The following is a 72,089-nucleotide window of genomic DNA, read 5'->3' as shown; positions in this document are numbered from 1 at the left end:
GCCAAACCTTGGGTGGGAAAATGTCGTTACTCTATTAGAATTGCTCAAGTAGTAAGGATTCGCTTCGGAGAACCAACACAGGAAATCTATGAAGACTTTGGATCTTTCCGAAGCTAGAGTTCATTGATCCAGCAAAAACAAATTTCTGGTGGATTCGTCAAACTGGGGAAACTGCCCACAGTAAGCACTTTGAAAATTGCTGGGAATGAAATAGTGGAAGGATACCTCCTGAGATCGGAAACTAACTCAGCTACGAGAGCCTGATCTCTCATCAAACAATTAGTTGGAAAATCCCAGTAGATTGGGAAACCTGACTAATCAAACCGGATTGATTTTGAATGAAAATAACTTTCAGGAGGTATACCAGGTGAACTTGGTTCACTTGAGAACTTCAGTACTTGTCTAGTAATAATTTGGACAAGTCCATTCAGAAAATCTCGGAACTTGTTGAGAGTAGACCACTTGAATTTGAGCAATAATCGGTTCATGGATGAAATTCCTGTTCAATTGGGGAAATATTTCAATTATCAGAGTTAGAATTTAATTATAATTGGTTAGAGGTGAGATACCATCTCAAATTTACAAGTTGCAAAGCTTATTGTTTCTGAATGTTTCCCATAAAAACCTCTCTAGTTTAATTCCAAGCTGTTTTGGTGATCTCCTAATGAATTGCAAGGTCCGATGTCCAACAACAAAGCATTTCGAGATGCTCCTGAAGAAGCCTTACAGGGATGGGAACCAAGGATTGTTGGAGAGATTGTAGCGTTATTACTAGTCAGATGACTATCAAAGGAGGTTTTAAGTGAAATAAATACCTTAACAGAATTACGACATCAAAATATTGTGAAATTTATAGTTTTGTTCGCATGTCCGACACTCATTTTAGTTATGAGTATCTGAAAAGGGCAGCTTGGAAAAAATATTGAGTGACAACGCAGCAATAGAACTAGACTGCCGTAAGAGAGTAAATGTTCTAAAAGGTGTGGCTCATTCCTTATCTTATATGTACCATGATCTTTCCATCGATGTCCTTGAAGACAATAGCAAGAATGTTTTTCTGGATTTGAATATGAAGCCCATGTTTCAGATTTGGAACCACCAAATTTCTAAAGCCAGACTCATCCAATTGAGTGAGCTGCACATATGGATATGCTGCACCAGGTACACAGTTCAATTATTTCGTCTATTTCAAAGAGAATTTCTGTCAAATTTCAGATCCAGAATCATGTTATTGACATTGTGACTCAAAAAATGACAGGATCAGGTTTAACGCGACCTCAGCTGGCTTACAACTGACTGGGTAGAAGCTTGTTGCTCCACTGCATTTTTTATGGCCAATGAAATAATATTAAAAGAAATGAGCTCTGTGTCAAGGTTTAAACGTATTCACGGACGAAACCTATTAATTCAAAGCAAACAAATAGTAATTTGCTCTTTTAATCATTGAAGATGAATATTTGCAGATTTAAAACAGTAAAAAGATAAAAGACAAATTCCACAGAGAAATAAAACTGAAAACAGATGCTAAAGTAGTACACTATTTTGAACCCATTGGTATAATGGACCAATCTTGGAAACCAAAAAGAGTATCAAATAATTAACTTCATCAAATATTTCTTGTAACTCACCAATCAAAATCTACTAAACAAAATCAAACTTCGCGTGTACTTTTTTGACCATAATGCTTATTTGATCAAATTTTCTTTCCGCATGAACGCATAGTGTTAACCCTTGAGCGTGGCAATTTTACCTACACAAAGGACAAGTGCAATTTGTCTCCAGCCACTGACAATACATCTTCATGAAAAGATGACTACAGGACAGACACTCAAGATTAACATCCTTAACTCCTCCAAACAAACAGTGCACTGCGTCGTAGACTCAAATCTTGAACCTTCACCTTTTCAACATTCCGAATAGCATCCTATCCGCAGCCCTAAATCTTGGAACAATGGATGACCCGCTTAAGATACGATCAGTAATCTCACGTCATCATACGGTGTCATAGCGAAAAGATTGATAACCATTAGTAAACCCCTCGGTTCAGTATCATTGTTGTGGCTTGTTTGCATCTCCCAAGAAAGTATAGATGTTCGTACCATAGTCTATGATGTGAGATGATGATCGGTGGAAGAAAGTATCGAAGCTATGAATGTTGGACCTGTTTGAAAGGACAAGAACTCTTCTCGGAGGAAAGTAACGGTTTGGTAAATCTCATGACAGGTATGGTGACGGCTTCTGGGTAAGAAATTGAAGAAAATGTTTAAAACATAGCCTGATGACGAAAAGATGGGAGGGCACAGAGGAAACGCTACTGAAATCTTGGTAATAATAGTTGTAGATGGAATTAGATGCCATATCAAGTAAGAAGAAATAATTACTCACTGGTGAAGATGATGATCTAAATATATATGTATAAAGATAAAATTATATGTAAAGCTAAGTTTTCCATAATGCAGGTTGAACGTCGTTTGGTTAGTCTTAGAATTACATAAAATCTTCTAGCAATCTCCTAATTAACACGTTTCCAAAAGATTTATATTATAGGTTTCCTTACACGAAAGGTTACCTTCTTCAAGTAAAATACGATGTATGGTATTATTTTACAAGAGATGAAACATTGTAAATCCAAAGTTATCTAAATATATAAAGTATAAAATTAAGGAAACTTTTCCTAGTAGTACTGGGTTTTGCTATAAAATATATAAAGAAAAAAAAATTATAGGGCCATTTAAATTATTGAACAAAAATGGCAGAAGTTGAGAGAAATTGATGATCAAATTCAATTAATTTGATTGACAGTTATTTTATCGTTAAAATCCAATGATAAGAATTTCCAAGTGCAGATGTTGACCGTAATAAACTCTTGAAATATACTTTTGGATGCAAATATCCTATTTTATTTTTGTATTTAGCCTTAGATGTCTAGTTTAATTTATTGGCTTCATTTAAAAGTAATTAATTGTGCGTAATATACAAAAAATTAGTAATCAGGAAAAATTATTAATAATATTTATAAGATTGTATTTTCATCTATTTTTAACGAAATATAAGCATTAATAGTCAAGTATTGTTTACAAAGAGATGTTCCATGACTAGTTTAAGCTTAACTTCTACTAATTCTCTGAACACGCATCTTGTAGCGGCAAGGGGCAAAGATGACTTATCTTCAGCCACTTCTGGATACACTGTTGGTGATAAACATGAGCAACGGCATCCGACAATCTGATAACATGATCATTTTGATGAAACTCTTCAACAAACTGCACCCTCGTTGACTTAAACAATCTTGAAACGTCACTTTTCCAACTTTGAATAGCTTCCTCAGTAGCTGGAATTGGCCTTGGAACATCTTGCATTGACTCTTCAAGTATACAGGGATTATGAATATCGTAGAAACATTTAGGATTGTAACAATTGTAGAAACCCCGATGACTTGGGTTCTCTCGATCCTGTGCAATTAGCAATTCGAGAATGTCCGTCCCATTAGTTCTGGTGACACTCCCATGAAAAGTTCTTCCGATATATGTCTTGGACCTTCTATCATATAGTAACCTTTTGAGTGAACAGAAAGTTAGGGTGGAATCATGGTGTGGAGGATCCTTCGATAGAAGGGTAATGCAATTCAAGAGCAAGACGAATGTAGATCTTGATTTCGAAAATTTTATTGGGCAAGGGGGAAGTAGTATGGAGAGATGTGGAATCGAATTTATTGCTGGAAGGAGAGTTGGCCCTATGAAGAAAGAAAGTCTGAACAATGAATTAATGGGTAGACGAAACGTGTTGAAGAATGTTGTTATATAGATGTAGTGCATGAAACTAGTTACTAATTTTAGAACAGGCTTATCTCCAGCTATTTGACAATATAATCTTGATGATATACATGCCCACAAGGTAACCAGTACGAACAATCTCAAATCAAACTGAAACTCTTCGGAACAAATGGTGCACACCTCTTTGACTCTAAACAATCTTCAACTCTCATTTACAAAAACTCAGATCAATCGATCTTTAACCCTCAATATCAAATCAACCTGGAACTCTCTAGAGAAACTCACCAGGATCCCTAATCTTGAGAGCATAAACACCTAAGAATGATAGAAACCATCACTCAATCTCAAGTACACGATGTTCAATCAAGAATGTAAACCCTAGCAAAGAAGCTAATTTCGTTGAACAAAAAGAGAGAAGCTTCGATTGAACAATCAGACAACTTCACTACTTATATACGGTTGACCAGAAGTGATAATAGCAGCTATTGGATTAAAGTTGGATCAATGGTCAAGATTCACCCAAGCTGAGCTCTAAAACGACAACGCATAACTAACTCCAAAATGACACCGTTTCAAGCCTTCATTTCAACAATCTTCACCTTGAAGACTTGACACCTTATTAGTGCAGCTCACCCACATCCAAATCCCTCATAACTCTTGTTACTTCTGCTTATTTCACAAACAACAAGTTCAAGCAGTGCTAGAACTTGGCAGGAGTAACAACTTTGGTGCCCATATCTATTGGATTGTCTTCAGTGGCTATTTTCTTAAATCAATCACCCCTCGAGTGAACATGTCTCTAACAAAATGAAAACAAACATCCACATGCTTGGTTCTTTTGTGATAGGCTAGGTTTTTACTCAAGTGGATTGCACTATGGCTATCTGAGTAAATGGTTATCTTTCCATCTGTTAAGTTAGCCTTTGACAGAATTCCTTGAAGCCATAATGCCTTCTTGAACACATCTGCAACTACTACATACTCTACTTCAGTCGATGAGAGAGCTACAATAGGTTGCAGCTGAGACTTCCAACTTATGCAATTGCCGCTAAAAGGGAAGTAGTAGGAGGTGGTTGATGTCCTCGTGTCTCTATCACTTGCAAAGTCAGAATCTACAAAACCCACAAGATCAAGTGAAACACCCCTTTTACAATATTCTAATCCAACACAAAGAGTACCATTAATGTATCTTAATACCCATTTCAAAGCAAACCAGTGTTCAACTCTTGGATTAGACATGAATCTACTTAACATGGAAATAGCAAAAGATAAGTTTGGTCTAATGCTTATTATTGCATACATGACAGAACCTATCACATTTGAGTATGGGACAGACTCCAACTTTATCAACTCACCCTCAGTCTTGGGACACTGGGCTTTACTTAACCAAAAATGGCTGGCTGGTGGCATAGAACCCAACTTAGATCTAGACATCCAAACTTAGTCACCAGTTTTTGTAAATATGAATGCTGTTGAATTTTCAATTCATAGTTTCTTCTATCTCTATTTATAATCATACCTAATATCTTCTTAGCAACTCCGAAGTCTTTCATGTGAAACTAAGAATTGAGTTTCTCCTTTAGTTCACTTATTCTTGACTTAGACTTACTAACTAATAACATATCATCAACATACAACAATAAGTATATAGGCATGTCATCATTCAATGCAAAATAGAAACAACTGTTATATTTGCTTCCTGTAAATCCTATGCTCATAATGAAAGAGTCAAATCTCTTGTACCATTGCCTAGGAGACTGTTTAAGGTCATACAAGGATTTGTGCAATAGACATGCATGATTAGGCATGCTTTTATCTACAAAGCCAACTGGTTGACACATGAAAATCTCATCGTCTAAGTTACCATGCAAATAAGAAGTTGTCACATCTAATTGCTCTAGTTCTAGATTCTGGTGAGCAACTATAGAAAGCCTTAACATGATGGTTTTGTATTTCACTACAGGGGAAAAGACTTTATTGAAGTCTATGCCCTCTCTTTGGGTGTACTCTTTGGCTACTAACTAGCTTTATACCTAGGGGAATCATTGATAAAAATACCATCCTTTATCTTAAACATCCATTTACATTGTATCAATTAATGGTCTTTTGGTTTGGGAACCAGAGACCAGGTACTGTTTACCTTTAGTGAATGCATTTCCTCTTCCATTGTTGTCCTCTACTTGTCTTTATCCTTAGACTTCTTTGCTTTTTCATATGTATCAGGCTTTGACCTTTGCACTTCAGTACCTGCAAGCAAAACAGTATATATCAGGTCAGCATATGAGTATCTTGTTGAGGGTGTTACCTCTCTTCTGGTTTTGTCTCTTGCAAGTTGATATTGTAGTAACTCATCATGTTGAGGTTCAATTGTCTCTTCTATTGCATCTTCTTTGCCTTGGTCAGGAGCATTTGGTCTTGTTTCAACCTTTGGTACATTTTTTGTTTCACGTTAAGGTAGATCAAGTTGTTGTGTTGTAGGCTTCACCTTAATTTGAGTAACTTCAGTTGGGTTAGACATTGATTCAGAAGTACTAGGGGTGCCTGCATCATTGTTAGTCGCTTTGCATGGGAAAACCCCTTCATTAAACATTACATCCCTACTTACAATGACTTTTACCCCTGGTGACTCTCTATCCCATAATCTATAACCTTTGGTCATTTCTTGGTATCCTAAGAATACACATTTGGTGGATCTAGCTTCTAGTTTTCCTCCCACTAAGTGTGCATAAGCTGCACATCTAAATACCCTTAAGTGATTCAATTCAGGCTTTCTAACGGACCATTTCTCTTATAGGCATTTGAAATCTATAGTATTGGATGGACACCTGTTCACTAGGTAGGCTGCAATGGTCAAGGTTTCTCCCTAAAAGGTTTTTGGCAAAGCTGAGGTGAATAATAAACACCTAACCTTTTCCAATAAAGTCATAATCATTCTCTCAGCAACACCATTTTGCTGAAGGGTTTGTCTAACAGTCTTATGCCTAAGGATACCTTGATCACTACAGAATTGATCAAACTCAACATTACAGAATTCTAGACCTTTGTTTGTTCTCAAAGTCTTAACCTTTCTATCTATCTAATTCTCCACTAACAACTTCCATTATTTAAACTTAGCTAGGGCTTAATCCTTAGATTTTAGGAGATACACCCACACTTTCCTACTGTAGTCATCTACTATAGACAGAAAGTAGTTGTTACCTCTATGGGACCTAACTCTCTTAAGTCCCCACAAATCAAAGTGAAGATACTCTAGGCAGCTAGTGGCTAGGTGAGTTCCCTTTGTGAAACTCACACTGTGTTGTTTACCTAACACACAATTTTCACAAAATTCTAGAGTTAAAATAGTATCCTTACCAAACATTCCCTAGTTATTGAGAATGTTCATCCCCTTTTGGCTCATGTGGCCTATTTTGAGATGCCACCTTTCTATCACATAGAGGTTAATTGAAGCAAGAGCAGTATTGAAACATTTAGAGTAAAAATTTCCATAGAAAATATATATGCCATTTCTCTTTTCTCCTTTAGGAACTAAGCTCTGATTTCTATACACATTTAAGCACCCGTTTTCAGCTCTATAACAAGCATCCAACTTCATCTAGGGTCCCTAAAGAGATGAGGTTTCTCTTGAGTTCAAGGATATTCTTAACCTTGGTCAATTTAACCAATTTTCCACCATTTAGTCTTAGAGTTATACTGCCTATTCCCTTAACCCTACAAGCATAGTTGTTACCCATGAAAACAGTCTCATTGTCATATGTTTTAAACTCCTGAAACCAATTCCTATTAGGGCTCATATGAAAGGAGCACCTAGAGTCTAATACCCACTCATTTGCACTGTTAGATGTTGACACAGTAAGAACTTTAGGCTCTTCTATAAGGTTTTTGGTTGAGGTTAGGTTGCTTTAAATGTTTTTTTGTTTCTGTTTTCTAATCAATTCAAAACAATTTTTCTTTAGGTTACCAGCCTTTGTTGCAGTAGAAACATTTCCTTGTTTCTATCTTTGGTTTTTTATTCACCTTCCCCCTTTTCTTGTTCATAGACCCATGATTATACCGCTTGCCTTTTCCAAATTGGCTAGATTCAGCTCTACCTTTTACAAACAGGTTACTACCATTTCTCTTTTGGAACTTTAGTTCTAGTTCCCTAGCCTTAGGTCCTGCTATGATCAAGTCTAGAGTAGGTACATTACCAGAGTACTATAATGCATTCTTGACTATGTGGTAGTCATCAATCAACGAATTTAATAGAATCATTGGAAGGCTAGTCTCTCCTAGTTCTTGATCTGTACCTTTCAAGATCAAGGTCATTTTCAAGAATTCATCTAAGTTATCCTCGATTGACTTAGAACTATCCATTTTATAAGAGAGCAAAGTACCATTTAAGAATGCAAGATTAGGTGCAAATTGCAATGCATAAAGTGAATCAAGCTTACCCCATAATGCAAGAGGAGTTCATAGGCCATCTACCTTCCTCGGTACGTTGTCCGAGAGGTTCATCATTATGAGGTTGTATGCTTCCTCATCAATTTCCTCATTCTTCTTTAGCTTTTCTTCCGAACATTTCTTGGCATCCTTTTCCAGTGCGATGACAACCTTGTTGTGAGAGAGAAGCGCCTTCATCTTCTTCTTCTAGCTACCGAAGTCGATTTTCCCATCGTATTGGGTGATCTCCATTTGAGTAATAGTAGTCATGGTGTGATGTTTAGAGATGATACTAAGGATTACCTGACTTGAAACCCTAGAAATTGTATCTGATTTCCCAAGATTCAACAAACCCTAGGTTTTCCCCGAAAATTGTTAGATCGATGATTTTCCCTTAAATCTCAGATCTACAAAATCCTATATGACGAAGGACAAACAAAATTGAGAAATCCCCAAATCTCAACAAACCCTAGAATTCCAAAGAAACTATCAGATGGATTTAAGACTTAGAAAATCACTCAATCTAGACATCTCAAGCTCTAATACCATTGTTATGAATAATCCTATAATATCCAATTCTCACACACAAAGATCAATTACACAAGAACAAGAATCAACATAGTATTTTATCGTGGTTCACCTATCTAAGATTTGGATAGGCTATATCCATGCTGAGCTCCAGAATCAGAAGGGCTCACTGCACTAATATGAACCAAGAACAACAATTACAAGCACTTACAGATCAAACGATCTCTTAATCCCTCAATATCAAAATCAACCCGTAACTTCTAACATAGAGAAACTCACCCAAGAATCCCTAATCTTGAGAGCACAAACACCCTCACAGAATGACTAGAACATAATCACTCAATCTCACAAGTTACACAAATTTTCGATCAAGAATGTAAACCCTAGCAAAGGAGCTAATTTCGTTTTAAAAAAAAAAAAGAAGCTTCGATCGAGCAATCAGACAACTTCACTGCTTATATATACCATTGATCAGAAGTGATAATAGCAACCGTTGGATCAAAGTTGGACCAATGGTCAGGATTTACCCAAGTTGATCTCTGAAACGACAACACATAACTAACTCCAAAATGACACCGTTTCAAGCCTTCATTTCAACAATAATATTATTTAAAGCCGATGCAGTTTGGTTTTAAGTACGATTTAGTGCGTTTCATTAAAAGGAGATGTGCTTGTTGATGATGTTAACAAAAGTAGTTTGTGTAGGCTGCTAAACTTAGACTATTAAGGTTTGGTTTTTTTTTTTTTGTTTTTTTTTGTTTTTTTTTTAAATTGTTAGTAATTCACATTTGAAAATCCACGTGAAAACACATTAATTTCCAAATCAACTCTCCTTTCTCATCTAAACAAACAAAGCTGGAGTGGAGTAGTAGTGATGATGGTGGGATACATTTCAAGCCCTAACACTTCATGTATTAGTGGACTCGAATTTATGATCATCAGTTTTATAAATTAAATAACATAAACAATGGAAGTGTCAACCTTGTAAGAGAGTATTTTCATTTGTTTCCATGGCCGTCTTGTTTGTTATGTTACAGTTTTCACTTGATGTTACTTCCGACTCTACTGAAGAAGCCCTTTCTCTTCTGAAAATTGGCCTCCTCTCCAAATTTATGTATCTAAGCTGTTTCAAAGATGTGCATGGTTTGTCAAAACATTGACATATCTTACAATGAATGGCAAGGTCCAATTCCCAACACCAAAGCATTTCAAGATGCTCCTGAAGAAGCCTTCCAAGGGAACACAAGGTTGTGTGGTAACGTTAGCGGACTGCAACCTTGCAACACTTCTGCATAACACATCCATATTTTAGGAAAAAATCAAAAGATCTTGTCTGCAATTCCGTTCTCTCTTTCAGGAGCCCTTCCTCCTTTAATTGGGCTAGACGGACTATTCTTTGGTTTTTGAAGGAGGACAAGCAGCTCAGGGAATCAACAAACAATGAGAACAAGTCATTTATTTCAATTTCAACGTTTGAAGGAAAAATGGTGCATGAAGAAGTCATTAGGGCAACAAACAATTACGACTCCGATTATTGCAGTGGAAAAGGCGGAAGTGGTAGTGTCTACAAAGTTGAACATCAGGAAAAATCGTAGCGGTTAAGAAAATTCACTCCCGTATTACAGATGAGATGACAGAACAAAAGGAGATTCTAAGAGAAATAGAAGCCTCGACAGAGATACGGCATTGAAATATTGTGAAATTTTGCGGTTTCTGTTCTCACTCAAAACATTTTTTTTGGTCTACAAGTAGAAAGAAGAAGGCAGATTGGAGAAAATTTTGAGTTATTTAACAGCCACAGAATTGGATTAGAGTAAAAAGAGGGGATATCGTAAAGGTGTTGCTCGTGCCTTGTCTTACATCCACTATGATTGCTTTCCACCTATTGTCTATCAAGATATATCAAGCAATAATGTGTTGTTGGATTTGGAGTACAAAGCTCATGTTTCAGACTTCAGAACTGCCAGGTTTCTCAAGCCAAACTCATCCAATTGAAGTCAACTTGCAGGCACAAACGGATATGCGGCACCAGATACAAAGTTGAATTATTTATTCATGGAAACCTCAGTTGCATAGAGAATGAATATTTGAAATATGATCACTTTTACCTTTTATTTTACAGGGTGTGTTTACACAACGAGAGTAATAAAAAAAAATGTGATGTATATAGCTTTGGAGTTTTAAGAAATCTGTCATGGAGGTGGCTATTTCTTGCTTGGAGAGAAATCCAGAATCTACACCCACCATGGAGATCGTGAGTCAACTGTTAGAAAAGTATTAGCTTCTATCTGTACATCCATGCATTTTGTTCAGCTGGCTTTAAGATGTGCTAAGATTAGTTTGCATCTGCGCAATCTGTTTGACTCTGTATTTTTCAAGTGCTTTTGCATGTGTGCATTGGGTAATTTGTCACAACATTGAAATGCTATTGAATCACTCATGGTGTCACCTCTTATTAAGTTCCCAATTCTAGGAATTCTGCTTCCCACTTGAGATTATAATTTCTATGGCTTCAAATTCAATGTTCTGGTACAAGAAGATTTATGTTTTGAATGATTAGATATTAATTAACGTAATCCTAGCATTAACATATCCAATTTTATACCTTTTGAATGTAGTGATTCAATTTCAGATTAAAATGATGCTGCAGAGTTTTGACTGTTTGTAGTAAAAAAAGAAACAAAATTCTTCAAATGGTGAAACACTATCCAATCAATTAAGTAGAGAAATCAGTGCTTCAGACCATAGGAATTCAGGAGTCCTAAGCAAAATATTTGGCATTCTCAAATGAAAAGCATAATTGGAATGAGAATTAATAGTGGATGCAAGAATCAAATAAGCTGCCACAGCAGAATGGATGTATATTTAGAAACATTAAGACTATGTCAAACTGCAGCAGGTGATACAAATTGCACCTCAACAAAGCTGACTCATATTCACAACTGTAATCAATACAAATGCAGAATGGGGCTTACAGAAATCAGGATACGGTCACTAAATTTAAAAAAGAAAAAAAAAATTATGATAAAAAAGAAAAAAAAAAAAAATTAAGTAGTAAATCTTTCCTCTCTTAACTTGTAACTGTGTCAGGGTCACCTTGGACCTGATAACTCAACTGCATGCAGATTTTCTGTGGAGTCAACGATCCAATCGGAATTAGGATGTGGAGCGAGTTCCAACTCCTGGCGAACTTCCACCTTTTGCCACTCATCCCACCTCTCCGCCAACCCATCACCTTCAAGCATTCTCACCACCTCTGTCATTTTAGGCCGCTCTGAAGGAGAGCCTTGTGTGCAAAGCAGTGCAACCTGGATTAGTTGCTCCACCTCAGATTCCACATAATTGTTCTGCAGATCAGGGTCAACCAACATTTCTAACTTTTTCTCCTTCAAAAGCCCTTTCACCTGACATGAAACTTAGTCAAATCAGAGTAGAGTTCTATGATTCCAAGGATTTTCATAACTGAAAAAAAGAAGCAAAAAACTCCCATCTGATAAGATTTATAACATCCAAAAAAATATCATATGTAAAAGTGCAGAATGAGCATACCCAATCAAGCAACATGACATCATCATCATTTGCAAGACGAGCAAGATCAAAGGCTCTTTGTCCAGTGATTAACTCTAACAGCATAATCCCATATCCAAAGACATCAGTTTTCTCCGATGATTTCCCAGTGGATAGGTACTCTGGAGCTATATGACCAATGGTGCCTCGGACAGCAGTAGTTACATGTGTATCCTTGTAGTCCATAAGTTTAGCCAAACCAAAGTCCCCAACAACAGCCTCAAACTCCTCATCCAACAAAATATTTGCTGCTTTCACATCACGGTGAATGATCTTTGGATCACAATGATCATGCAAATATGAAAGACCCCTAGCAGATCCCAATGCAATCCGCTTCCGTGTCCGCCAATCAAGAGGAGGTTGTGATGGAGGACGTTCTAAAAGATTCCATTAAGAAAATCATGAGCACATATTGATGATAAACACAAGATTTGATGTTAGAAGTTGAAAAAAAATCTTTATGAGAATCAGCAAACAGACCATTAAAGCAGAGAATCATTGATAAATGTAAAACATCCTCAAAAGCCTTACCTCTTAAACATGATGCAACACTTCCATTTGCCATATAAGGATAAACAAGTAACCGTTCAGTAGGTGTCATACAAAATCCACGTAAACGAAGAAGATTACGATGCACAGCCATACTGATCATCTCCACCTCTGTTTGAAACTGCAGCTCCCCACCAGGTGTACGCTCTTCTTTCAATCTTTTTACAGCAACAAGTGAACCATCTGCCAAGCGCCCTTTGTAGACCTTGCCGAATCCACCTCTACCCAGAATGTTTTTATTACTAAAACTATCAGTTGCAACTTGTAATTCTCGTAGTGAAAACCTTTTAAGCTGCCCCAGATGAACTTCAGGATCCTCTTCAGCTGCAATGATACATATAAAATTTGATGTTTCTATTCATCAGACAAATCTGAATCCGCTCAAGTTAAACAAATAACACCATACCAGGAACATCAAAGAAAAATTCTTGGGGTTTTCTCCTACGCCACCAAGCAAATGCAATTGCAGGGGCTGCAAACAGTAAGGCAGCACCAGCAGCAACACCTCCAGCAATTGCCCCAGTAGCACTGTTCCCACCTGAAATTTCATGCATTGGAAAAAATGAAAACAATCAAATACTCATTTACAAGTATCACTAGCATTAACAATCTTGCATCAAAATGTTCAAAAGAATTAATCAAAATCAAATTTAATGTAGAGTAGCAGAAAAGATTAATTGTCAATCACATTTCATTCTATCCTAATTTCAAAAAGATGATAACTTTATTTTGGCTTTAATACAAACATATTATAGGATCAGTAGCAGTCAAGATAGACAATCTATACTGCCTTTACAAGATGAGTTGTATTTGTCTCTGTAGATAATGGAAGGGATAAAGCTTCCAGCTGGTTACCTAACACATCCTTGGCCGCAAAAATATGGAAGAAGAAAAATGGAAGTGAAAGAGACAACAAAATAAAAATGGTAGTACAGTATAACGACATATTCAAATGACTACACATATTATGAAAGCTTGGATCCATCAAAACTTGTTGAAATAGTTCTATCAAGTATAATAGCAAGCACTATCCACAAATCAAAAGTCCAAACTAAGATAAATGATATGATTACCCGGTGAAGAAATTGGTGGCGGCGGGACAAATGGAGGAGGAGGAGAAAACGGAGGAGATCCTGGGCAAGGACGCCCAGTAACGGGTCCACATAGATTTATGTTGTTAGCAAAACTGCAAAAGGAACAAGTTAATTAAGCAAGGTCTACAAAATCTGTCAGTCAAGATGATTAAAGTTCAAATTATTAGCAAATAACCTGATGGGAGTAAATAATGAGAAAGAGCCATTGTCTGGAACCACCCCAGAAAGCCGATTATTTGACAGATCCCTGTACCCCACAATGCAATTTCATAACAAGTCATTTTCAAAAATCATGATGCCTCAGAGATAGGGATTTCTAGCAACTTAAACAAAAACATCAAATTGGCACTTACAATACTTGAAGTGATGAAATATTAGTCAATGACATTGGAATGGGACCAGTCAAGCTGTTGTTGTTAAGCCGGCTATCCTTACCCAAAAACATCCAACAAAAGAAAATTGTTAAGAACTAAACCAATAAAGAGATACTAGTAAAACTTTTATATAGACACCAGCATATTATGCTTAAACATAAAAGTGCTTTTATTCCATATTGCTTTTGCAGCAAAAGTTCAAAAAAGCTAATGAATCTTTAAACAATTGTGCCCTATGATATAGTGAAACGCAATGAACTGCCATTTTTAGAAGAATACCCTATCAAAACCCTATTTTTGAATACTAAATGCTAAATGAGGAACCTTTTCTACTTCTTTTATTTAATTATTAAAAATTGCAATAACTTGTTTCTATTTCTTTCAATTTATTCTGGAGATTATATACATCATACAATATACAATGAAAACAAATACAGAGATTGATTTTTGACAAGATAAATATTAAATATACAAAAGAAATCAATGTGGAGTAGCATGCTTACAGAAATCGCAACTTTGACAACTTTCCCAATGTCTCTGGGATCGGACCCGTGAAACTGTTCAAGTAAAGATCCAAGCTCACCAAGCTAGTCAAATTTCCAAGATCATTAGGAATAGGTCCGCTTATGTTATTACTGTAGAGTTCCCTGTAATAAAAATAAAAAGCCAATCATTTCTTTATGAAAAAGGCCCGAAAGAGAATAGGGCATGCCTGGTATAAACATAGCTGACTAGACTTTTAATTATTTGCATCAAATTTACATGCAAAAGCTAAAAGATTCTCACAATGGCTGTTTGGGAAACCAATGATTTGATTCAAAACAATGTTCCTAACTTGCTTGGTCTGTTCAAGGGAAATAAACTGACAATCTAAATGTATTCACAGAGATGGTATTGAGTTTTACCAAAAACTTCTGAATCAGATTTGGACCTACATAAGAGATCATGCATTCTATTTTCCAATTTCCCAAACAACACACTAAATCAAACAATCTCAAGAGGAACACTAATGGATGAGTAGGTTGATACGAGAATACTATCTAGCTCAGCATGATCCATCATCTAAACCCAAATGTACATATAAGGTGTCCCATCCTGGTTCTCTACATAGAGACTTCCCATCATGCTAGCTAACATCTATGGAACTTCCATATATAGCATGAATCGTATCACATTCCAGAGATGGAAAAATCGGACCACATTCCACAGCAAATAAAAACATTGCTATGAATTTCAGCTAAACAAATTAAGCTCAAGTACCAAAAGCTGAATATATGTGTATTATCTCAGGGTGGTTAAACCCCGGGCATGCCAACTCAGTCAATTATCTTACACTGCCCTGGTTTGCACATGGGCTTCATTGATTCAACGTAGAAACTTTAAGTGATATTGTAATTTTGGTAGGAAAAAAAAATTTACGCAAGTTTTCTTGGGCGTACTGCCGCCTTGAGTTGGACGAATCCATTCATGTATGAGGAGAAAATTTCATAATCTAACAGAAGAAGTTTTCTATTATCATCAAAGGGAGGAAACAGAATTCCATACTTGGATCTCCTAGATAAATATAGAATTCTGACTCCAAACAACTTATCAAAGAAGTTAGTTTGCCTGTGCTCAACTACAGTATCTATTTCTTTCCAACAAAAAGAAGAATGTAGAGAGTTCCTATGCAGCAGTCTATGCACACTTGTAACACGAAGCAAAAAGTACAACTCAGTAAAAACAAAGTATCTCATGAAAAACAGCAATAATTTCCAAATCATGAGGCATAACATACAAGTACTGCAAATTCTTGAGCGATCCCAGCTGTGAAACTAGTTGCCCCGACAAAGCTGCATTTCCCAAATCACTGAAAAGTGGCACAAAAACTAACATTATACAAGGTATAGTTTGCAAAAAGCAGAGAAGAACAAATTTAAGAAGCTACACCACAATCACATACTTGGAAGAAATATAGGAGAACTTACACTCTTATAACACTATTATCATTGTTGCAGGTGACATGAAACCAGGTGCAGGGATTGACAAGAGTAGGATCCCAACTTTGTAGAACATTATTAGGATCATTTAAATTTGTCCTTAAGTTATGCAATGCATCACCTGTTTCAAGATATAAGCCAATAAAATAAGGCACAGACTATAATCTACAGCACATTTGAAAAGGCATGTTGTATCAGAGCCAAATCTACATGCTTTAAGCAAGAAATGTCATGTGTAATTTCTGAGTTACTAGTATATTCATTTAACAAACAGAATTTGAAAGCTTGAGGCAATATACTGGATACATAAAAGGTTACGAAGAGGATAAAATCTTCTCAATTTTCCAGACACTGATGCCGACGGTGTTCAGGATGATGACCAGTTAAGCATTGAGCTGAATGATAAAGGAACATTCTTTTACAACTAGTGAGGGTTTAGGACTCCCTTAGGCATAGAACAATTAAACTGGTGAGGCCCGTTGAAAAGTTGCACTCTTGACATGGTTATTACTGTCAAAGTATCACCTATTCATCAATCAATGTACACCGAAAGCACACAGCAAGCAAAGATTAAACTCAAATTCCCAGCATTTGATAACAGGCCTTCATCAAAAACCATACCCTTAAGATACAATCTCAGGAAACCATAAAGCCATTGATGGGGGGAAAAAGAAAAGAAACCCTTTTTAAGATATAAATGAAGCACAAGTACAAGAATTCGTTTCTTTTCCCCCAAAAGTTAAACATCCATCTCATAACATTAAAATTACTAACATCACTTCGGAACTACAAAGAAATCAAGGAAAAAGCAAAAAGCAAAACAAAAACAATGTCATCCACTAATTTTTGCATAAACAAGTAAAGAATCAGCTGAAAAACCAATTTCTTACTAACCATATACACAAAAACAAAAATAGCAACAGCCCATTTTCAGAAATCAACATATAATGCAGAAACAAAGATCAAATTCTACAAAGACACAATAAAAAAAAATAAAAAAAGCAAAAAACAGACCTTCCATGTTAGCAGAAACTAGCCATAATGGATGGAGCCCCAAGATCAACCAAACCAAACACACAGCCCAAACCTTTACCTCCATTTGAGCTTTCAATCAGTCAATATCCTCAGATCCAAACAATAAACAAAACCCCAACAACACAACATATCACTAACTAACCCACAAAACCCTAGCTCCCAAATCCCACAAAACTCCCCACCACCATTACCACTCTAAATCACATCCCATCAAATCTTGATCTCATTCAAGCAAAACCCAAAAATCAAAGTCCAATTTTTTTTCGAAAACAGTTGTGGGTTTTTACCACTAGTACTCTTCCCTTTTGGCAACAACAAAAACAAAAACACCAAAAAAAAATAAAAAAAAACCTTTCCCTTTTTTCTTTAATATAATTTTTCTACTTTTGTAATAAGTAGAGTGTAGAGAGTGTGATAGAAAGAGAAAACAGATTGTTACTTAACTTGACTTATCTATCTATTCATCCATCTAATCCTTTGGTTTCTGTTTTTTAATCCATTCAAAACAGTTTTTCTTTAGGTGACGTCTTTGTTACAGTAGAAACATTTCCTTGTTTCATCTTTGGTTTGTTATTCCCCTTCCCCTTTTCTTGTTCATAGACCCATGATTATATTGGTTGCCTTTTCAAAATTGGCTAGATTCAGCTCTACCTTCAAACAGGTTACACCATTTCTCCTTTGGACTTTTAGTTCTAGTTCCATAGCCTTAAGTCCTGCTATGATCAAGTCTAGACTAGGTACAGTACCAAAGTACTGTATGCATTCTTGACTATGTGGTAGTCATCAATCAACAGAATTTAATAGAATCATTGCAAGACTAGTCTTTCTTAGTTCTTGATCTGTATCTTTCAAGATCAAGGTCTTTTCAAGAATTCATCTAAGTTATCCTCGATTGACTTAGAACTATATTTTTATAAGAGAGCAAAGTACCTTTTAAGAATGCAAGATAGATGCAGATTGCAATGCTAAAGTGAATCAAGCTTACCCCATAATGCAAGAGGAGTTCCTAGGCCATCGACCTTCCTCAGTACGTTGTCCGAGAGGTTCATCACTATAGTTGTATGCTTCCTCATCAATTTCCCCTTCTTCTTTAGCTTTCTTCTGACCATTTCTTGGATCCTTTTCCAGTGTGATGACAACCTTGTTGTGGGAGAGAAGCGCCTTCATCTTCTTCTTCTAACTACCGAAGTCGTTTCTCCATCGTTTGGTGATCTCCATTCGGTAATAGTAGTCATGTGTGATATTTAAAGATGATACAGGATTACTCGACTTGAAACCTAGAAATTGATCTGATTTCCCAAGATTCGACAAACCCTAATTTTCCCTAAATCTCAGATCTACAAAATCCTATTTGACAGAGGACAAGAAATTGAGAAATCCCCAATTTCAACAAACCCTAGAATTCCAGAGAAACTATCATCGATTTAAGACTTAGAAAATCACCAAATCTAGACACCTCAAGCTCTAATACCATCATATGAATAATCCTATAATATCTATTCCTAATAACGCCCACATCGAGTACGTAGCTTTACTTATACCCTTTTACCCTTAGTTGATTTTTGTTAAAGTTATTTTGAAAAAAGTGTGAAGAAAATGCCTTAAATTTCATTAGGGGAAAAATGATATTTTCACTCATAATTAGTTGAAAAAGTGGGGAGTGAAAAGAGATAGAATAACATGGAGAAGTTATAAAATAGGGCATTTTCGTAATTGACTAAGGGACATAGATGAAATTTCATAGAAATACAGGGCAAAATGGAAACTATAAATAATAATATGTTATATCAAGAATTGAAGAATGAAACCCTAGCCATTTTCATCCATTTTCATGCCACCTTCAAATCTCTCAATTTCTTCAATCCTTCTTTAGGGAAATTCATAGATTTTGGGTACTTTTTAGTGATTTTCATCTCAAGCATCCTTAGGTAAGATCCTTACACCAAGAAGTGAGTTTTAATTTTTAAAGTATTGAATTTTGATGATGTGGTTCATAGGATTTAAAGAAAGAGAGTTGGTTCAAAGAAATTTTTAAAGTATTGGATTGCTCACATATAAGGTAAGTAAATCCACCCTAAGTATGATTTTAATAATTGTGTAGAGAATTCCTGTTATGCATATATATGTGTTTTAATGAAGATTTGTTGATGGATTGGTATTGAATGATGATTAAAACTTATCCATGAGATAGTTGTTGGTATATTTGATATTTGATGTGAGTTTGGATGAAATTTGAAGAATTGGAGTAGAAATTTAGGAGTGTACATTTTGGACAGGTTTGGCGTAAATATGAGGATGTTATACCAAATTTCTAGTGGCTTAGAAAGAGATAGAAGTGTAGCCAATTAGAGTTGATTTATGCACATAAGTTGTTTGATGAAATGTCAAAGAGAATGCATATATGAGTATGATTATGTGTTATATTGAGATGAGTTTGTAGATGTAGAGAATGAAATGTTTGCATTCCATATTGCATATGGCATTTAAACATGTGAATTTAGAAAGAATTATAAGCATAAAACTACTACATGCATACATCCTCATAAGAGCATAAAGCACTAAAGAATGTTAAAGAGTAAATAGAAAGAAATGAGATATTAAGAAGTTCAAATCTGAATTTTAATTAAAGATTGTAAAAGATAAAAACAGAAAAGGTTGTTGCGATGGGGAACTCGTGAGTGACAAGAAGAATTTCCTCAGCACGCTGCCTTTAGTGACGGCCTAAAAGAAAGAAGAATTTGTACGGTCTGTAAGAGTGCATGTGGATGAGGGTTATACCCAAGAAAGAAAAATACACTCATACAGCCAAAACTCGAATCCATGCCTCAACCGAGTCCAATCGGCAAAAGAATAAGAAAGAAAGAAAATAATAAGAAAGAAAGGATAAGAAAGAAAAGAAAAGAATAGAAAGAATAGAAAGGAAAGAAAGAAATACAGAATAAGAATAGAAAAGAAAATGCATATTTATGTATTTGTGCATTTGCATCATATATATGCATAATATCATGCCCATTATCTAGTAGTGGGAAATTAGAATAGAGAAAGAACAGAGAGAAAACAGAGTAAGAGTAGAGAAAGAATAGAGAAAATGGTGAAGTGGTAAGTAAGAAAAGAAATCAAAATTTAAGCAACGGAGAGAGAAGTGACATAACATTTACTTACTGCAATTAGTGCTCACCCCGTTGTTTTTAATGTTTTTGCAGGGTAACAGGTGAGATGCGGTCACTTGAACATCACGCAGCAGAAGGGTTGGGCAAAACTGTCGAGTTACTATTTTAGACTTTATTATATTATGTAAAGATTTGTATTAAAGAAAATTAAATATGCCCATTATTTTATACTCGTTTATATGTTATTTTCTTATATATATATTTAGTGAGTTTTATTGTATTTTTACAGTATACTAGTAAGAAGAGAGTCATTACATTCACACACAAAGATCAATCACACAATAACAGAATCACACAATATTTTATCGTGGTTCACCTACCAAGATTTGGATAGGCTACATCCACGTTGAGCTCCAGAATCGAGGGGCTCACTGCACTAATATGACCAAGAACAACAATTCAAGCACTTACAGATCAAACGATCTCTTAATCCCTCAATATCAAAATCAACCCATAACTTCTAACCTAGAGAAACTCACCCAAGAATCCCTAATCTTGAGAGCACAACACCCCTCCCAGAATGATTAAACCTAATCACTATCTCACAAGTTACCAAGATTTTCGATCAGAATGTAAACCCTACAAAGGAGCTAATTTCGTTGAAAAAAAAGAGAAGCTTTGATCGAACAATCAGACAACTTCACTGCTTATATACCGTTGATCAGAAGTGATAGTAGCAGCTGCGGATCAAAGTTGGATCAATGGCAGGATTTACCCAAGTTGAGCCCTGAAACGACAGCACATAACTAACTCCAAAACGACACCGTTTCAAGCCTCATTTCAACAATAATATTTTTAAAGCTGATGCAGTTTGGTTTTAAGTACGATTTAGTGCGTTTCATTAAAAGGAGAGGTGCTTGTGATGATCTTACAAAAGTAGTTGTGTAGGCTACTAACTTAGACTATTAAGGTTTTGTTTTTTTTTTTTTTTTTTTTTTAAATTGTTAGTAATTCACATTTGAAAATCCACGTGAAAACACATTATTCCAATCAACTCTCCTTTCTCATCTAAACAAACAAAGCTGGAGTGGAGTAGTAGTGATGATGGTGGGATACATTTCAAGCCCTATCACTTCATGTATTAGTGGACTCGAATTTATGATCATCAGTTTTATAAATAAATAACATAAACAATGGAAGTGTCAACCTTGTAAGAGAGTATTTCATTTGTTTCCATGGCCGTCCTGTTTGTTATGTTACAGTTTTCACTTGATGTTACTTCCGACTCTACTGAAGAAGCCCTTTCTCTTCTGAAAATTGGCCTCCTCTCCAAATTTATGTATCTAAGCTGGTTTCAACGATATGCATGGTTTGTCAAAACATTGACTATCTTACAATGAATGGCAAGGTCCATTCCCAACACCAAAGCATTTCAAGATGCTCCTGAAGAAGCCTTCCAAGGGAACACAGGTTGTTGGTAACGTTAGCGGACTGCAACCTTGCAACACTTCTGCATAACACATCCATATTTTAGGAAAAAATCAAAAGATCGTTGTCTGCAATTCCGTTCTCTTCTTCAGGAGCCCTTCCTCCTTTATTGGGCTAGACGGACTATTCTTTGGTTTTTGAAGGAGGACAAGCAGCTCAGGAATCAACAAACAGTAGAACAAGTCATTTATTTCAATTTCAACGTTTGAAGGAAAAATGGTGCATGAAGAAGTCATTAGGCACACAAACAATTACGACTCCGATTATTGCAGTGGAAAGGGGCGATGTGGTAGTGTCTACAAATTGAACCTCAGGAAAAATCGTAGCGGTTAAGAAAATTCACTCCCGTATTACTGATGAGATGACAGAACAAAAGGACTTCTAAGAGAAATAAGCCTCGACAGAATACGGCATTGAAATATTGGAAATTTTGCGGTTTCTGTTCTCACTCAAAACATTTTTTTTGTCTACAAGTAGAAAGAAGAAGGCAATTGGAGAAAATTTGAGTTATTTAACAGCCACAGAATTGGATTAGAGTAAAAAGAGGGGATATCGTAAAGGTGTTGCTCGTGCCTTGTCTTACATCCACCATGACTGCTTTCCACCTATGTCTATCAAGATATACAAGCAATAATGTGTTGTTGATTTGGAGTACAAAGCTCATGTTTAGACTTCAGAACTGCCAGGTTCTCAAGCCATACTCATCCAATTGAAGTCAACTTGCAGGCACAAACGGATATGTGGCACCCAGATACAAAGTTGAATATTTATTCATGGAAACCTCGTTGCATAGAGAAGAATATTTGAAATATGATCACTTTTACCTTTATTTACAGGTGTGTTTACAACACGACTGTAACAAAAAAATGTGATGTATATAACTTTGGAGTTTTAAGAAATCTGTCATGGAGGTGGCTATTTCTTGCTTGGAGAGAAATCCAGAATCTACACCCACCATGGAGATCGTGAGTCAACTGTTAGAAAAGTATTAGCTTCTTATCTGTACATCTATGCATTTGTTCAGCTGGCTTTGCGATTGCCAAGATTAGTTGTATCTGCGCAATCTGTTTGACTCTGTATTTTTCAAGTGCTTTTGCATGTGTGCATTGGGTAATTTGTACACATTGAAATGCTATTGAATCACTCATGGTGTCACCCTTATTAAGTTCCAATTCTAGGAATTCTGCTCCCACTTGAGATTATAATTTCTATGGCTTCAAATTCAATGTTCTGGTACAAGAAGATTTATGTTTTGAATGATTAGATATTAATTAGATAATCCTGACATTACCATATCCATTTTTTATACTTTTGAATGCAGTGATTCAATTTCAGATTGAATGATGTGCTGCAAAGTTTTAACTGTTTGTAGTAAGAAAAAATACAAAATTCTTCAATGGTGAACACTATCGAACAATTAAGTAGAGAAATCAGTGCTCAGACCATAGGAATTCAGGAGTCCTAGCAAAATATTTGGCATTCTCAAATGAAAAGCATAATTGGAATGAGAATTAATAGTGGATGCAAGAATCAAATAAGCTGCCACAGCTGCATGGATGTATATTTAGAAACATTAAGACTATGTCAAACTGCAGCAGGTGATACAAATTGCATCTCAACAAGCTGACTCATTCACAACTGTAATCATAACAATGCAGAATGGGGCTTACAGAATCAGGATACGGTCATTAATTAAAAAAAAAAAAAAAAAATTATGATAAAAAAAGAAAAAAAAAAAATTAAGTAGTAATCTTTCCTCTCTTAACTTGTAACTGGTCAGGGTCACCTTGGACCTGATAACTCACTGCATGCAGATTTTCTGTCGAGTCAACGATCCAATCGGAATTAGGATGTGGAGCGAGTTCCAATCCTGGCGAACTTCCACCTTTTGCCACTCACCCCACCTCTCCGCCAACCCATCACCTTCAAGCATTCCACCACCTCTGTCATTTTAGGCCGCTCTGAAGGAGAGCCTTGTGTGCAAAGCAGTGCAACCTGGATTAGTTGCTCCACCTCAGATTCCACATAATTGTTCTGCAGATCAGGGTCAACCACATTTCTAACTTTTTCTCCTTCAAAAGCCCTTTCACCTGACATGAAACTTAGTCAAATCAGAGTAGAGTTCTATGATTCCAAGGATTTTAATAACTGAAAAAAAGAAGCGAAAAACTCCCATCTGATAAGATTTATAACATCCAAAAATTATCATATGAAAAAGTGCAGAATGCGCATACCCAATCAAGCAACATGACTCATCATCATTTGCAAGTCGAGCAAGATCAAAGGCTCTTGTCCAGTGATTAACTCTAGCAGCATAATCCCATATCCAAAGACATCAGTTTTCTCCGATGATTTCCCATGGATAGGTACTCTGGAGCTATATGACCAATGGTGCCTCGGACAGCAGTAGTTACATGTGTATCCTTGTAGTCCATAAGTTTAGCCAAACCAAAGTCCCCAACAACGGCCTCAAACTCCTCATCCAACAAAATATTTGCTGCTTTCACATCACGTGAATGATCTTTGGATCACAATGATCATGCAAATATGAAGACCCCTAGCAGATCCCAATGCAATCCGCTTCCGTGTCCCCAATCAAGAGGAGGTTGTGATGGAGGACGTTCTAAAAGATTCCATTAAGAAAATCATGAGCACATATTGATGATAAACACAGATTTGGTTAGAAGCTGAAAAAAAATCTTTATGAGAATCAGCAAACAGACCATTAAAGCAGAATCATTGATAATGTAAAACATCCTCAAAAGCCTTACCTCTTAAACATGATGCAACACTTCCATTTGCCATATAAGGATAAACAAGTAACCGTTCAGTAGGTGTCATAACAATCCACGTAAACGAAAAGATTACGATGCACAGCCATACTGATCATCCCACCTCTGTTTGAAACTGCAGCTCCCCACCAGGTGTACGCTCTTCTTTCAATCTTTTACAGCACAAGTGAACCATCTGCCAAGCGCCCTTTGTAGACCTTGCCGACATCCACCTCTACCCAGAATGTTTTTATTACTAAAACTATCAGTTGCAACTTGTAATTCTCGTAGTGAAAACCTTTTAAGCTCCCCAGAGTGAACTTCAGGATCCTCTTCAGCTCAATATACAAAATTTGATGTTTCTATTCCAGACAAATCTGAATCCGCTCAAGTTAAACAAATAACACCATACCAGGAACATCAAAGAAAATTCTTGGGGTTTTCCCTACGCCACCAAGCAAATGCAATTGCAGGGGCTGCAAACGTAAGGCAGCACCAGCAGCAACACCTCCAGCAATTGCCCCAGTGCACTGTTCCCACCTGAAATTTCATGCATTGGAAAAAATGAAACACTCAATACTCATTTACAAGTATCACTACCATTAACAATCTTGCATCAAAATGTTCAAAGAATTAATCAAATCATTTAATGTAGAGTAGCAGAAAAGATTAATTGTCATCGCATTTCATTCTATCCTAATTTCAAAAAGATGATAACTTTATTTTGGCTTTAATACAACATATATAGGATCAGTAGCAGTCAGATAGACAATTTATACTGCCTATGCAAGATGAATTGTATTTGTCTCTGTAGATAATGGAAGGGATAAAGCTTCCAGCTGGTTACCTAACACATCCTTGGCCGCAAAAATATGGAGAAGAAAAATGGAAGTGAAGAGACAACAAAATAAAATGGTAGTACAGTATAACGACAATATTCAATACTACATATTATGAAAGCTTGGATCCATCAAACTTGTTGAAATAGTTCTATCAAGTAATAGCAAGCACTATCCACAAATCAAAAGTCCAAACTAAGATAAAGATATGATTACCGTAAGAAATTGGTGGCGGCGGGACAAATGGAGGAGGAGGAGAAAACGGAGAGATCCTGGCAAGGACGCCCAGTAACGGTCCACATAGATTATGTTGTTAGCAAAACTGCAAAGGAACAAGTTAATTAAGCAAGGTCTACAAAATCTGTCAGTCAAGATGATTAAAGTTCAATTATTAGCAAATCCTGATGGGAGTAAATAATGAGAAAGAGCCATTGTCTGGAACCACCCCAAAAGCCGATTATTTGACAGATCCCTGTACCCCACAATGCAATTTCATAATAGTCATTTTCAAAAATCAGGATGCCTCAGAGATAGGGATTTCTAGCACTTAAACAAAACATCAAATTGGCACTTACAATACTTGAAGTGATGAAATATTAGTCAATGACATCGAATGGGACCAGTCAAGTGTTGTTGTTAAGCCGGCTATCCTTACCCAAAACATCCACAAAAGAAATTTTTAAGAACTAAACCAATAAAGGGATACTAGTGAAACTTTTATATGACACCAGCATATTATCTTAACATAAAAGTGCTTTTATTCCATATTGCTTTTGCAGCAAAAGTTCAAAAAGCTAATGAATCTTTAAACAATTGTGCCCTATGATATAGTGAAACGCAAATGAACTGCCATTTTAGAAGACTACCTTATCAAAACCCTATTTTTGAATACTAAATTCTAATGAGGAACCTTTTCTACTTCTTTATTTAATTATTAAAAATTGCAATAACTTGTTTCTATTTCTTTCAATTTATTCTGGAGATTATATACATCATACAATATACAATGAAACAATACAGAGATTGATTTCTGACAAGATAAATATTAAATATACAAAAGAAATCAATGTGGAGTAGCATTTACAGAAATCGCAACTTTGACAACTTTCCCAATGTCTCTGGATCGGACCCGTGAAACTGTTCAAGAAAGATCCAAGCTCACCAAGCTAGTCAAATTTCCAAGATCATTAGGAATAGGTCCGCTATGTTATTACTGTAGAGTTCCCTGTAATAAAAATAAAAAGCCAATCATTTCTTTATGAAAAGGCCCGAAAGAGAATAGGGCATGCCTGTATAAACATAGCTGACTAGACTTTTATATTGCACAAATTTACATGCAAAAGTAAAAGATTCTCACAATGGCTGTTTGAAACCAATGATTTGATTCAAAACAATGTTCCTAACTTGCTTGGTCTGCTCAAGGGAAATAACTGACAATCTAAATGTATTCACAGAGATGGTATTAGTTTTACCAAAAACTTCTGAATCAGATTTGGACCTACATAAGAGATCATGCATTCTATTTTCCAATTTCCCAAACAACACACTAAATCAACATTGACTCTAAACAATCTTCAACTCTCACTTTACAAAAACTCACAGATCAATCGATCTCTTAACCCCTCAATATCAAAATCAACCTGTAACTTCTAACCTAGAGAAACTCACCCAGGAATCCCTAATCTTGAGAGCATAAACACCCTCATAGAATGACTAGAACCTAATCACTCAATCTCACAAGTTACACAGATTTTCAATCAAGAATGTAAACACTAGCAAAGGAGCTAATTTCGTTGAACAAAAAGAGAGAAGCTTTGATCGAACAATCAGACAACCTCACTGCCTATATACGGTTGCCCAGAAGTGATAATAGCAGCTGTTGGATCAAAGTTGGATCAATGGTCAAGATTCACCCAAGCTGAGCTCTGAAACAACAATGCATAACTAACTCCAAAATGACACCGTTTCAAGCGTTCATTTCAACAATCTCTACTCGAAGACTTGACACCTCATTAGTGCAGCTCACCCACATCCAAATCTCTCATAACTCTTGTTACTTCTGCCTATTTCACAAACAACAAGTTCAAGTTCAAGCAGTGCTTGAACTAGGCAGGAGTAACAACTTTGGTGCCAGTGACCAGGTCTCTAACAAAATGAAAACAAACATCCACATGTTCTTTTGTGATAGATTGGGTTTTTACTTAAGTGGATTGCACTATGGCTATCTGAGTAAATGGTTACCTTTCCATATGTTAAGTTAGCCTCTAACAAAATTCCTTGAAGCCATAACGCCTCCTTGAACACATCTACAACTACTACATACTCTGCGTTAGTCGATGAGAGAGCTACAATAGGTTGCAGTTAAGACTTCCAACTTATGCAAGTGCCGCCAAAAGTGAAGTGGTAGGAGGTGGTTGACTTCCTTGTGTCTCTATCACCTGCAAAGTCAAAATCTACAAAACCCACAAGATCAAGTGAAACAACCCTTTTACAGTATTTTAATCCAACACAAAGAGTACCATTAATGTATCTTATTACCCATTTCAAAGCATACCAGTGTTCAACTCTTGGATTAGACATGAATCTACTTAACATGGAAATAGCAAAAGATAAGTTTGGTCTAGTACTTATTATTGCATACATGACAGAACCCATGACATTTGAGTATGGGACAGATTCCATCTTTATTAACTCAGCCTCAGTCTTGGGACACTGGGCTTTACTTAACCAAAAATGGTTGGTTGGTGGCATAGAAACCAACTTAGATCCGGACATCCAAACTTAGTCACCAATTTCTGTATATATGAATGCTGTTGTATTTTCAATTCACAGTTTCTTCTGTCTCTATTTATAATCATACCTAAGATCTTCTTAACAACTCCAAAGTCTTTCATGTGAAACTGAGAATTGAGTTTCTCCTTTAGTTCACTTATTCTAGACTTAGACTTACTAACTAATAACATATCATCAACATACAGCAGTAAGTATATAGGCATGTTATCATTCAATGCAAAATAGAAACAACTGTCATATTTGCTTCCTGTAAATCATATGCTCATAATAAAATAGTCAAATCTCTTGTACCATTGCCTAGGAGACTATTTAAGGCCATACGAGGATTTGTGCAATAGACATAAATGATTGGGCATACTTTTATCTACAAAGCCAACTGGTTGACACATGAAAATCTCATCTTCTAAGTTACCATGCAAATAAGTAGATGTCACCTCTAATTGCTCTAGCTCTAGATTCTGGTGAGCAACTATAGAAAGCATTAACCTAATGGTTTTGTATTTCACTACAGGGGAAAAGACTTAATTGAAGTCTATGCCCTTTCTTTGAGTGTACTCTTTGGTTACTATTCTAGCTTTATACCTAAGAAAATCATTGACAGAAATACCATCCTTTATCTTAAACATCCACTTACATTGTATCAATTTATGGTCTTCTAGTTTTGGGAACCAGAGACCAGGTGCTATTTACCTTTAGTGAATGCATTTCCTCTTCCATTGTTGTCCTCCACGTGTCTCTATCCTTGGACTTCATTGCTTCTTCATATGTGTCAGGCTTTGACCTTTGCACTTCAGTACTTGCAAGCAAAAAAGTATATATAAGGTCAACATATGAGTATCTTGTTGGGGGCCTTACCTCTCTTCTGGTTTTGTCCCTTGCAAGTTGATATTGTAGTAACTCATCATGTTGAGGTTCAATTGTCTCTTCTATTGCATCTTCTTCTCCTTGGTTAGGAGCATTTAGTCTTGTTTCAACCTTTGGTACATTATTTGTTTCATGCTGGGATAGATCAAGTTGTTGTGTTGTAGGCTTCACCTCAATTTGAGTAACTTCAGTTGGGTTAGACGTTACCCATGAAAACAGTCTCATTGTCATATGTTTCAAACTCCTGAAACCAATTCCTATTAGGGCTTATATGAAAGGAGCACCTAGAGTCTAATGCCCACACCTTTGCACTGTTAGATGTTGACACAGTAAGAACTTTAAGCTCTTCTATAAGGTTTTTCGTTGAGGTTAGGTTCCTTTCAGTGTTTTTTTGTTTCTGTTTTTTAATCCATTCAAAACAGTTTTTCTTTAGGTGACTAGCTTTGTTACAGTAGAAACATTTCCTTGTTTCTATCTTTGGTTTGTTATTCCCCTTCCCCTTTTTCTTGTTCATAGACCCATGATTATATTGGTTGCCTTTTCCAAATTGGCTAGATTCAGCTCTACCTTTTACAAACAGGTTACTACCATTTCTCCTTTGGACTTTTAGTTCTAGTTCCATAGCCTTAAGTCCTGCTATGATCAAGTCTAGACTAGGTACAGTACCAAAGTACTGTAATGCATTCTTGACTATGTGGTAGTCATCAATCAACGAATTTAATAGAATCATTGCAAGACTAGTCTTTCTTAGTTCTTGATCTGTATCTTTCAAGATCAAGGTCATTTTCAAGAATTCATCTAAGTTATCCTCGATTGACTTAGAACTATATATTTTATAAGAGAGCAAAGTACCTTTTAAGAATGCAAGATTAGATGCAGATTGCAATGCATAAAGTGAATCAAGCTTACCCCATAATGCAAGAGGAGTTCCTAGGCCATCGACCTTCCTCAGTACGTTGTCCGAGAGGTTCATCACTATGAGGTTGTATGCTTCCTCATCAATTTCCTCCTTCTTCTTTAGCTTTTCTTCTGACCATTTCTTGGCATCCTTTTCCAGTGTGATGACAACCTTGTTGTGGGAGAGAAGCGCCTTCATCTTCTTCTTCTAACTACCGAAGTCGATTTCTCCATCGTATTGGGTGATCTCCATTCGAGTAATAGTAGTCATGGTGTGATATTTAAAGATGATACTAAGGATTACTCGACTTGAAACGCTAGAAATTGTATCTGATTTCCCAAGATTCGACAAACCCTAAGTTTTCCCTTAAATCTCAGATCTACAAAATCCTATTTGACAGAGGACAAGAAAAATTGAGAAATCCCCAAATTTCAACAAACCCTAGAATTCCAGAGAAACTATCAGATCGATTTAAGACTTAGAAAATCACCAAATCTAGACACCTCAAGCTCTAATACCATCATTATGAATAATCCTATAATATCTAATTCACTATAACGCCCACATCGAGTACGTAGCTTTACTTATACCCTTTTACCCTTAGTTGATTTTTGTTAAAGTTATTTTGAAAAAAGTGTGAAGAAAATGCCTTAAAATTTCATTAGGGGTAAAATGATATTTTCACTCATAATTAGTTGAAAAAGTGGGGAGTGAAAAGAGATAGAATAACATGGAGAAGTTAATAAAAATAAGGGCATTTTCGTAATTGACTAAGGGACATAGATGAAATTTCATAGAAAGTACAAGGGCAAAATGGGAAACTATAAATAATAATATGTTATATCAAGAATTGAAGAATGAAACCCTAGCCATTTTTCATCCATTTTCATGCCACCTTCAAATCCTCTCAATTTCTTCAATCCTTCTTTAAGGGAAATTCATAGATTTTGGGTACTTTTTAGTGGATTTTCAATCTCAAGCATCCTTAGGTAAGATCCTTACACCAAGAAGTGAGTTTTAATTTTTAAAGTATTGAATTTTGATGATTTGTGTTCATAGGATTTAAGAGAAAGAGAGTTGGTTCAAAGAAGATTTTTAAAGTATTGGATTGCTCACATATAAGGTAAGTAAATCCTACCCTAAGTATGATTTAAGTAATATTGTGTAGAGAATTCCTGTTATGCATATATATGTGTTTTATATGAAGAATTGTTGATGGATTTGGTATTGAATGATGATTAAAACTTATCCATGAGAAGTAGTGTTGGTATATTTGATATTTGATGTGAGTTTGGATGAAATTTGGAAGAATTGGAGTAGAAATTTAGGAGTGTACATTTTGGACAGGTTTGGCGTTAAATATGGAGGATGTTATACCAAATTTCTAGTGGCTTAGAAAAGAGATAGAAGTGTAGCCAAATTAGAGTTGATTTATGCACATAAGTTGTTTGATGAAATGTCAAAGAGAAGTGCATATATGAGTATGATTATGTGTTATATTGAGATGAGTTTGTAGATGGTAGAGAATGAAATGTTTGCATTCCATATTGCATAATTGCATTTAAACATGTGAATTTAGAAAGAATTATAAGCATAAAACTATCTACATGCATACATACTCATAAGAGCATGAAAAAGCACTAAAGAATGTTAAAGAGTAAATAGAAAGAAATGAGAATATTAAGAAGTTCAAATCTGAATTTTTAATTAAAGAAGTGTAAAAAGATAAAAAGCAGAAAAGGTTGTTGCGATGGGGAACTCGTGAGTGACAAGAAGAATTTTCCTCGCATGCACGCTGCCTTTAGTGAGCGGCCTAAGAATAAGAAAGAAGAATTTGTACGGTCTGTAAGAGTGCATGTGGATGAGGGTTATACCCAAGAAAGAAAAATACACTCATACAGCCAAAACTCCGAATCCATGCCTCAACCGAGTCCAATCGGCAAAAGAATAAGAAAGAAAAGAAAATAATAAGAAAGAAAAGGATAAGAAAGAAAAGAAAAGAATAAGAAAGAATAGAAAGGAAAGAAAGAAATACAGAATAAGAATAGAAAAGAAAATGCATATTTTATGTATTTGTGCATTTGCATCATATATATGCATAATATCATGCCCATTATCTGAGTAGTGGGAAATTAGAATAGAGAAAGAACAGAGAGAAAAACAGAGTAAGAGTAGAGAAAGAATAGAGAAAAATGGTGAAGTGTGAAGTAAGAAAAGAAATTCAAAATTTAAGCAACGGAGAGAGAAGGGTAGCATAACAGATTTACTTACTAAGCAATTAGTGCTCACCCCGTTGTTTTTAATGTTTTTGCAGGTAACAGGTGAGATGCGGTCACTTGGAACATCACGCAGCAGAAGGGTTGGGCAAAACTGTCGAGTTACTATTTTGAGACTTTATTATATTATGTAAAGATTTGTATATAAAGAAAATTAAATATGGGCCCATTATTTTATACTCGTTTATATGTATATTTTCTTATATATATATTTAGTGAGTTTTATTGTTATTTTACGAGTATACTAGTAAGAAAGAGAGTCATTACATTCACACACACAAAGATCAATCACACAATAACAAGAATCAACACAATATTTTATCGTGGTTCACCTATCCAAGATTTGGATAGGCTACATCCACGTTGAGCTCCAGAATCAGAGGGGCTCACTGCACTAATATGAACCAAGAACAACAATTACAAGCACTTACAGATCAAACGATCTCTTAATCCCTCAATATCAAAATCAACCCATAACTTCTAACCTAGAGAAACTCACCCAAGAATCCCTAATCTTGAGAGCACAAACACCCTCCCAGAATGATTAGAACCTAATCACTCAATCTCACAAGTTACACAGATTTTCGATCAAGAATGTAAACCCTAGCAAAGGAGCTAATTTCGTTGAACAAAAAAAGAGAAGCTTTGATCGAACAATCAGACAACTTCACTGCTTATATACCGTTGATCAGAAGTGATAGTAGCAGCTGCTGGATCAAAGTTGGATCAATGGTCAGGATTTACCCAAGTTGAGCCCTGAAACGACAGCACATAACTAACTCCAAAACGACACCGTTTCAAGCCTTCATTTCAACAATAATATTATTTAAAGCTGATGCAGTTTGGTTTTAAGTACGATTTAGTGCGTTTCATTAAAAGGAGAGGTGCTTGTTGATGATCTTAACAAAAGTAGTTTGTGTAGGCTACTAAACTTAGACTATTAAGGTTTGGTTTTTTTTTTTTTGTTTTTTTTTGTTTTTTTTTTAAATTGTTAGTAATTCACATTTGAAAATCCACGTGAAAACACATTAATTTCCAAATCAACTCTCCTTTCTCATCTAAACAAACAAAGCTGGAGTGGAGTAGTAGTGATGATGGTGGGATACATTTCAAGCCCTAACACTTCATGTATTAGTGGACTCGAATTTATGATCATCAGTTTTATAAATTAAATAACATAAACAATGGAAGTGTCAACCTTGTAAGAGAGTATTTTCATTTGTTTCCATGGCCGTCTTGTTTGTTATGTTACAGTTTTCACTTGATGTTACTTCCGACTCTACTGAAGAAGCCCTTTCTCTTCTGAAAATTGGCCTCCTCTCCAAATTTATGTATCTAAGCTGTTTCAAAGATGTGCATGGTTTGTCAAAACATTGACATATCTTACAATGAATGGCAAGGTCCAATTCCCAACACCAAAGCATTTCAAGATGCTCCTGAAGAAGCCTTCCAAGGGAACACAAGGTTGTGTGGTAACGTTAGCGGACTGCAACCTTGCAACACTTCTGCATAACACATCCATATTTTAGGAAAAAATCAAAAGATCTTGTCTGCAATTCCGTTCTCTCTTTCAGGAGCCCTTCCTCCTTTAATTGGGCTAGACGGACTATTCTTTGGTTTTTGAAGGAGGACAAGCAGCTCAGGGAATCAACAAACAATGAGAACAAGTCATTTATTTCAATTTCAACGTTTGAAGGAAAAATGGTGCATGAAGAAGTCATTAGGGCAACAAACAATTACGACTCCGATTATTGCAGTGGAAAAGGCGGAAGTGGTAGTGTCTACAAAGTTGAACATCAGGAAAAATCGTAGCGGTTAAGAAAATTCACTCCCGTATTACAGATGAGATGACAGAACAAAAGGAGATTCTAAGAGAAATAGAAGCCTCGACAGAGATACGGCATTGAAATATTGTGAAATTTTGCGGTTTCTGTTCTCACTCAAAACATTTTTTTTGGTCTACAAGTAGAAAGAAGAAGGCAGATTGGAGAAAATTTTGAGTTATTTAACAGCCACAGAATTGGATTAGAGTAAAAAGAGGGGATATCGTAAAGGTGTTGCTCGTGCCTTGTCTTACATCCACTATGATTGCTTTCCACCTATTGTCTATCAAGATATATCAAGCAATAATGTGTTGTTGGATTTGGAGTACAAAGCTCATGTTTCAGACTTCAGAACTGCCAGGTTTCTCAAGCCAAACTCATCCAATTGAAGTCAACTTGCAGGCACAAACGGATATGCGGCACCAGATACAAAGTTGAATTATTTATTCATGGAAACCTCAGTTGCATAGAGAATGAATATTTGAAATATGATCACTTTTACCTTTTATTTTACAGGGTGTGTTTACACAACGAGAGTAATAAAAAAAAATGTGATGTATATAGCTTTGGAGTTTTAAGAAATCTGTCATGGAGGTGGCTATTTCTTGCTTGGAGAGAAATCCAGAATCTACACCCACCATGGAGATCGTGAGTCAACTGTTAGAAAAGTATTAGCTTCTATCTGTACATCCATGCATTTTGTTCAGCTGGCTTTAAGATGTGCTAAGATTAGTTTGCATCTGCGCAATCTGTTTGACTCTGTATTTTTCAAGTGCTTTTGCATGTGTGCATTGGGTAATTTGTCACAACATTGAAATGCTATTGAATCACTCATGGTGTCACCTCTTATTAAGTTCCCAATTCTAGGAATTCTGCTTCCCACTTGAGATTATAATTTCTATGGCTTCAAATTCAATGTTCTGGTACAAGAAGATTTATGTTTTGAATGATTAGATATTAATTAACGTAATCCTAGCATTAACATATCCAATTTTATACCTTTTGAATGTAGTGATTCAATTTCAGATTAAAATGATGCTGCAGAGTTTTGACTGTTTGTAGTAAAAAAAGAAACAAAATTCTTCAAATGGTGAAACACTATCCAATCAATTAAGTAGAGAAATCAGTGCTTCAGACCATAGGAATTCAGGAGTCCTAAGCAAAATATTTGGCATTCTCAAATGAAAAGCATAATTGGAATGAGAATTAATAGTGGATGCAAGAATCAAATAAGCTGCCACAGCAGAATGGATGTATATTTAGAAACATTAAGACTATGTCAAACTGCAGCAGGTGATACAAATTGCACCTCAACAAAGCTGACTCATATTCACAACTGTAATCAATACAAATGCAGAATGGGGCTTACAGAAATCAGGATACGGTCACTAAATTTAAAAAAGAAAAAAAAAATTATGATAAAAAAGAAAAAAAAAAAAAATTAAGTAGTAAATCTTTCCTCTCTTAACTTGTAACTGTGTCAGGGTCACCTTGGACCTGATAACTCAACTGCATGCAGATTTTCTGTGGAGTCAACGATCCAATCGGAATTAGGATGTGGAGCGAGTTCCAACTCCTGGCGAACTTCCACCTTTTGCCACTCATCCCACCTCTCCGCCAACCCATCACCTTCAAGCATTCTCACCACCTCTGTCATTTTAGGCCGCTCTGAAGGAGAGCCTTGTGTGCAAAGCAGTGCAACCTGGATTAGTTGCTCCACCTCAGATTCCACATAATTGTTCTGCAGATCAGGGTCAACCAACATTTCTAACTTTTTCTCCTTCAAAAGCCCTTTCACCTGACATGAAACTTAGTCAAATCAGAGTAGAGTTCTATGATTCCAAGGATTTTCATAACTGAAAAAAAGAAGCAAAAAACTCCCATCTGATAAGATTTATAACATCCAAAAAAATATCATATGTAAAAGTGCAGAATGAGCATACCCAATCAAGCAACATGACATCATCATCATTTGCAAGACGAGCAAGATCAAAGGCTCTTTGTCCAGTGATTAACTCTAACAGCATAATCCCATATCCAAAGACATCAGTTTTCTCCGATGATTTCCCAGTGGATAGGTACTCTGGAGCTATATGACCAATGGTGCCTCGGACAGCAGTAGTTACATGTGTATCCTTGTAGTCCATAAGTTTAGCCAAACCAAAGTCCCCAACAACAGCCTCAAACTCCTCATCCAACAAAATATTTGCTGCTTTCACATCACGGTGAATGATCTTTGGATCACAATGATCATGCAAATATGAAAGACCCCTAGCAGATCCCAATGCAATCCGCTTCCGTGTCCGCCAATCAAGAGGAGGTTGTGATGGAGGACGTTCTAAAAGATTCCATTAAGAAAATCATGAGCACATATTGATGATAAACACAAGATTTGATGTTAGAAGTTGAAAAAAAATCTTTATGAGAATCAGCAAACAGACCATTAAAGCAGAGAATCATTGATAAATGTAAAACATCCTCAAAAGCCTTACCTCTTAAACATGATGCAACACTTCCATTTGCCATATAAGGATAAACAAGTAACCGTTCAGTAGGTGTCATACAAAATCCACGTAAACGAAGAAGATTACGATGCACAGCCATACTGATCATCTCCACCTCTGTTTGAAACTGCAGCTCCCCACCAGGTGTACGCTCTTCTTTCAATCTTTTTACAGCAACAAGTGAACCATCTGCCAAGCGCCCTTTGTAGACCTTGCCGAATCCACCTCTACCCAGAATGTTTTTATTACTAAAACTATCAGTTGCAACTTGTAATTCTCGTAGTGAAAACCTTTTAAGCTGCCCCAGATGAACTTCAGGATCCTCTTCAGCTGCAATGATACATATAAAATTTGATGTTTCTATTCATCAGACAAATCTGAATCCGCTCAAGTTAAACAAATAACACCATACCAGGAACATCAAAGAAAAATTCTTGGGGTTTTCTCCTACGCCACCAAGCAAATGCAATTGCAGGGGCTGCAAACAGTAAGGCAGCACCAGCAGCAACACCTCCAGCAATTGCCCCAGTAGCACTGTTCCCACCTGAAATTTCATGCATTGGAAAAAATGAAAACAATCAAATACTCATTTACAAGTATCACTAGCATTAACAATCTTGCATCAAAATGTTCAAAAGAATTAATCAAAATCAAATTTAATGTAGAGTAGCAGAAAAGATTAATTGTCAATCACATTTCATTCTATCCTAATTTCAAAAAGATGATAACTTTATTTTGGCTTTAATACAAACATATTATAGGATCAGTAGCAGTCAAGATAGACAATCTATACTGCCTTTACAAGATGAGTTGTATTTGTCTCTGTAGATAATGGAAGGGATAAAGCTTCCAGCTGGTTACCTAACACATCCTTGGCCGCAAAAATATGGAAGAAGAAAAATGGAAGTGAAAGAGACAACAAAATAAAAATGGTAGTACAGTATAACGACATATTCAAATGACTACACATATTATGAAAGCTTGGATCCATCAAAACTTGTTGAAATAGTTCTATCAAGTATAATAGCAAGCACTATCCACAAATCAAAAGTCCAAACTAAGATAAATGATATGATTACCCGGTGAAGAAATTGGTGGCGGCGGGACAAATGGAGGAGGAGGAGAAAACGGAGGAGATCCTGGGCAAGGACGCCCAGTAACGGGTCCACATAGATTTATGTTGTTAGCAAAACTGCAAAAGGAACAAGTTAATTAAGCAAGGTCTACAAAATCTGTCAGTCAAGATGATTAAAGTTCAAATTATTAGCAAATAACCTGATGGGAGTAAATAATGAGAAAGAGCCATTGTCTGGAACCACCCCAGAAAGCCGATTATTTGACAGATCCCTGTACCCCACAATGCAATTTCATAACAAGTCATTTTCAAAAATCATGATGCCTCAGAGATAGGGATTTCTAGCAACTTAAACAAAAACATCAAATTGGCACTTACAATACTTGAAGTGATGAAATATTAGTCAATGACATTGGAATGGGACCAGTCAAGCTGTTGTTGTTAAGCCGGCTATCCTTACCCAAAAACATCCAACAAAAGAAAATTGTTAAGAACTAAACCAATAAAGAGATACTAGTAAAACTTTTATATAGACACCAGCATATTATGCTTAAACATAAAAGTGCTTTTATTCCATATTGCTTTTGCAGCAAAAGTTCAAAAAAGCTAATGAATCTTTAAACAATTGTGCCCTATGATATAGTGAAACGCAATGAACTGCCATTTTTAGAAGAATACCCTATCAAAACCCTATTTTTGAATACTAAATGCTAAATGAGGAACCTTTTCTACTTCTTTTATTTAATTATTAAAAATTGCAATAACTTGTTTCTATTTCTTTCAATTTATTCTGGAGATTATATACATCATACAATATACAATGAAAACAAATACAGAGATTGATTTTTGACAAGATAAATATTAAATATACAAAAGAAATCAATGTGGAGTAGCATGCTTACAGAAATCGCAACTTTGACAACTTTCCCAATGTCTCTGGGATCGGACCCGTGAAACTGTTCAAGTAAAGATCCAAGCTCACCAAGCTAGTCAAATTTCCAAGATCATTAGGAATAGGTCCGCTTATGTTATTACTGTAGAGTTCCCTGTAATAAAAATAAAAAGCCAATCATTTCTTTATGAAAAAGGCCCGAAAGAGAATAGGGCATGCCTGGTATAAACATAGCTGACTAGACTTTTAATTATTTGCATCAAATTTACATGCAAAAGCTAAAAGATTCTCACAATGGCTGTTTGGGAAACCAATGATTTGATTCAAAACAATGTTCCTAACTTGCTTGGTCTGTTCAAGGGAAATAAACTGACAATCTAAATGTATTCACAGAGATGGTATTGAGTTTTACCAAAAACTTCTGAATCAGATTTGGACCTACATAAGAGATCATGCATTCTATTTTCCAATTTCCCAAACAACACACTAAATCAAACAATCTCAAGAGGAACACTAATGGATGAGTAGGTTGATACGAGAATACTATCTAGCTCAGCATGATCCATCATCTAAACCCAAATGTACATATAAGGTGTCCCATCCTGGTTCTCTACATAGAGACTTCCCATCATGCTAGCTAACATCTATGGAACTTCCATATATAGCATGAATCGTATCACATTCCAGAGATGGAAAAATCGGACCACATTCCACAGCAAATAAAAACATTGCTATGAATTTCAGCTAAACAAATTAAGCTCAAGTACCAAAAGCTGAATATATGTGTATTATCTCAGGGTGGTTAAACCCCGGGCATGCCAACTCAGTCAATTATCTTACACTGCCCTGGTTTGCACATGGGCTTCATTGATTCAACGTAGAAACTTTAAGTGATATTGTAATTTTGGTAGGAAAAAAAAATTTACGCAAGTTTTCTTGGGCGTACTGCCGCCTTGAGTTGGACGAATCCATTCATGTATGAGGAGAAAATTTCATAATCTAACAGAAGAAGTTTTCTATTATCATCAAAGGGAGGAAACAGAATTCCATACTTGGATCTCCTAGATAAATATAGAATTCTGACTCCAAACAACTTATCAAAGAAGTTAGTTTGCCTGTGCTCAACTACAGTATCTATTTCTTTCCAACAAAAAGAAGAATGTAGAGAGTTCCTATGCAGCAGTCTATGCACACTTGTAACACGAAGCAAAAAGTACAACTCAGTAAAAACAAAGTATCTCATGAAAAACAGCAATAATTTCCAAATCATGAGGCATAACATACAAGTACTGCAAATTCTTGAGCGATCCCAGCTGTGAAACTAGTTGCCCCGACAAAGCTGCATTTCCCAAATCACTGAAAAGTGGCACAAAAACTAACATTATACAAGGTATAGTTTGCAAAAAGCAGAGAAGAACAAATTTAAGAAGCTACACCACAATCACATACTTGGAAGAAATATAGGAGAACTTACACTCTTATAACACTATTATCATTGTTGCAGGTGACATGAAACCAGGTGCAGGGATTGACAAGAGTAGGATCCCAACTTTGTAGAACATTATTAGGATCATTTAAATTTGTCCTTAAGTTATGCAATGCATCACCTGTTTCAAGATATAAGCCAATAAAATAAGGCACAGACTATAATCTACAGCACATTTGAAAAGGCATGTTGTATCAGAGCCAAATCTACATGCTTTAAGCAAGAAATGTCATGTGTAATTTCTGAGTTACTAGTATATTCATTTAACAAACAGAATTTGAAAGCTTGAGGCAATATACTGGATACATAAAAGGTTACGAAGAGGATAAAATCTTCTCAATTTTCCAGACACTGATGCCGACGGTGTTCAGGATGATGACCAGTTAAGCATTGAGCTGAATGATAAAGGAACATTCTTTTACAACTAGTGAGGGTTTAGGACTCCCTTAGGCATAGAACAATTAAACTGGTGAGGCCCGTTGAAAAGTTGCACTCTTGACATGGTTATTACTGTCAAAGTATCACCTATTCATCAATCAATGTACACCGAAAGCACACAGCAAGCAAAGATTAAACTCAAATTCCCAGCATTTGATAACAGGCCTTCATCAAAAACCATACCCTTAAGATACAATCTCAGGAAACCATAAAGCCATTGATGGGGGGAAAAAGAAAAGAAACCCTTTTTAAGATATAAATGAAGCACAAGTACAAGAATTCGTTTCTTTTCCCCCAAAAGTTAAACATCCATCTCATAACATTAAAATTACTAACATCACTTCGGAACTACAAAGAAATCAAGGAAAAAGCAAAAAGCAAAACAAAAACAATGTCATCCACTAATTTTTGCATAAACAAGTAAAGAATCAGCTGAAAAACCAATTTCTTACTAACCATATACACAAAAACAAAAATAGCAACAGCCCATTTTCAGAAATCAACATATAATGCAGAAACAAAGATCAAATTCTACAAAGACACAATAAAAAAAAATAAAAAAAGCAAAAAACAGACCTTCCATGTTAGCAGAAACTAGCCATAATGGATGGAGCCCCAAGATCAACCAAACCAAACACACAGCCCAAACCTTTACCTCCATTTGAGCTTTCAATCAGTCAATATCCTCAGATCCAAACAATAAACAAAACCCCAACAACACAACATATCACTAACTAACCCACAAAACCCTAGCTCCCAAATCCCACAAAACTCCCCACCACCATTACCACTCTAAATCACATCCCATCAAATCTTGATCTCATTCAAGCAAAACCCAAAAATCAAAGTCCAATTTTTTTTCGAAAACAGTTGTGGGTTTTTACCACTAGTACTCTTCCCTTTTGGCAACAACAAAAACAAAAACACCAAAAAAAAATAAAAAAAAACCTTTCCCTTTTTTCTTTAATATAATTTTTCTACTTTTGTAATAAGTAGAGTGTAGAGAGTGTGATAGAAAGAGAAAACAGATTGTTACTTAACTTGACTTATCTATCTATTCATCCATCTAATCCTTTTAACTTGTTTTTTTTTTTTTTTTTTTTTTAAGCGTGCACGGAGAGAGTGGAGGACGCTGACCGAACGGGGCTGACCGCTGCCCGAACGCAGTCAAAACGCCTTGGCGCTACATCGTGGAAAGTGACATGACGTTTTCGGTCAAAAAATTTTTAGTTTTATAATTTTGAGAAGTGGGGTCCACTTTGTTGCCACGTAGGATTTCGGTCCAAATCATGATGATCTCTGTTATGTTTTATATTGTAATAATAATATAAATAAATAAACATTCCCGTTTCTAGAGCTATCACCGAAAATTTTAATTAATTTTTAATTAAAAAGAGGATTAGTTGATTTGGACAGAGTAGTAGAGTTAATTATTTATGATTAAATTAATAATTAATTTATCGCTTTTAAATGTGGCCCATTTCGAACTAATCAGAATTATAAATGGGTTTAGAGGATTAAGTTAAACTAATTAATTAAATGGTGAAATTAATTAGATTTTTTTTTTTGGGATGAGAAAATGAGTTGGAGTCAAACTTGCACATGAAGTGGACAGAGATCTTGTCTCAAGGTAGAGGTTAAGAAGTTAGGGACCAAACGTACACTTTCTGTCTTATAACTTATAAAAAGGAATAAAATTTTATTAAAAAAAATGAAGTGGGTTTTGGATAATTTAAATTAATTTTTAATTTTTGTATATAAATTTGATTTATTATCATATTATTAATTTGATTAAGTATATTATAAGTTTAACATGGGTTTGATTATTACCTCATATATTTTAATTTTATTTGACTTATTTGTTATGCTTGCATCATATAAAATTTGTATAATTAAAATTAAATTATAGTTTATATTAAAAAATAAGTGAGTGAAATATTTAGCTTCCAAAGTTTGAATTGAGTATAGTTATGTTTTCTGAAGTTGGCATTTATTGACTCATCCTGAGTAAAGAGAAGAAAATTTGACTGGTCTTTAATTATTATAGTCAAGTATAAATTATATTAAACTAAGTCTTAATCAATCTAATATTACTTTCTTTGAACAATTGTAAAAGTTGAAATAGAAATAAAGCAATATAGGTTTTGAATCTTGACTTGCAACATCACTTGTAATTATAAAGATTAAGCATGCTCTATATGTAGGACCAATCTTTTATATATTATATAAACTAATTATCTTTTACATCATCAATTTGGACCACTCACTTCTTCTATAAACTACAATCTACATATTGTAGAACTTGTAATATTAATGCACTTTTAGGTATGCCAATTTTAGCAACTAATTTGTGGGTCTTGATTTAAATTAATGAGTTTAGGACAAGTCATAACTCATATTAATCTTATATTTTCTATAAGAAATATTCATTATTAATCTATAATTAGATCTTAGAAGCTTTTACATTTTCATAAAGTAGTTTTATAAGTCCAAAATTGGATTATGAGAATTTGAATGATAAACGATGTGACATTATTTTAAAGAATTTTATAAATATAACCATATAATATATAATCTGGAAAATAAATATATGCAATTATGCATAGTAGATTCTTTTAAAGATTGTTGAGTAAAAAATCTAGAAAATTAAAGTAGTAAGTGGCATGATGAATACAACATGTTGTTTGTATATATATTTATTTTCTTAGAATGAATTATTGTAGTCTGTGGTGTGGGACTCAAACCACAACACAACATAACATTATTCAGCTCTTACTTAAATTTCGGAGAAAGCCACGAAAGATTAGTTTAATATTGAGATTTTTATAAAAAAAATAAAAAATAAAAAAAAATTAGGATTGAGAGAAGGGTTTAATATAACTTGTAAGTTTGATGATAATATAAAATTTTAAATAAATAAAAAGCTAATGTTATTTGATAACATAATAGTAAAATTTTAGTCATATGTTATGATATTTGGTAGAATGACTTTTATTATAAACTTAACATTCAAGCAGTGTTTTGAAACCTGAACCAAACTGGTCAGTCTCATGGTTGACTAACCTCTTTTTCGGTCTGAGCACACCCTAACCTCGGTTTCAACCATTAGCCTGGATTGATCAGCAGTTGAACCGGTGGAACAGTGTGAAACCATCGGTTCAATCGACTATGTGTCTAAACCATGTTACTAAAATCCCTACCATCTCTAGCTTGATTTCAGCATCGTTACACCCACCTCAAACCACCATCGACATCACTTTCACCTCCACAACAAAACCCCTACCATCTTCGGCCAACACCAATCGTCCACTTGGTAGTTTGTGTGACTACTTGTCTTCAGGTCGATTTTCGGCTGCTTCCGACGACAATCACTCCACCTAACACCACCATCGGCACCACCTCCTTCTCCACACCAAAACCCACTTTATCACAACCTAAGTTCGCTCACCGGTTGCACCGATTAACTATGCAACATTTTGCGCCTCTTGAACCGTGCGAGAACGGGCCTTCTCACCTTGCCTAAGCCACCATCTCGCCGCAGTGTCATTCCCAAGTTGATGTTAATTATGTTTGGTTGTGTTTTGGATTGATTGGCTGATTGATCGATCATGAATATGTTCTGATGATGAAATAAAATAAAATAAAAAAAAGTGAAGAATCTGCCTTCAGGCTTCGAGTAGAGCATCAAAGTGCACAATTTGAGCACTAAATCCAGATATTTTTTGTTGGTAATTATGATAATCTTTCTTATTCAAAGTTAACTTAATTAATCACTTGAGAAAATCTTAATCAGAAAATAATTAAACAAATTATCACTAATCACAAACTCCCAATTAATCTCCAGGCTATAGTAATGGTGGAAGGCCATGATGGAGAAAGCTACGTGCCTTTCGTGAATATAGAAAATATGAGGTTCATGTGGCCTTTAAGATCATTGCATGTGTACTCCTTCTATTTGGAATTTTCTTCTATGTTTTCATGTGTTAGGTTGGGTTGGATCTATTTGTTTTATTATTTTGGATATGATTTTTGAAAAAGTAAGAGTTGGGTGGTTATTATAAGATATGATTTAAAAATTAACAAAAACACTTCATAGGTTTGTTAATTTAGCTAAACACCCCTGCAATAAAATATTAAAAATTAACAAAAACACCCCTACCCACCCATTAAATGTCGACAGCCGGCCACCACCGCCAAAAGGTGGCTGGAGTCGTCGTATCGGTGTATGACTGGCTCGATCTAGTCAATGTGTGCCAATATGACCTTTTTTGGCCAAATCTGGCCACATTCGTCATCAATGACGACCAAAGATATGGTCGTCGTTGATGGTCAACAACGACCATATCTTCGCTATCATTGATGACCAACTTCGACCAAAGATCTGGTCATCAGCAACCAAATCTTTGGCCTTTTCCGGCCAGATCCACGGTGGATCTGGTCGGAAAAAGGCTAGATCGACCAGATCCAATCGGTAGTACGTCATTATACCAAATTCTGACCACCTTCTGCTGCTGGTGGTCAGAATCTGACAAATGTGGGTGGGTGGGGGTGTTTTTGTTAATTTTTAAACTTTTTTTGGGTGTTTAGTTAAATTAACAAACTTAGGAGGTTTAAAAATAATTGAATACAATAGAATAAAATTTACAGAATATGGAAACAAATGTGTATTTTGGGTAGGATAGGGATAGGATAATGCAAAAATAATCAAACAAATAGACCCACTTTAATTAATTTATTGGATAATTACCAAACCCATTTTGATCAATTATTGAATATAATGTGAAATATATGAAGATGCTAAACTCCCAAAAAAAGAAGAAGATAATATTTGGTATCAAATTCTCCTTTGACATGAATTCTTACTAAATTAGTTTATATAATATTTTTTAGTGCTGAAATTAATCTTTCATAATTTATTAATTGTTTGTATAATTTAATATATTAATTAACTTGATCACATCTGCATTATAGTGGCTATGGGTTCAATTCGCCAAAACTATGCTATTTGTTTATATTTATTAGTTTGTTAATGTATCTTATTCAAGAGAAAATTAATTATCTTTATATATATATGAATCTTTTTGTCTCTTATTTTTAGGATCTCATTTTGATACCAACTCCATATACGTTTATTAGAATCCAAAGTATTAACAAGCAAGAATCGTAAAAATATATTTGTGCAAATAAGATTAAGCTTTGTGTTCAAGCCAATTGCATTCATGATTAAGCTCTTTATTTCATGGATCTGTGCATGCATGAGACTCTCCCTCTCGTATATTACTTGTTAAATGTATTTGCAATATGTAATGCTCATAAAAACTTATTTAGGATTATGGCATAATTCTCCTCGGTCTTGGATAAAATTAAGTTAACATCAATAGAGATGTAACCATAATCTTGATGTGAAGATACAATGAAAGCATGAGGTATTGTTGAAAATTAAAGAAAAACTTTCTCGATCTTTCAGATCTTATGACGAAGTTTTTTTACATGTAAATTTAATGGTTGTTTTTGTTGAAAATATTTGCCAAAAATAAAATAATATCCTAATATAGGAAAAGTAAAGAAGACAATCCATTTATCTTGGTTTGTTCCTAATATAGAAACTATATCATCGTTCAAGATAGAAAAGTTTCTATTGAGTTTCAAAAAACTGCAAAATACAATAATAATAATAATGACAGCAACTCGCTCTTTCTCTCCTCTCTCAGTATATTTTCTCACACTTGTTTTTTCCACTATTATAGTACACATATAATAGCAAGCCTAATCACATTTGGGCCAAACACTTCCAGGCTCCAAATATATACAAATCAATTCCAAACCCAATCACTGGGGAGTAGGAGCCTGAATGTGTCAGTATTAACCTCGGGCAAAGTATAAACCACGTCCAACAATTTTAAGGTATTATCACTCAACCTTCTAATGCAGATGTGTTCTATTTCGCAAGCAATTGAATTAGACNATATGTTCTGATGATGAAATAAAATAAAATAAAAAAAAGTGAAGAATCTGCCTTCAGGCATCGAGTAGAGCATCAAAGTGCACAATTTGAGCACTAAATCCAGATATTTTTTGTTGGTAATTATGATAATCTTTCTTATTCAAAGTTAACTTAATTAATCACTTGAGAAAATCTTAATCAGAAAATAATTAAACAAATTATCACTAATCACAAACTCCCAATTAATCTCCAGGCTATAGTAATGGTGGAAGGCCATGATGGAGAAAGCTACGTGCCTTTTGTGAATATAGAAAATATGAGGTTCATGTGGCCTTTAAGATCATTGCATGTGTACTCCTTCTATTTGGAATTTTCTTCTATGTTTTCATGTGTTAGGTTGGGTTGGATCTATTTGTTTTATTATTTTGGATATGATTTTTGAAAAAGTAAGAGTTGGGTGGTTATTATAAGATATGATTTAAAAATTAACAAAAACACTTCATAGGTTTGTTAATTTAGCTAAACACCCCTGCAATAAAATATTAAAAATTAACAAAAACACCCCTACCCACCCATTAAATGTCGACAGCCGGCCACCACCGCCAAAAGGTGGCTGGAGTCGTCGTATCGGTGTATGACTGGCTCGATCTAGTCAATGTGTGCCAATATGACCTTTTTTGGCCAAATCTGGCCACATTCGTCATCAATGACGACCAAAGATATGGTCGTCGTTGATGGTCAACAACGACCATATCTTCGCTATCATTGATGACCAACTTCGACCAAAGATCTGGTCATCAGCAACCAAATCTTTGGCCTTTCCGGCTAGATCTACGCTGGATCTGATCGGAAAAAGGCTAGATCGATCAGATCCAACCGGTAGTACGTCATTATACCAAATTCTGACCACCTTCTGCTGGTGGTGGTCAGAATCTGACAAATGTGGGTGGGTGGGGGTGTTTTTGTTAATTTTTAAACTTTTTTTGGGTGTTTAGTTAAATTAACAAACTTAGGAGGTTTAAAAATAATTGAACACAATAGAATAAAATTTACAGAATATGGAAACAAATGTGTATTTTGGGTAGGATAGGGATAGGATAATGCAAAAATAATCAAACAAATAGACCCACTTTAATTAATTTATTGGATAATTACCAAACCCATTTTGATCAATTATTGAATATAATGTGAAATATATGAAGATGCTAAACTCCCAAAAAAAGAAGAAGATAATATTTGGTATCAAATTCTCCTTTGACATGAATTCTTACTAAATTAGTTTATATAATATTTTTTAGTGCTGAAATTAATCTTTCATAATTTATTAATTGTTTGTATAATTTAATATATTAATTAACTTGATCACATCTGCATTATAGTGGCTATGGGTTCAATTCGCCAAAACTATGCTATTTGTTTATATTTATTAGTTTGTTCATGTATCTTATTCAAGAGAAAATTAATTATCTTTATATATATATGAATCTCTTTGTCTCTTATTTTTAGGATCCCATTTTGATACCAACTCCATATATATTTATTAGAATCCAAAGCATTAACAAGCAAGAATCGTAAAAATATATTTGTGCAAATAAGATTAAGCTTTGTGTTCAAGCCAATTGCATTCATGATTAAGCTCTTTATTTCATGGATCTGTGCATGCATGTGACTCTCCCTCTCGTATATTACTTGTTAAATGTATTTGCAATATGTAATGCTCATAAAAACTTATTTAGGATTATGGCATAATTCTCCTCGGTCTTGGATAAAATTAAGTTAACATCAATAGAGATGTAACCATAATCTTGATGTGAAGATACAATGAAAGCATGAGGTATTGTTGAAAATTAAAGAAAAACTTTCTCAATCTTTCAGATCTTATGACGAAGTTTTTTACATGTAAATTTAATGGTTGTTTTTGTTGAAAATATTTGCCAAAAATAAAATAATATCCTAATATAGGAAAAGTAAAGAAGAAAATCTATTTACCTTGGTTTGTTCTAATATAGAAACTATATCATCGTTCAAGATAGAAAAGTTTCTATTGAGTTTCAAAAAACTGCAAAATACAATAATAATAATGACAGCAACTCGCTCTTTCTCTCCTCTCTCAGTATATTTTCTCACACTTGTTTTTTCCACTATTATAATACACATATAATAGCAAGCCTAATCACATTTGGGCCAAACACTTCCAGGCTCCAAATATATACAAATCAATTCCAAACCCAATCACTGGGGAGTAGGAGCCTGAATGTGTCAGTATTAACCTCGGGCAAAGTATAAACCACGTCCAACAATTTTAAGGTATTATCACTCAACCTTCTAATGCAGATGTGTTCTATTTCGCAAGCAATTGAATTAGACATTGGTAAAGGTTGAATATTTGATCTCTTTGTACCAAATTTTGCGTTTCAGCAATCAAATCTTGACATTTATCGTTAAGTTGTGAAATTCTTTTATATTTTGTAAAAGAGTGTAATTAACAATATTTAAAAATCACTAAGAGCTAAACATTTAAAATGAAATTTAGTTAATTTTTAACCCATACTATGTTAATAGACCTAATTGGTACTAATATTCATAAAAAGCCTTTGTGAATTAATTTAAAAAAAGATTATTTTAAACACCTTCTAAAATTTGTAAGTTCTTTCTTATGTTTTATTTAAGTGTAATTTAGAGAATTAAATATGAGATTATAGTATAAAAGACAAGTAAATAAGAACTGCGTACTGTCACCCCACATCCATATCAGTTAAGAGTAGGTAGTGGTATTGAATGATATTAATTAATAGAATAATACTATACTTACAAAAAAAATTTACAAAAATCTCCATATAAAGTGAGGTGACAAAAAATGAATAAAAGAGTGAAACAAAAAGTCAAACTCATTAAATTCACTCTTATATTCATTTTTTGTCACATCACTTTGTATAAAAATCTTTGTAAGTATAGTATTATTGTAATTAATAACCTTATATTTCATATTTCTCTCCACTTCCCTTTACAAATTTTAGTTAATGTACTATTTTAAGTCTCATTTATTATAATTCCAGAGAATGGTCAAGGCAACAACTCATAGCTGAACTGGATGTTGATTATAATTCTTAGCAATTGCATCAAGTAAGTAAAAACTGTAGCTGGTACCAACGTTTTAAGGACTTCTTGGACTTATTTATTTTATGGAATTAATAATAACAATAATGATCCGTCATTAATGTGATCATCTAAGTTGGTGACGCTTGGAGTTATTATTATGAATATCAACTTAAAATTAAATAGTTATATATGATTCACATAATAGCTAATTTCAGGTCTTGGTGATATATTATATCAATAATTTTACGTACATATAAAAATGAGACTCCAACTCTCTATTTGACCAATGTAATTTGATTTAAAAAACTCTTTTACTTAACTTCTCGTAACATTGCCAAATCAACTTCCTATCATTATTTATACTTATGTTAAAAGAACATTCAAATACGGTCATGATCAAAGAATTTTCATATATATATAATGCTATCATGTTAACAACTACAATTATTATTACGTTAATTAGTTGCGATTCTTACTTTGTAAGTAAAGTATACCTTTAAGAGTATGTAAATAATTTAAACTAAGGTAATTATAATTGATCACCTACATTTAAGTATATTTAAAGACAAAAAAATTGTTTCAAAATTCTTATAAAATTATGAAACTCTTATAAGTTATAACCTAACCCTATAATCATATTATAAATCTTAATGTTGGCCTTGGAGCAACTAATATAAAAGCATATGTGAATTGTGAGCTACAGGAAAAATTAATATTATATGCCTTTACAAGATTGTTTAATTTGGAATTCATACAACATAATTAGAAACTAACAAAAATAGTATATAATTATTAAAAATCTCTTTGAGATAGGTGTTTTTTTTTTTTTTTTTTTTAAAAAAAATTTATGGGTTATTTAGTAATTTATAAAGCAACGTTTGATGATTTCTTACAAACTTTGATATGCTACAAAACTATAAAAAAATAAATGATCTCCCAAGGGTATTTGAAATTAATGAAATATTAAAACTTATAAATAATAAGAGATAGAGAATAATAAATCAAAGTTGGGGAAAGTTTTGTACTTATCACCCAATGCTGAAGGTATATTCATGTTGCAGCAGTAGTCAAAGGACAAACCACATCAAACCACCCAAAGCAAAGCATTTAAGACAGAGTTATTGAAGGAGACAAGAAGAAGAAGATCAACAAAAATAATTAAAAAATAGAAAGAAAAAAAAATGGAGGAATCATCATCATCAACATCATCTTCATCACAGGAGAAGACTCAAGAAACACCAACTGCATACCGTTCATGTTATTTTCTCGAAGCTTTAAGCGCCATTCACAAGTGTTTAGGCCTTCAAATCATAACAAACCATGAAAACTCCTCAAGTAATTCAGATCAAAAGGTTCATGAAACAACTCCCCAAGTGACTGATCCAACAGCCACTGATCCGCAAATTGCAGGCCCTCGAGCTGATCCTCCCTTGGTAACTCTTTCTCTCCTGCTACATCTTAGTACTTACCGCAAACGTCCCAAACTAGTTGCTACCTTCACAAAATACAATATAAAAAACCAGCTATAAATCGTTCACCTGTGATCCACACGTTAAAAATTCAGGACGTCGCACTTCAGAATTTTCATATATTAGTTATTTTCTAGGCGAGCAATTGATGTTATTATATTCATAGTTGCACCTGTTGCTCAATTAAAAGGATCTCTCTTCCAAGTTTTTTATAACTTTTTTTTTTGTGTTATGGATATTTGCATACAGGGAGGGAATCCTGCGGTTAGCTTGGCGGCGCCTCTACGGCCGGGCATAGGGTCAGGGAGCGGTGGACAGATTAACTGATCACTTCAGCTTCTGATCTGCGCTCAGATCTGATTGACTGGTGACAAATTATGAAGCTTGTTGATAGAGTTTCGTTGAGTACAACTGATGTTCTATATATTATCTAAATTATGAGAAGTTCATTTGGGGAATTACTGTATATCGTGTTCTTAGTTATGATATTAGCGAGAAAATATCGTGCACTACAATATGTAAGATGAAGTTGGTTTTGCTTATGAATGATCTGATTTATAGAAAGAAGTTGTTTCATGACATTTTCACTTCGTTTTTGCGAGTTAATTTGAGCCATATTCGAATTATTATGCTTTATAATAATGTTGAAGGTCAAAGTTATCTCTAAATTTCCAGAATTCTGAGCAAAGGGTCTCATTAAATTAAATATTTAGCGGCAGTTATAAATTAATAATGTTCGAGGTCGGGGATAAGTTTTAGAGGATGTTCTCTTGATCCTCAGTGGAGCTGCTGTGATGCTTCGTACTAATTAGACAACATGAAGTGCCAATAACTAAGAGAATCGGGTCTCATGATATATATCGTTTAGGATTGAAGAGATAATAATTTGTTAATGGATATAAATAAAAGGAAAAAAAGTTTGTGAGTATGCGGTTGTGCTGAAGATTTGCAGCCTTGACCTCCCTGCTTGTGAGTTCCCTAATTAATTTCGAAATTAGGATAATATTAAAGATTACCAGCAGCAATGGCCAAGCCCAACAATACATAGCCCAACAATACATAGCGGCTTGAAGTATATAGTAGGAATTATCAAAATCATACATATTATGTATTACTTTCCAATGCCATTTTGATGGCTTCTGTTATTTTCTAATGCCATTTTGACAAATATAACTTGCCAGTCTCTCTTGAAAGTTCAATGTCAGCTTTGACTAATGCATGACCGTCTCAAGAACATTTGTGACTATAAGCAAGAGTTACTTTAGGGTCTTCTACTAATATAAACATATATTAAAAAAATATTTCAAATTTATTTTTCTTGCCGTTGGAGATGCAAAATCACTAGGAGAGGTGGACGGCGACCGGCGGGCTAACATGGTCAAGGGAGGGGGGTTTGGAGAGCAGATGCTAGAGAAGTGATGGGTGGTAAAATGGGTGATTTCCAATGTCCTAATTGACTGGAAAATGCTTGAGAAGTCGCGGCCCAAAAGGTATCAGTGGCCGGTGATTGGCAGAGTAAACGAATGAGGTATGATAGGGGTTTTGGTGAGAGGGCTGAGGGGAGGAAGATGGTGGTGTCGGGGAAGGCCAACGACATCAAGTACATGCCGAAGAGGCCGGAAATGGTTGTTGCATGCAGTGGAGCTGAGTTGCAAGATTCGTAAAAAATGGGCCAAATTGAGGGCTATTAAGGCTGGAAAAACACTTGAAAAATGATAAAGTAATGATTTCAATCGATTTTTGTGAGAAAATCTACCGAAATGCTCCAAATGGCCGGCGACAGAAGAGGGGTGGAGATAATTTATGTAAATATCGAATTTGGGATTGAACTGGGGGTGAGTAATTTGAGACATGTAAATGACCATTTTAGTATTTCATTGTTAAAAAAAATTTAATGTGTTAATTTAAGGGGTGTAAATTGGCATGTATGAAACTAGAAGTACAAATTTCTTATTTCGTCAAACTTTGGTGGAAATATATGTAAAAAGTTTATAATAAATTTAGGTCTTTTTGACTTTCTTTTAAGGCCCTTTAGGTCAGTCTAGATAAGAAATTATACACTATTTTTATTTTTATAATATATTCAAAAAAAAAAATTTATAAAAAATTTGGACCCTTTTTTACCCTAAACCGCTTGGACCGGCCGTGGGCTAATGTTAATCTAATTTACAAACTATCTATTAAAATTAGGAAAAACTACTTAAAACAGTTAAAAGGATTTTTTTTGAAGAAATTACAATATAACGTTTTTCTTAATTGGTTTAATGGATAATACCCTCTCCACAATTTTCATGCCTTCACTCTAACGATTCTAGCACTAGAGTGAACTCTCTACCACTAAAAATTAAATATTAAAATTTTCTTAAAATTAACTAATTATATTTTTATTAAAAAAAAATAAAATAGAATACTTTTGAAAAGGAATAGTGAATGTATATTATTCTACCCATCCTTAATATAAGTGACACGCAATAATTTAAATTACACAAATAATAGAGCAATATTATATACTAATATGTATAACATGAATGCATAACCTCACTTGTTTATTGTAACATGTATTAATTTATTTTAAATTATTATAACACGTGTTAGCTTGTTTTAAATTGTTTGTGACCTTTTGAATTCCAAAGGGTAAAAGCTACACGGTCCAATCGATGGAAATTAAGATTGTAATTAGTATCATATGGTATGATAATTAATTTTAATACTAAAAAAAAAAAAAAAGGAGAGAGAATTAATATAAGGAAGAACAGAAAAGGAAGCTGCTAATCATGTTAGATGTTAACAAAGCTTTATATGTTTTGCCCAACTAATAATATAAAGAGCAAATATTAATTAATTCTTGGAGTTTAGGGACAGAAGGAATTGTTAGCAGAATGGCAAAAACTCTGCAAGATGGAAGCAATAACAAGAGATTCATCATCATCCTCCATTGGACTCACACTCTCCATACAAAATTGATCACCCTCTTTCACTGCAAGCGTTGGTGGCGGTGGAGGAGGTGGCGGTGGTGGAGGAGATGGAAACGACAAAAACGGGTAGTAAAAATTCGTCCGAGCATTCTCTAAACCACTAAATGATATGGAAGAAATATCATAAGCTATTGCAGCTTCTTCAGCAGTGTCAAATGTGCCTAGCCAGTGCCTCTCTTTAGTATGAGGGTTTCTAATCTCAGCAGCGTATCTCCCCCACGGCCTCCGCCGCACTCCGAGGTATCGGCTCGACTGTCTTGAGCTTCTCTTAGGGTTCCTGTAAAACAATGGAGGGAAGTTTTCCATTACAAAAATGTAGCTCTAATGGACTCAAAACCGGCTAAGAAAATGAGCTGAGGAAAAAAAAGGAGCTTTGAGTTTATATATGAGTGGGGAAATGCAATGTTTATTAAATTTGTAAGGGTCTTGATCCCACTAAGGGGATTAAATAATTAGAGTTGGGTTTACTATTTAGTAAAGTGGGGCAGGTAAGGAGGATAGGCACAGGATAAAATTAAGTAATGGATTATGTGTGAGATTTTGTTTGTGTAATGGTTGTTTTGATGTGGTTTAGTCCCTTAAATTCCTCGCTAATGACATAAGTAAGGAGAGCATAATGCGTAAATTAATGAAACCCATGGCCTTTTTTTTGCTTTTAGAGGTCTCTTCCTAGCTCTTAATTTTGTATTTCAATTTCAAAATTAAGACCATACAGAAAATGTTGGCCAACTTAGATGCTACGGCTACCTCCATGATTAATTTAATACTTCGAAGTGTTTTCAGGTAATACTGAGCATAAAGTCAACTTGACCATTCAGTTGGGACAGAAATAATTATAAATTTAATGAGTATAATAATAAAAAAATAAATTAAAAAGATTATGTTAGCTATGATACTATGTAATGAAATCAGTTTTATAATTTTTTGTATACTTAATTGGTAACTTTTCAATTCTTAAATAAGTGAATACCTAACCTTACGCAAATTTTTATATTTCAAATTACAAGTTTTACGTCATACCAATACGAGACCCTCAACAAATTATACAAATCCCACATTAAATCCATTGTTTTAAAACCTGATCTGGCCAATCGATTGAACCTATTCAACTGGGAATCGGAGCCTTCACCAAATCAGGTTACAAAATTTTCTATTCATTAAAAACCATAGAAATTAGAACATCAATCTGTGAATAATTGAAGCTTGAAATGTTAGGGCTTTTGAAGAAAATTGGCCGGTGAGTGCCATGATGACAACGACGTCAATTTCCGATGAGTGAATCAATTTAAAATCACAAAAAAATGTCACTGAAAAAGCCCACTATCGCCGTTGATTGGGGAGGCAAATGGGAGAGAGGTGAGATGAGTTTTGGTTAGGAGGCTAGGGAGAGTGTTGTCGTTGTCGAAAACAAGCCTTATTTGCCAACGCCGACATTGGTGTTTGAAGTGTTTTTGCTAAATTTCAAACGTATAAGAACTTACATGTAATTTTTAGGAATATTTTTATTAGATTTCAAACCTTTAGGCATCGGTTTGACCCGCTGATCAAACATGTTTAACCGGTCAACCCAAGACCCAACCACTTTGTCGGGTTTCACCTCGGATTGAGTTTTAAAACATTGATTAAATCTGGCTAACCAGTATATAAAATGTATAAATTCAAGTTCAGGAATTGAATTTTAGATTTTACAGACGACATGCAACTTTATATTAAACAGTATTAATAGTAAATAGGAATTATGTGGTTAATAAATGTAGAATTTCCTACATTCTGTTGGAGAAATATTAATGACATATTTCTGGCATTAAAGAATAGTTTCAATAGGCAAAATTAAGTCCCTACACGATCAGCCTGGCGTGCACGCGTTTTATCCAATCTAAAAGACTAAAACATTGAAGAATATCATAGTATCGTCGTCATACTGTAATACAACCAGTCAAGGTGTGTTCTACACGTTTTCGTTGACTGGTTGTATTGTAATAATATGCACAAAAGACACATTCATTAGGATCCATAAAAAAATTATAAATCTAATGAACTTCAATATTTCATCAAATTATTAAAGTAAAAAACTATGATGCTTGATTCACTTGATTGCAATACACAGAAAAAATATTATTTTAATTATTTACTTCAGTTCCTTGAGATAGCATAAAAAAAATTCACTACAAAAAAATTAATTCATTTCCAGAAGTTGAATATTAAAGAATAACATGCTGCTAAAGAAACAATGAATAGCAACAGCGAAAAAAAAAAAAAAAAAAAAGAAAAATAAAAACGAGGGTAAAAATTTACAGCAGTCTACCTGTAGCGGAATCTTAGTGTTGAGTATCTGAGTATCGGCTTTGAATTTACAGAAGTCCACCTGTAGCAGAAGCTTAGTGTTGAGCATAGGCATTGAATTAACCNTTGAGTTTTAAAACATTGATTAAATCTGGCTAACCAGTATATAAAATGTATAAATTCAAGTTCAGGAATTGAATTTTAGATTTTACAGACGACATGCAACTGTATATTAAACAGTATTAATAGTAAATAGGAATTATGTGGTTAATAAATGTAGAATTTCCTACATTCTTTTGGAGAAATATTATTGACATATTTCTGGCATTAAAGAATACTTTCAATAGGCAAAATTAAGTCCCTACACGATAAGCCTGGCGTGCACGCGTTTTATCCAATCTAAAAGACTAAAACATTGAAGAATATCATAGTATCGTCGTCATACTGTAATACAACCAGTCAAGGTGTGTTCTACACGTTTTCGTTGACTGGTTGTATTGTAATAATATGCACAAAAGACACATTCATTAGGATCCATAAAAAAATTATAAATCTAATGAACTTCAATATTTCATCAAATTATTAAAGTAAAAAACTATGATGCTTGATTCACTTGATTGCAATACACAGAAAAAATATTATTTTAATTATTTACTTCAGTTCCTTGAGATAGCATAAAAAAAATTCACTACAAAAAAATTAATTCATTTCCAGAAGTTGAATATTAAAGAATAACATGCTGCTAAAGAAACAATGAATAGCAACAGCGAAAAAAAAAAAAAAAGAAAAATAAAAACGAGGGTAAAAATTTACAGCAGTCTACCTGTAGCGGAATCTTAGTGTTGAGTATCTGAGTATCGGCGTTGAATTTACAGAAGTCCACCTGTAGCAGAAGCTTAGTGTTGAGCATAGGCATTGAATTAACCCAATTTTAGCCACAGAGATGATTTGGAAGCTGATAAGGCCTTCAACTTTGGGAAAAGGAAACCAGCCTTTGGTGGATTTCCATTAACAAGAGAATTCTCATAGATTTCTCTACACTCTTGTACAACCTGTTTGACAATACATCAGTAAGAGTTGTTAACGGACCATATGCGCTACCGAATATAAATGAAAACCAATGACGGTAAAAAACTAAAGAATATCGAACTGGATTGTAGAAACCAAAGATTGAAATTCATTATACAACTTATGGTTATTGTCCAAAAAATGATGGATTAAACAAAGCACTGCATTAAAGTTAGTACTACATATACCTCCTTTGCGTCCTTCCGTGGTATACCCTCTCGAAGTGCAACAAGCTTCTCCACAACATCAGGCTGCAATTAGAGAAAACCGGATAATCTTTATTCAAAAAGTTCACGGGAGAGACCTTCAGGAAATTCAAGAGACATACAGAAGTATGCTGACAGTTTACAGAAATAATAACCTAGCGTTATAGTCTGCCACCAAATTAGGAAGTGAGAAAATTTATTTAATAGTTGAGACAGAAAATAAAATGTCAAAAATTACTACATGAGATAAAAAGAATAACTTGTATAACAGCAGTGTTTATCGATGTTTACCGGACAGTCAGGCTGATGTTCAAGAATATTCGTGTAGATAAGTGTAAAGGTGTCCAGGCTCTCTGCTGAAGCAAGTTCTCTTAAATCACTCAGTGCCCTAACTTTGCTTTCAACTTTCTGAAGCAAAACCAAAGAGACAACAGTTAATGAACCTTTAGAATCAAATTAACAAAATATACTAAACCAGTAATAAACTGGCAAATAGATGTCACGGTCTACTCTCTTTTTTTGCTAAGTATGTCACGGTCTACACTATACTTACATTTACACTTATATACTCCCTAAAGCAGTCCGTAATACTCTCTTCATCTAGTCTCATCCGTTCGATGGTTTCCTCCTTGATGTAGTCTTTCTAGAAACACAAGCATCGGTGAACAATTAATTCATGGAAATAGATAATGTCACACAACAAGCAAAAGTAAGTCCAACAGGAGAGAAAAAGATATGTCAACGTTTTTATTGCCATAAAGGAAAAAACCTGTGTTAAAAGATGATCAACGTAAGAGACCACTAATTCCTCCAAGCAAGCTTCAACAAATCTCTTAAATGATCTCTCTTCAATGAACCTTAGTTACAGAACATTAAGCCAATAAGAGACAACTGTTCCACCTCAAACTAAAGACACCAGAAAAATAAACACTTCCATCCCCTTAAATGTATTTAATAAGTCATACTGAACAATGATTATATCCTTCACCCTTCATTTTCATGAGTGTGAAAACTAATAACGCTCCCATTGCAAAAATTGAGAATTGATACTTATACATGGTTGAAAACAAATCTTAAGACAATCAATGCCAAATTGTATCTTGTAATTGTGATAACCAATTCAAGTCACAATAAAAGCAACTTAACACCAAAGTTCAATTTTGTAAACACCCATTCACAGAACAAATCAATGAAATAAAGATTAAAAAAAAAAAAAAAAAAAAAATATATAAACAGAAGTATGCAAGATTTATGTCGTTTGACAAACTTTACCATGTCCATGGAGAGAAATGCTATTCTTTACAACAAGATACACACAGCTACAAGGAAAANTATACATGGTTGAAAACAAATCTTAAGACAATCAATGCCAAATTGTATCTTGTAATTGTGATAACCAATTCAAGTCACAATAAAAGCAACTTAACACCAAAGTTCAATTTTGTAAACACCCATTCACAGAACAAATCAATGAAATAAAGATTAAAAAAAAAAAAAAAAAAAAAATATATAAACAGAAGTATGCAAGATTTATGTCGTTTGACAAACTTTACCATGTCCATGGAGAGAAATGCTATTCTTTACAACAAGATACACACAGCTACAAGGAAAAACATACGGGTTCCATCATAAAACTCAAAACTTAAAACCCCACCAACCTCCCATGTCCATGGAGAGAACAACCATTCTCTTTCTACGGGAGAAATAACTATAACAAGCAAAAGAAATCAATTTTAAGCATAAACATAAATCCCATATTTCTATAAACCTTCATCCACTAAACCTAAAATAAGATTGCTCTCATCGCACTCGTATGTTCTTACAGTCAGAAGGAACCCCCTAAATATAAATACATATGTAGGAAACAGAATAACTTGTCAAAAAAGAAGACCATTTAGCTAAATTTCTTTCAGCACACGAACACAACAAACAATTTATCCCTAGAGAAATGAATGCAACCCATATCCCAACAAAAAATTGTCGCAACAATCTGCCAGATCTTGACACAACAAGTGATTCTCTAGACTAAACCATTGCAATTATTTCATATTTAAAGATGATAGTAACACTAACATCAGTTATTTCACATCAATGCTCAAGAAGGGGCCTAGAAAATAGAAGATCAACCCTTCGCATTCACACCCACTTCAGAAACCAATGTTTCAATGAACAAGAACAAGGTATATCAACAAAAAAATTATGTGTCTGATTTTGTCCATGGATGCAAGGAAAGCCTAGAATGCTGGGATAGCAAGGTTACCCAAGTTCAATATAAAGAGAACTTACGTCATCACATCCAAAAAATAATCACCGAATGTTGGAAGTAGGAACCTAGTGACATTATCTTCATACCAGTCTGAAACAATTCAAAAATTTAGAAAATAAAGAATAAATCAGATGCCGAAGGTGTTGTAATGGAAATGTAATGTAACTGAAAGTTCATCATTTAATACAATATAATCTCAAATGATGTACATCAGAGAGCCGTACTGAATAAAACAAGTTGTAGTTATATGTTCTAGTACTAAATTTACCAAGCAATTCCATCAAATCTTTAATTGGGGTGAGGTAATTTCCCGAACAGTAAAAGAGTTTCAGGGGTAATGGTAATTTTTAATGAGCCACGAAGTTACTTGAAAATTCGATTATTGTGAGTTTGAATTTCATAAATACTCATGTTTATAACATACTTGATGAACAGGTCAACTTTATATTCCCAACAATATTTCTAATTTGTGAATTTCTAGTGACCAAAAATTGTTCCATATGATGATAATTTGCTATTATGTGTTTCCTAGATCATGCCAATCCGTGTTTTGTGCAGACCTGAGAGCATCTTATATTTCCAGGATAAAGCTTGGTCTCTGTAGGAACCTGGTGTAGTTACCACCCTTTTCTTTCAACTTGTCGTGAGGTGGGTGCAGCATCTGCTCAGTAGCAGGTTCCTCAATTGGAACTAGATCTAATACTTTTACAGGCATCAAAATTTAAAGGTTGCATCACTCCAAAAGAGTACATGGAACATCCACCTAGTAGCAGTTACAAGGAGAATGAATTGCAAAACTTCCTCTGGTGAATCTCAAATCAATAAATGGCACATTAACATGCAACTGTATTAGAAGGTACAGGTGTTGTCAATTGCTTGCCATTACACAATGTTTGACAGACATGACAAGGAAAGTGGGCAATTGAACACAAAACATCATAAACAAACATGGAAAGGACGTTTTCAGCACAACATACCACTAGAATGCACAGTATGGTGGTTAGAAATATATAAATCATCCTATACATAAGTGCATATAAATAGTCAGCGACGAAGCAATTGGCAGCAATTAGGAGAAAGACTAATTTCAAAACATTGTCAAAATAAATGGAACCAATATCTCAATAACCACGATATAAGGAACACATATATGTGGTCACCAAGTAACCGAAAAAACATTTTACCTTTCTGAAAAAGCTTGCCAATTAACCCTTGCACCCCAGGATCATCCATGACAAAAGCCACAGTTAGGAGCACAGCTTCCTACAATCAGGAGTAATTTCAATATGAGTTCCACAATTTCTTTAAATATACATAATGTCCATCAAGATAATAATTTCTGCTAAAATATTAAAACCACAACCTACTTGATAAAATAAAGAAGTTACTGCATTAAGCACAACCCGTCCCCCCCTCCCCAAATACACACACAAAAATCATCAAAAAGAGGGTGAGAGAGAGTGAGAGATAACCAGCAGAACACCACTCAATTGATGGATGATGTGATTAAAGCCCCAAGACAGTTTCTATGGTCCTAAACAAAGTAATACTCCAAGAAGTGACCATGAAATACTGGAGAGCTTAAAATTGAGATACACAAAGATTTAAAATTTTGACTGCAATAAGCTGTCAAATTGAATAAACATGGAATTTGGATTATGTGATAAGGCATATAAGTTAATCATCCTGAAACACTATATATAGGAAAAAGAGAAAGATAAAACCTTCAAGTTTCAAATACCTTTGCAACCTCTAGAAAACCTTTGCAAGTGTCTTCAAAATTAATCTGCAAAAGTGACCAAAGGAAACAGATTTTAAAAGAAGAATAAAAAGTTTATGAATTTATGGGCTGATATTCCAGAGTTCAAATACATAAGCTTCAACTACAAATTCGAGCTTAAGAGAGGGGCTGAATGTATAATATGGTGTTGCTGAAAATAGAACTATCATCACTCACATTGATGAGTTATGAAACATTCATGCACCAATATGTTATGAATCCCACTAATTCAGTGAACGCGTTGTATAGAATGGCGGAAAATGCAGACAGAGAAATGAACAGACAGTAAGTGATCCATTTAAATGCTAAAAGAAAACATAACGTATAGGAAGTTAAAAAGGCTGCTTTATTCAACACTACGATTCTGAACCCAAAAATGAGAAGGGAAATAAGGAAAGCAGAAATTTGAATGATGCAGCAATACCTGCTCAGCATAGCTTGGTGGAAGAGCTTCTATAATGCTAGTACTCAGCTCCATCGCAAGGTTATAGCAGCGCAAATTGTTGTTTAACTATATCCACATTAATAGCATACCAAAGAAATTGATTAGTAAGACTTCAACAAAAAATGGACATTAACACAAAATACACCTAATTTCACTAACCATTGCACATGAAGGTTCCAGGTCATGTTCAGAAAGAGGTTCGGCAAGTCTCTTCCTTTCAGCTGCTTGGAAATCAATCATTACCTAATGAAGCCCATAGCAAATGAGTTTATAAAGAAATTAAAAGGAACCACAAAGAGAGAGAGAGAGAGAGAGAGAGAAACATTAATGTAGCCATGGCAGAAGTCTCTGCAATGAGGACTCCAATTTCTAGAGAAATTAAATAGGAAAATTAAATAAAAAACAAAACTACAATAGGAGAGAAAGCAGATATGTGCCCTACTGCCTTCAACAAAAGATGCGTAAGATCAATATTAACGTTCTCTCAAATATTGCAATTGTACATATTCACATGTCTAAGTACCATATGATGACAGCACAAGTATACTTGTATGAACGAGCAAAGCTACAGAAGTTGGTTGGCACAGGAACGAAATAACACAAAAATTATTCTTGACAATGTTGTGTCTCTATATTTCGGCTGTTGTAAGAATATTCTCAATAGATTACTCTTTTTCATATGAACTTGATGGGATTCCAGAAAAAAATACGGTTGATAAAACACAATAATTTCTATATAAATTAATGAACTTTACCTGAATTATGGCCAAAGCAATCCTGTATAGCATAACATCAGTGCTATTATCCCTAACAATTTGCACTTGTTCCCCAAGGATCCTGAACAAATCAACAGCAGCTGGAGTATATAGCTTTCCATCATCACTTTTCTTTGGATGCTGTTTTTTATCAGCCTCAAGGATGTTCAAGTACCATTTCTAGAAAATAGAACAAGCAAAAAGTTGGGAGTTAAATATGAGAAGTAAATGAAGCTGAATTTACCGTTTACCAAACAACAGCACAATTAGCTTAATAGCAATATCCTTACTTTTGTCGTAGCTTGCATTCTCTGAACATATGCATTCATCAGGGGATCCATGGCACCACTCTCAGAACAAACTTGAGCAAGACACTCATCAACACCAAGGCCAATTAAATTATCTTGGTATTCAACAACCCAACCAGTCACCTAGTTTCAATTATTAAAAATCATAAACTGCTGAAATAATGCTACAGTGAAAAGGGGAGAAGCAGAGATTAAAGAAAATTTTCAGCAATGAAGAACAAAATTCATGTTGTAAGAAAAAACATTCCATGGCACATAAAAGCATACGGTAAATGCAAAGTTCAAAGAGAAATTAAGTCTTGGATAAAATGCTAATACTTTCCATCTACAGTTCTATTAGAGTTGCCTTACATACAAACTGCAGGTAGCAATGTGATAATTACTTGTTATAGAGCACTACAGAAGATATGTTGAGAACAATATCAATCAACAGCATTAACAAAGGCAGGCAGATCTTTCAAAACTCATAATTGCGATATAAAAATGAATGAATTATATGTTGATAAACATAGCTAAGTCCATTGCTTATGAAATTTCTTCTCTGGGAATTAAAAATTTGCTTCAAGTTGGACCAAGGGTCCAAAATTAGATTTCTTTGAACCTAATAACCTTAATTGCAAGTTGCAAACATTTATAGTTATGCTAAGGCAAAATACCAGCAATAAACATGCCATTAAAAGGGAATATAACACCTGGCAATTTTTGGTCAATTAGCAAAATTGCACTTGCAGGAGAAGACATGCTTGAAACTGAATCCAATAAAGATCCAGGCAAACTTACCTTTAAAATCTCTATATTCGTCAGTTCAGTTGCCCTGTCACTAAGCAATCTCAGCATCTGAATAAATCTCTCAGTATACAAGTTTACCATTAGCTGGAAAATTTCATATCTGTTAACATGAAAGATGGAATCAGAAGGAATACATCATTTCCGAGGAAGATTATCTTTGGTGCCACCCATGATCAATAATGGAACGCACGCTCATGTGCACACATAAGCTTTAGCATGGGCTCTGTCAAGTGTGAACAGGTGCACTTACACAGCAAAAACTATGAATATGGAGCAACTTAAACAAAAATTACTTTCGAGATATAAAAGCTTTCAGTTTGTCATAAATCCAAGTAAAGTGAGAAACAGGCAGATTTATGCAGGACAAACCTTGGAGGAAAACATGGGGCCACATAGTCATATATATCTCCAAGCTCTTCTCCGATCTATATGTCAAAAAATTTGAGGGCATTATAAAAGCAACAAATATTCAAAAGTATGGCAGTAAAATTGAAAGAGTTGGAAATTCAATTATTAACATTACCATGTAAAAAAGAAAAAAAAGTCTCCAAACTCATCTAAATACAAATGCAGATTTTTTTTTTTTTTAAAGGAAGAAACAGTGGTCATAATGCAAAGAAGAAAAAAGCAATTGCTTCAATGATAGACTTTACTTGTTGCTGCAACGATTTATGAGACAAAGAGAGTGAGAAATGTGTACAGAGATAGAGAGAGAAGAGAGGCTGTGCTTCAATTTTACTTTTCTTGACCAAACATATTAGTGACTCTTGGTTTAGCAACTCTCCAGTTCCTCGAGAAATAAGATCTCTAATGCTTATCTCCATATTACAAGACTGGAAAATATTACAGAATAAGAGAACAAGAAACTAAGATAAATCAAATAAGTTTAAAAAAAAAAAAAAACAATTTGTGCTATGAACTGTTGGATTAGGAGTTCTATAAAATTGGGAAAAAGGAATGTACTCTTTTGACACCAAATAAAAATGGTTGAGGACAGCACCACCAGTGAATGGACAAGTTAAGAGAAAAACCCCAGAACAACCTAGAGACATCCTCATTTTTCCACTAATTGAACTATAACCCAAATTTCCATGTAACAAATACAAGAGAATAATGAGCCACAAACTTTGGTCTGTCTTAATTACATATTATTTACCTTTTTTTTTTTTTTTTCTACAAAACAGCCAACAAGAAATAAAACTTGGAGCTTTCTTTTGATCAAACATCCTCCAGGTTGCTCCTTTCAAATCGACTACTAAACAAGATATAGACATTCTTCAATACAGTATATGGCTTCTATTCCATTCCTCTCAATGCACACAGGACAGCAATTTCAGAAACCCAACCCATCCATGTGCTATAATTGGAGGACCTATTAGCAGCTATACAGAATTAACCTCATTTTCTTTAACATAATGCCATAACATAGAGCAATACCACCCCTAGTTGTCCTTTCAAATTTTATCCTTTGAGACTAAGCATATTTTATCTCCACATCTTTTAACATTTATTGACTTTCACCAATTTCACATGGTCACTTTTATCCCCGACAAGTTTCATTCAGTGCAAGCATATATGAAAAGTAAAAAAATCTAGACAATAATAACTTTCAGAGGATATTTGTTCCATTGACAATCATTTGCTTTAATCAGAATGAACTTTTTCAAATGTCACCAACTTTTCCCTTTTTTTAAAAGTATTATTATGATTTGAAATATCCTAAACTTTTTCCACATCGTAGATGTTAAAAAATTAGTTATCCGAGTTGTATATTGGATGTTATATAATATTCAGTATGAATTTTTTCGAATGTCACCAGCTTTTCCATTTTTTTAAAAGAAATAGAAGAAAAATTTTAACGATGAAAGCAAATAATTATTGTTTCAGTCAACCAAATAATATTAATACAAAGAGGAGAAAAAAAAGACTTCTGAATGAAACACTCCATTTTTCTTTAATTTCCCACTTAAGCAGCAAATTAGAAGGAAAAAATCAAACAAAAGAAATCTATGCATTTGACAGAGGGAAAAAGAGAAAGGGGTGAAAAAGAAGGGGAAAAAAATGAAGTAGCAATATTGATTTCTACTCCTAGCACTAGAAGATATCAACCACAAATTTGCATAAAATTAAACATTGGTGAAGCATACCGTTCGTGCTTCCTCTAGAGCAGCTTTTAGGTCTGAAAAAACAAACTGATGCAACAGATTAACGTTAAAATATTTTATATCACAAAGAACCAAAGACATTATCCTTTGTTATTCTGTAGTCATATAGCTTATTAATAACAAGAAGATAACCTGTTTAAGAAGTTTATTGAATCGTTCCTCAACTGTCTTCCTTATTTGCTCGTAGCATTTATCCTTATAACCTTTGTCTTGAACCTTTAACTTCTGCTGTGTCAGGTTCTTGGAAGAAGCTGCTTTCCTACAGCCCATAAGTGTACACTTACTAATGATGCATTGATATATAGCTTAATAGCACTAAAGGAACAGTATATCTTGAATAAGAACGCAGGATAAATGAGAGGAACCAAAATGATGCTCCATAATTGAAAAAAAGCATAAAAAACAAAAATAGAGCTGAATACTTGGCAGTTCTGCGAGGATTTGCAATTGTTGCCATCGCATCCCCTCCTTCAGCTTCAGCAGCTTCCTCAGCAAGTTGCTGATCAAGAATTTCTTGCATTTCAACAACCCTAGAATGTGAAAAGAAAAATTTAAGTAAAATATTATGAATTAATATACCATAATATTATCTTGACCAGAAATGAATGGAGATACTAAGCTTACAAACACAAACCAGTGCAATATATTGGCCCAATGTTTGCAATATTCAAAGTAAAAATGAGCCATAAAATCTACAGGCATGCATGTTATTTCCTGTTGTTAAGCAAACTCTTTAGTTCTTATTGCCCCGAGTTTTTGTCTTAAGTGGCTTGCTATGAATTTCATGCCTTTTAGTTTATCTTATATAATTCCCATTTAATCTCTTTTTTTTTTCTTTTTTCTATTATAGGAAATAGGAAACGTATTAGAAAGAGGTTACAGAGTGAAACAGCAGCCACAAAATACAAATGTAGTGAAGAAATAGAAATCATCTAACACTCCAATTCTCCGTTATGAAAAACGAATGAAATATCCTTCCACTCATTAGAATAGCAACCCAAAGCCAAGCAAAAAACCGAGCCTTATTCTTTATATATTCAGCGTCTTTCCCAGTAAGAAATCATCTTACTTTTTTCCAGCCAAATAGCCCAAAGAATTGTCGTCACTCACAATTCCATAAAACAGCCACTTCTCTACCTCCCCTAGTGTGCAAAAATCCTCCGTAAGCAATAAGGCACACAATTTTGGAATCACCCAAAATATACTGGCCATCAGTTATCACCCCAAGTATACCCTTTTTTAATTTATTAGCTTAGACTTGTCAATAGTTTCAACATTTCGAACCAGACCTTTGCATATGAACATATATTTTATTCATGAAAAAACTATTATGGCCTTTTCTCCCTACATCTCACACTTCAACTCCTCTCTCTATTTTGAGGATCAACCCACACGTACACATTTTCATAAATTATAAATTTTCCTCAAGTCCTCTTATTTGACACCAAAAATTCAAACATATATCAAAATATAATTTAAAAAATAAATATAAAAACCTTTCTAATTTACTCATTAGATATATGACAACTGGCTTAACTGAAAAAAAAAAAAAAAAAAAAAAAAAAAAAAAAAAAAAAAAAAAAAGATACATACAAGACTCAATAGTGTGCTATAAGCAAAGCAAAAAAAATAGCTTAGAAGTTTGTCAGCAACACACCTCAAAGCACGAACCAAACTTTGTGGGCTGCAAAAAAAAAAAATAAAAAAATAATAATAATAATAATAATAAAATAAAATAAAGAACTAAAAAAATGAGCATCAAAATAATCACCAATAAAGTGCAAAATCCAAAGGCATTCTGATGCATAATTAATGTTACAACAGCATCATGAATACAGTAGATTAGCAGAAATGTGCTTACAGAAATGTGCTTGCAGAAATAATGGTTCCACAACAAAACTCAGCATAAATATACATAAGTAAGCTTGTGTTAGTTTAGGTGTAGAATAAATGTATGGCTTACATATTCTAATGTAAGGAACAGAAAATTGTAGAAAGCAGTAGGAACTAAATAAACCAGTTCCATCTAAAGCTTTTGATAAGACAATCTTGCCAAAGATAAAACTAACTTTATTTATTTATTTATTTCAGCTCAATACTGAGCTTATGGCCACTGGTTATCTGACCCGACAAGCTTATAAGTTTTTAAAACATTGTGAAAATGACAGACAAGATTTTAATCCATACATTTACGAAACTTAAACCTGAGCTTTAGTTGACTAAGAAGCTTTTCCACTGACCTGTTTTCCAATGTTGCACCAGAAACCAGAAAATATATTCCTTATAGTATATTCACTGTTAAAAAACAGAGCCATATTCTATATGAATTTTGTATTATATTTCATTCAGCAAAAAGAATGATTCATTTTTACAACAAGACTAATCAAATATTTGGGTCAGCAACAGATGCAAGAATTTATATTGATTTCACATAAAAATAGGCACAGGAATGCACTGAAGAAACAACTTGTAATATGTGGGTCTCTAAGTAATTTAAGCATGTGCACTCAACTTTTCTAAATTCATTGAATTTTTTCTTCATAAGAATTTCAGCCCAGATTTTTCTTGCCAACACAACAAAATAACCATGATAGTTTCCACAAAAAAAAAAAAAAAAAAATTCAGCGAATCAATTTACCAATGCCTTTGATACATGGTGTTTCTTCTTTTTTCTCAGAAGAAGCTACCTATATCATGCTACAACTTTTTTTAGCATATAACTGCTTAATCCCGTATTTTCGGACCATCAGCACACTTTTATGGTTACACAGGCTAGTTTCCTTATGCATCAGATGAAAATTAACTTTAACATCTATCTAGAAAGACACTTTGAGGAAATGGTCAAAGTGAAACCTCAAAATTCAATCAACAATATATAATTATTTAATAAACTTTCCACAAAATTTTTATGCAGGATAACAGAAAAAATATTTAATCAACATTGTATGCAATGTAGAAAAAACCAAAAAAAAAAAAGAAAAAAAAATTCCTAAGCACAAAAGAACAACCAGAACTACAACTATCCAGATCAAATTAATATACCTTTCTTTTGAAAGTTTATAGAAGTTGGAGATATGACCCCATAATGTCTTCTCAAATGTCTCCCAAGTTTGATCAACATCTTCAAAATATTCTCTGGTAAGAATAGGAAACAAAAGATCCAATATGATCAAAGCATTACACCCCAAACCGAAAATCAGGTCAAAAAATCACCCAGAACAGCCTTCCCTTCCCCCTGGGGAAGAGATATCAAGAAAAAAACCTATGTTAGACTGGAATGGGTAGTATGAGATGAGATACCATTCCCTCCATCCCCATTCCAGAGATCTATTCTAATCTCAGTCTTGTAAGACGACTTTGAAAGAAAAAGAAAATAAAATCTTGATGAAACTGCTCTGCAGATTCCAATTACTTCTATAAGGTTTACTTTCTTCCAAATAATGTCATTTATAATATGGAAATTGTATGGTTTTTTTGAGATAGTTAATTTTTTCAGCAGTGTCACAGTGATTATTGCAGCCATAAGAATAGAGATAAAGATATGCATCAAGTAATAAGAGTAGGGCAAAAATACCAACTTCCTGGGATTTAACTCTGAAGTATTTCAAGTCAAATTAATTGAGCTAATCCATATATACTATAACAGGAAATGGATAACATAAGTAACTGATATAAACTGATAGATAATATTAAGCATGCTTTGCTTTATTATTTTATTTATTTATATTTTCAGTCAATTGATTTGAGCTTCCTACAAATTCAGCTATGAGTTAAAGATAAAGATACAGACCTTAATCTGCCAACTTCATCTTCATGAGACGCTGCAGCAGCTAATGCAAATCTCCTTTTCCCATCAAGTGCAGTTAACCTCTATGACAAATTCAGGATAAGTAGGAAAGACATCAGGCATAAATATATAGAGTAAAATATAAAAATATTTTTTCAACTTGAAACAACCATTGATAAAAGGTGACTAGTTATACCTCATAAGTGTTAACGAGTTCTTTATCATCACTCAAAGAGTCCCGAGCCTCAGCTGCTTCAACAGAAATAGACATCATACCTTCAACATCCTATAAAAGATCAAGAAGTTAGAAAGATGTTCACACAACCAAAACAAGGATATCAACATATAATAATCTCCAAAACCTCATGCTCTACTGCTTTAATGAAAACAGTTCAATTAGAAACATCAAAATGTGCCAAAATCCAGTCAATGTCCAACCCAATAAATCTGATATACAACGTATTCCACTAAGTTGCAATTCAAACTTATAAAAAACTTCCTAGAACTCTAGAATGTACAAAATGCATATATACAAATGAAAAACATGATTTATATATTTTGTTTCTTGTTTTTGATAAGTTATAATAGTAACCGTGATTAACAAGCTCCTGAAACTAAACAAATACCACACCCACCTTCAGAGTTGTATTTAAGTTATTCCTCGCATTGCTAAGGAGCTTTATCTGATCATGATTTTCTATCAAATTTTGGCATTCTTGACAGTACCTGATGCACAACACAACCGCATCAACCACAACACTAAAACACCTAAAAAATTTCAGCTAATACGGAATTACTAGAACCAAATGTCACAACTGTTACCATATAATGCCAACTTGCAACATTATATTTAATTGCCAAGTTGAAAAAAATGTTACAATAGCTATCACCAAAAATACAGTTATTCCAACAATGTTCAGACCTAGTCCCCAAAGTTCATGCACATATATAGAACCTCATAGCATTGCCACAACTTACTTTTCAATAGAAATGAAGTTCTCACGGAGCTGAGTTATCGCCTTCTGAGAAAAAGCAAGTGATTCCAACCCGTTCTGTGCCTGTTCAATCTGTTCCCACAACAACACAAAAGATCACATTAAAACAACATAGCCACAGCTTCAACAACCAAAAGAAAATTTTTCGCTACCAGACCTGCTCCGCCACCATTGTACTAAGTTGCGCATCATTTGCCTATCAATAAAAAAGAAAACTCCATCTCAGTTATCAAAATCTAAGGCGGCATTCAGTCATAAAATCTCCAAATCCTATTCTCAATATTTATAATATCCGAAAAACAATGAATTATAACTGGATATTAAACCAAACACTCCGCAATTAAGAAATACTTCCTCAATATGATTCGAATACAGTTTTGTTCTAAAAAAAAGGAATTAGTGAAACGTAAATGAAAGAATATGTAATTAAGCGAATTAGAACCTGTTGGCGCGCAATATAATCGGCCTTCATGTCGGCGATGGACTGGAGGAGATCGGGAAGAGTGAAGAGCTTTGCGACCTCTCGAACCGCGGCTTCCTTAGCCTCAACGCCAAGATCTTCACTAATCATCTTGCTGATTTGCTCTGTTGAATCGATTCAATTATCACCAGATTGTACGCTCGTTTCTCGAATTTGGCGTTTGAGGAACAAGAAGATTAAAGAGGAAATGGCGGACTACTGTTTTTTTAGTTATTAGGAAAAGAGTAAACACCTTTTGCCACCCAAGGTTTTCCTTAATTACCTTTCCCACCCAAAGGTTTCAAAATACCACTTTCCCACCCAACGTTTATATTCCTTTAATACCCAAAATATACTTCACTTTCTCAACCGGCGTTTGGCGAGTTGCCAAGATTCAAGGTAAGAGAGTTTTTGTAGATTGGAGGCCGATGAATTGAATGGTGATGATCGATTGAATATTTTGTGAAAAATTAAATATTTCAATTCATTGATATTTACACTGATAGTTACAAGCCTTACATAGAGGAGATACAATCTACAAAATCTCATAATTATGTCAATTACAATATACCAACATAATTAGGAGATTACAGGATATCAAAAATATTATGAGTATCCCAAAACTGACAAAATTAAGAGATTACATAATATTTTAGAAATATTCAGGAAACCCTCAAGTTGGTGCGTAGATGTCACACATGCCCAACTTGTCTAAAA

The 72,089-nt window shown here is 34.4% G+C and overlaps 5 protein-coding genes and 1 pseudogene across 7 annotated transcripts; 1 reads left to right on the top strand and 5 right to left on the bottom strand.

Moving 5' to 3' along the window:
• Positions 1–11,554: 11,554 nt before the first annotated feature.
• Positions 11,555–17,385, bottom strand: LOC116112468 (somatic embryogenesis receptor kinase 2). The gene is made up of 11 exons (XM_031398601.1): positions 17,301–17,385; positions 16,275–16,407; positions 16,085–16,156; positions 14,811–14,954; positions 14,287–14,358; positions 14,109–14,180; positions 13,913–14,025; positions 13,246–13,377; positions 12,822–13,163; positions 12,273–12,667; positions 11,555–12,127 (listed from the first exon to the last, which is right to left on the bottom strand). The coding sequence occupies exons 1-11, from the start codon at positions 17,383–17,385 to the stop codon at positions 11,816–11,818; spliced, it is 1,872 nt and encodes a 623-aa protein (XP_031254461.1). The 3' UTR covers positions 11,555–11,815.
• A 6,316-nt stretch (positions 17,386–23,701) lies between these two features.
• Positions 23,702–30,282, bottom strand: LOC116112461 (annotated as a pseudogene).
• Positions 30,283–35,408: 5,126 nt separating this feature from the next.
• On the bottom strand, positions 35,409–41,239 carry LOC116112405 (somatic embryogenesis receptor kinase 2). The gene is made up of 11 exons (XM_031398539.1): positions 41,155–41,239; positions 40,129–40,261; positions 39,939–40,010; positions 38,665–38,808; positions 38,141–38,212; positions 37,963–38,034; positions 37,767–37,879; positions 37,100–37,231; positions 36,676–37,017; positions 36,127–36,521; positions 35,409–35,981 (listed from the first exon to the last, which is right to left on the bottom strand). The coding sequence occupies exons 1-11, from the start codon at positions 41,237–41,239 to the stop codon at positions 35,670–35,672; spliced, it is 1,872 nt and encodes a 623-aa protein (XP_031254399.1). The 3' UTR covers positions 35,409–35,669.
• Positions 41,240–50,729: 9,490 nt separating this feature from the next.
• On the top strand, positions 50,730–51,669 carry LOC116112404. The gene is made up of 2 exons (XM_031398538.1): positions 50,730–51,054; positions 51,340–51,669. The coding sequence occupies exons 1-2, from the start codon at positions 50,803–50,805 to the stop codon at positions 51,415–51,417; spliced, it is 330 nt and encodes a 109-aa protein (XP_031254398.1). The 5' UTR covers positions 50,730–50,802; the 3' UTR covers positions 51,418–51,669.
• A 2,273-nt stretch (positions 51,670–53,942) lies between these two features.
• Positions 53,943–57,264, bottom strand: LOC116112460 (ethylene-responsive transcription factor ERF112-like). The gene is made up of 3 exons (XM_031398596.1): positions 57,162–57,264; positions 56,371–56,503; positions 53,943–54,342 (listed from the first exon to the last, which is right to left on the bottom strand). Exons 1-3 carry the CDS (start codon positions 57,262–57,264, stop codon positions 53,943–53,945), a joined length of 636 nt encoding a protein of 211 aa, XP_031254456.1.
• On the bottom strand, positions 57,033–71,552 carry LOC116112409 (exocyst complex component SEC6-like). Of its 3 annotated transcripts, XM_031398543.1 has the most exons (26): positions 71,355–71,552; positions 71,070–71,108; positions 70,896–70,984; positions 70,553–70,643; positions 70,114–70,203; positions 69,921–70,000; positions 69,173–69,265; positions 67,788–67,814; positions 66,553–66,660; positions 66,263–66,389; positions 66,113–66,157; positions 64,619–64,798; positions 64,335–64,390; positions 63,957–64,065; positions 63,159–63,299; positions 62,869–63,048; positions 62,273–62,356; positions 62,093–62,179; positions 61,630–61,674; positions 61,073–61,151; positions 59,909–59,978; positions 58,392–58,479; positions 58,176–58,265; positions 57,914–58,030; positions 57,605–57,667; positions 57,033–57,400 (listed from the first exon to the last, which is right to left on the bottom strand). In XM_031398543.1, exons 1-26 carry the CDS (start codon positions 71,481–71,483, stop codon positions 57,269–57,271), a joined length of 2,439 nt encoding a protein of 812 aa, XP_031254403.1. In that variant the 5' UTR covers positions 71,484–71,552; the 3' UTR covers positions 57,033–57,268. The 3 variants fall into 3 exon arrangements, 2 of the variants coding, with proteins under 2 accessions (XP_031254403.1, XP_031254404.1); XM_031398544.1 differs by lacking the exon at positions 64,619–64,798; XR_004125251.1 differs by lacking the exons at positions 57,033–57,400; positions 57,605–57,667; positions 58,392–58,479.
• Between the last annotated feature and the right edge of the window lie 537 nt (positions 71,553–72,089).

This window comes from Pistacia vera, unplaced genomic scaffold (genome assembly GCF_008641045.1).
Source record: "Pistacia vera cultivar Batoury unplaced genomic scaffold, PisVer_v2 Contig661, whole genome shotgun sequence".
Lineage (NCBI taxonomy): Eukaryota > Viridiplantae > Streptophyta > Magnoliopsida > Sapindales > Anacardiaceae > Pistacia > Pistacia vera.
Note: the sequence above shows the minus strand (reverse complement) of the source record. Positions and strands in the feature narration are given on the sequence as shown.

Bases quoted from the DNA above. Each gene is read 5' to 3' on its own strand.
- LOC116112468 (XM_031398601.1), bottom strand. From the start codon at position 17,385: ATGGAGGTAAAGGTTTGGGCTGTGTGTTTGGTTTGGTTGATCTTGGGG. The intron at 14,181-14,286 runs GTAAGTGCCAAT...TGTGGGGTACAG, and splicing joins ATTTCATCACTTCAAGTATT to GGATCTGTCAAATAATCGGC. The intron at 12,668-12,821 runs GTAAGGCTTTTG...GGAATCTTTTAG, and splicing joins TGTTGCATCATGTTTAAGAG to AACGTCCTCCATCACAACCT.
- LOC116112405 (XM_031398539.1), bottom strand. From the start codon at position 41,239: ATGGAGGTAAAGGTTTGGGCTGTGTGTTTGGTTTGGTTGATCTTGGGG. The intron at 40,262-41,154 runs GTCTGTTTTTTG...ATCTTGAAACAG, and splicing joins AGTTTCTGCTAACATGGAAG to GTGATGCATTGCATAACTTA. The intron at 36,522-36,675 runs GTAAGGCTTTTG...GGAATCTTTTAG, and splicing joins TGTTGCATCATGTTTAAGAG to AACGTCCTCCATCACAACCT.
- LOC116112404 (XM_031398538.1), top strand. From the start codon at position 50,803: ATGGAGGAATCATCATCATCAACATCATCTTCATCACAGGAGAAGACT. The intron at 51,055-51,339 runs GTAACTCTTTCT...ATTTGCATACAG, and splicing joins CTCGAGCTGATCCTCCCTTG to GGAGGGAATCCTGCGGTTAG.
- LOC116112409 (XM_031398543.1), bottom strand. From the start codon at position 71,483: ATGATTAGTGAAGATCTTGGCGTTGAGGCTAAGGAAGCCGCGGTTCGA. The intron at 70,985-71,069 runs GTCTGGTAGCGA...TTGTGGGAACAG, and splicing joins GTACAATGGTGGCGGAGCAG to ATTGAACAGGCACAGAACGG. The intron at 61,152-61,629 runs GTATTTGAAACT...TCCTGATTGTAG, and splicing joins GTTTTCTAGAGGTTGCAAAG to GAAGCTGTGCTCCTAACTGT.